The sequence below is a fragment of the Macaca nemestrina genome, chromosome 9, assembly GCF_043159975.1.
Source record: "Macaca nemestrina isolate mMacNem1 chromosome 9, mMacNem.hap1, whole genome shotgun sequence".
Taxonomy (NCBI): Eukaryota; Metazoa; Chordata; class Mammalia; order Primates; family Cercopithecidae; genus Macaca; species Macaca nemestrina.
Genome location: NC_092133.1, coordinates 134,857,381 through 134,917,371, shown reverse-complemented (window position 1 = coordinate 134,917,371; position 59,991 = coordinate 134,857,381). Strand labels below are relative to the sequence as shown.

The window sequence follows — 59,991 nt, the reverse complement described above, 5'->3', positions numbered from 1 at the left end:
TAACATCGACATTATTGGGTAGACAGATATAGATATAAATGTACACAGATAACCTCCAAGTAAAAGAAAAAGACAATGAAGTTACTTGGGAGGCTCAAGTGAGAGGATTTCTTGAGGCCAAGATTTCAAGACAAGCCTTGGCAACAGAGTGAGACTGTGTCTTTAAAAACTGAAATAAAATAAAATAGCCGGGTTTGGTGGCAGCATATCCTTGTAGTCCTAGCCTAATTAGGAGGCTGAGGTGCACATTATTCAGGTCAAACTTCCCTGTTTTAAATGATTGTGAATATAAATTTAGCCATTTCTTGCACTGACATGTCCCTTCAAGTGGGAAACCATGGTGAGAGCCTGATTCCCTTCTGTGTCATGTTTTCCAAGCTAAGAAATGTGTGAGGTCTGTTACTGATGAAGTCACCAAAACACAGAGAGTGTTAAAATTCTCAAACGTTTGAGCTGGTACTCAGTTTTCTTAGTATCCTCATAGCTCTCAAAACTGTCTAATTTTTTTGCATAAGAAATGTGTGTGTGTTTTTCCCCCATGTTTATCTTCTGTTTGTGGGTTGTGTTTGATTTTTTGTGTAAATTTTTACAATGAGATAAGCACAGGGAAAAGAGGTTCTGGTATTACTCGATAAATGATGTACCTACCGTTAAACGGTTTTCAGAAGATAGTATCCAAACTTTTTACGATTTTGTACATTCTACCAAATGGTAGAATGATTTTAACCTAGTTCTTTGTAATATGGCTGCTCCAAAGTAAGTGCCCAGTAATTATTTACTAATTTTCCCTTGGAGGCACCTCCCGAAATATTTGTGTGATACCAGGTTTTTAAATATCGAACTCTCAAATACAAAAAATAAAAGAGAATGTATTTTTAACACAGTCTTTTTGTGTGAATGTATGTATTTGCGTTCAGTCTAGACTCACTTGACGCAAGAAAACAATGTCATTGCCTGATATTTGCTACTGAAATTTACTTCCTTCAGTTTCCCTTTGTTTTCTATATGTATGGGAAAACTTGTTTCGAGCCATTTATTATTATTCAATGTGCACAGCTTTTGAGCTCTCAGCTTTTCAATAGGCTTGGAATTGAATTCAAAATTAAGAGAATATGTTTTCACACCTTATTTTCAAAACGTAAGTACTGCATTAAGACATCAAATTGGATTAAACATTGTAATATTATTACTCCTAAATGATATAATTTTATGTTATGTTGAACTAGGTGATAGTTCATAGATGGATAGATAGATAGACAGACAGATAGATAGATAGATAGATAGATAGATAGATAGATAGATAGATATACACACACACATATATCCCTCTATAGCTCAGTGAAAACTTTAAGGAGATATATTTGAGGCCTGAAAATTATAATAATAATGAAAAATATGCCAAATGATCCAAATAAATTGGTTAAAAATTATTGGATCAGAGAAATATATAGTATAGAAATAAAAAACTTGCAAATCAACTGGAAGAAACATCTTCTAGAGCTTTGACTTTGGTGGTTTGCTTTTTTTTTTTTTTTTTTTTTTTGAGATGGAGTCTTGCACTGTCACCCAGGCTGGAGTCCAATGGCATAATCTCAGCTCACTGCAACCTCGACCTCCTGGGTTCAAGTGATTCTCCTGTCTCAGCTTCCCTAGTAGTTGGGTTTACAGGTGCCCACCACCATGCCCAGCTAATTTTTTGTATTTTTAGTAGAGACGAGGGTTCACTCTGTTGGCCAGGCTGGTCTTGAACTCCTGACCTTGCGATCTGCTCACCTTGGCCTCCCAAAGTGCTAAGATTACAGGCGGGAACCACTGCGCCTGACTGGTTTGGTTTGCTTTAATGAATGACTATTTGGCACACAGTTTTCTTCTGGTAAATTTTCTTTGATTTTCTCCTGAAACCACTTTGAATATCGGTCCAGGCTCTACTAAATCCACCAAAATAAATAAGAACATGTAAGGATATTAGCGCCCAAATAGATTTTGCTTTCTTGAAAGTAAGAAGCCAATACACTTAGAAAACTCTTGATATACCTAGGAATGACTTAATTTTATGTTAATCCCTGGAATTGGATGGCTCAGCTAAAATTGGATTATTTCCAAATTAATAGGAGGCTGGCTGAGTTGACATGGCTATTTTGATTTTTTATTTTATAAGTTGAATTCTTTCTTTTCTCATCCTCTCTCTCCTTTACTGGGCTTTCAAATAATGTTAGCATTTGCCCATCAATGCAGGGTATACCATAGATCCAATTATTTTCATTTTATTCATACATACTCCACTTAACCCCCACCAATACATCCTCCCACTGGAGCAAGCAAAAGGTAGTTTATTGGCAACACAGAGGAACACACTCTGGACCAATTCTCTCTTTTATATGTTACAGCATAAGGTCACTGGAGCTAACCATCTTCCCAAGAAGGACATCTTTCTGAGGGTATCAAGGAAGTGTGCTCGTCAGGATTTCACGCTTCCTGTCACTCTTCACATCTTTGTTCTCCTATACTGCTGAAGCAGGTACAGTTTTTCATCCAGGAGCTCATCAACAGCTTATTCCTTTTAATCAAACAATGAAAGAAGAAAAGATAAATGAGTGAAGAAGCTAGCATTTCTCTATGCAGGTTGGGGCAAACTATAACGTTTCCTCTTTCTTTTTTAAAAATAATATATTTATAATTTTATTATATATATTATATAGATTATCTCTCTCTATATATGTATGTATGAAAAATATGCCAAATGATCCATATAATTGCTTAAAAATTGTCCTTGGTTCAGAGCAATATGTAGTATAGAAATAAAGAACTTGCGAATCAACTAGAATAATCATCTTCTAGATTATATATATAATCTATATATAATATTATATATATATTAAATGTGTATATCTAATCTACATATAATCTCACTGTATATAATCTATCTATATGTGTGTGTTGTGTGTGTGTGTGTGTGTATATATATATATATATATATATATAGAGAGAGAGAGAGAGAGAGAGAGACTGGGTCTTGCTCTGTTGCCCAGGTTGGAGTGCAGTGGCATAATCATGGTTCACTGCAGCCTCAACTTCTCAGGCTCAAGCAATCTTCCCACATCAGCCTCCCAAGTAGCTGAGACTACAGTTGCATGCCACCATTCCTAGTTAATTTATTATTATTATTATTATTATTATCATCTGTAGAGACAGCATCTCACCATGTTTCCCAGACTGGTCTCGAACTCCTGGGCTCAAGTGATCTGCCCCTTTCGGCCTCCCAAAGTCCTGGGATAATAGGCAAGAACCACTGTGCCCGGCCTATATAATTGTTTGAAACTGCTAAGAAATCTTTCCACCCACAGGTTGTCAGATGAGGTAGAAGCCCTATCTCCTCAGTGAATATTCTTTAGGATGTTTAGTATGCTCTGTTTGATTCGTTGCTCTTTCACTCTTGCTCTGGGCCAAGGTTGCCTTCTGGTGGCTTTCAGGGGTTCCTCCTTTTCATATAAGCAGAATTTGAATTGGGCTCCTAGGTTTAACTGGGCGGGCATTACTCACAAACATATCGGTTTTCAAAGTAGCCACATCCAGGACTCATAAAAGCATCCTGATCACTTCACTAAATAAGTGAGCTTCTATAACCAGAATATCTCATGTCTTTTATTTTTTTCTTTTCTCTCTCTCTTCTTTATTCTATTTTCTATTCTATTTGAATAATGACATGCAGATAGGATGCCATTATTCTGGGATATTTTTCACATTATATGTGTAGGAATTTAAATGTATACTTGCAGGATAGAGTATGTAAATCATTCAATCTCTCTGTTATAAAAATAATGCAGAAAGTCTTCAGTGATTAGCTGTCTCACAACTACTATTGTTGGGTCTTCTGAAGTATGAATTTTATGTGTGAATTCCAAATCTACGTGCTCCTCTTTTGGATCAAATCACCACCAAAACAAAAACAATAACAACACAAAAGTCTTTATTGTGGCATCTGTCTTTCGTAGTTCTCATTATAACCTTGACTTCCTCTCCTTAACTTTTTTAATGACAAAATGTGCAGTAGTCAAACACAAATGAAATAAGCTGTGTTGACCTCAGATAAGATTGAATTGGGTCACTTCCACTAAATAAAGTGAAGTTCAATTTTGCACTATGCAAAAAGCAACCTATTGAAGTTACTTATTTCTGAGAATCCCTCCCAAATTTCCAATCTGACACCTCATTGCTTCTCACATTTGTCTACTGAACATGGTGACGTGAATTTTCTACTGGTAGTATTAGCTGTATTGTGAAGTCATATTTCAGTATTTTCACTTTTAAATATATGTATTTTGTGAGCAGTGAAATGGCGATAGAAGAGAGTTGACTGTGATTAAGCTAAAATATGTAAATGAGCATTTCCCGGTGTGTTTTATTGGGTGGGGGTAGGGGGTGAAGGCAAAATCTACTTTAAATGATCGAAGGTTCCTCTCAAGAATAAAAACAAAGTACAGTACAGTGAAACTCCCAAATACTATTTTCCAAGGTACCTTTGTCTGTAGTGAAACACAAAGTGACTCATTTGAACGGGGTCTATGTCTTGGCATATCACATGAAAGCCAGGCCAACACAACAATTTCCCCCAGAAACAGTGTTCTTTATTAATGCCACCAGGCAGTAGACAAGCTGTCACCAACAGAGTCATTATAATGCCCGAGACAGAGTATCCCGATAACTCTGCTTTATTCTGCAGGAGTCGCTCCGTGCCACTGCATGACTGAGCGTCTCCCTCACGTTTAGAAAAGAGTCAGTTCATGTTACCACTGTAAACTCAATCCCTGAACATATCGCCTCACACCAACAGGACAAAATGCAAATGAGAACACTTTGCACTTTATAAAGAATGTTCCTGGAAAGATGGTCAAAGTGGTTTATAAACTAGAACTACCTTTTCTGAGAGTAAACAAAGGCACGGAGTGGTTAGATAACAGTGTCAATGGGATAACTTATTGGAAGACAAAGTAGGAAAAAAAAAGCTTTGAAGTGTATTATGACCAACAGGTATTATCTTTACGCAAGCATTCTGAAAACTATCATGAAAAACATGTGAAAACCTGATTTCTAGTTCAGCAGAGAAGGTGTCGTTTTCTCCAAAATGACAGGGTGATTCACTGATGAAAAGTGTTCAAATGTTAAACGTCAGTCTCTGGGTGGTCCATGAGTCCAGTCTTTCATTTCTATCAATGTATACACAAGTGGGAATCTGACTTATTAATAATAGTAACCTGATATTGAGAGGTAATACATTTGGTTTTTCTCAAACCAGAGCCAGTCTTCTCAGGAATTTACCTGTCAGTAGAATGGTGATTCTATAACCTGCTTCACCTTTCCATCAGTTGCATAGAAATGTTCTCCAAGAAATTATTCTTCCTTCAGTAAGCCCAGACCTGATGCAATATGGAGCAAAATTGACTAATGACAACATTTGAAGATCAACAACAGAGTTGTTTAGGAATAGTAATCCCATGTTTCTGTCATCCTAGGGCTTAGTGGTTAATTTATTTAAATGACTATATTGAAAAGTTAAAAAAAAACAAAACAAAACTCAGCTTGGTAGACATGTTAGAAAGGGGAGCCTCTCCAGACTTTTAAGGGACGGGAAAAGTAGTTAAGAAGCTACTTTGCTAGCCCCTGAATGGGATGGTCAAGAATTCTACTCTCAAAGGCTAGTCAATCTGTTTTCTGTTTTATATCACGTGCTACCCTTGGTTAGTGACAGACTCTTTTTTTCTTGCTTTTCCCTGTTAAATTGTCACCCATGTAATTACTCATCAACAGGAATTATTTTCCTCTGGTCTCCAATTTTAATCCTGAGAAGCTTTTCTTATTTGTGCTTTTATATTTTTTACAAGACATTTTTAATTTTTAAAAAAATTTTAATTTTTTAAAATGTTGTTCTTATACTTTTCAAGTTGCAATACTGCAAAATAAAATGTTCCAGGATAGACCTAATACCATAAAAATCCTAGAGGAAAACCTAGGTAGTACCATTCAGGACATAGGCATGGGCAAAGACTTCATGTCTAAAACACCAAAAGCAACAGCAGCAAAAGCCAAAATTGACAAATGGGATCTAATTAAACTAAAGAGCTTCTGCACAGCAAAAGAAACTACCATCAGAGTGAACAGGCAACCTACAGAATGGGAGAAAATTTTTGCAATCTACACATCTGACAAAGGGCTAATATCCAGAACCTACAAAGAACTCAAACAAATTTACAAGAAAAAAACAAACAACCCCATCAAAAAGTGGGCAAAGGATATGAACAGACATTTCTCAAAAGAAGACATTCATACAGCCAACAGACACATGAAAAAGTGCTCATCATCACTGGCCATCAGAGAAATGCAAATCAAAACCACAATGAGATACCATCTCACACCAGTTAGAATGGCGATCATTCAAAAGTCAGGAAACAACAGGTGCTGGAGAGGATGTGGAGAAATAGGAACACTTTTACACTGTTGGTGGGATTGTAAACTAGTTCAACCATTATGGAAAACAGTATGGCGATTCCTCAAGGATCTAGAACTAGATGTACCATATGACCCAGCCATCCCATTACTGGGTATATACCCAAAGGATTATAAATTATGCTGCTATAAAGACACATGCACACGTATGTTTATTGCGGCACTATTCACAATAGCAAAGACTTGGAATCAACCCAAATGTCCATCAGTGACAGATTGGATTAAGAAAATGTGGCACATATACACCATGGAATACTATGCAGCCATCAAAAAGGATGAGTTTGTGTCCTTTGTAGGGACATGGATGCAGCTGGAAACCATCATTCTTAGCAAACTATCACAAGAACAGAAAACCAAACACCGCATGTTCTCACTCATAGGTGGGAACTGAACAATGAGATCACTTGGACTCAGGAAGGGGAACATCACACACCGGGGCCTATCATGGGGAGGGGGGAGGGGGGAGGGATTGCATTGGGAGTTATACCTGATGTAAATGACGAGTTGATGGGTGCAGCACACCAACATGGCACAAGTATACATATGTAACAAACCTGCACGTTATGCACATGTACCCTACAACTTAAAGTATAATAATAATAAATAAATTTTAAAAAAATGTCCCAGGAAAATTATAATCCGGGTAATCAGATTCACATAACAAATATATTTGCTTTTCCATTCAGTGGCTTTTCCCAAATGGAAACACACTTACCATACTTGATCTGCAGTCTTTTGACATTCTCCTTTGCCTTGGTAGTACAGGGCAGGTAATTCTGTCTTAGAAGAAAGAATGCGAAAGAAGCAATTGCTTTAAGTGAGTAACAATCTTAGTTCCTCAAAGTCCAGGATGCCAGGTCAATAGCTCTATGAGGAGGGTGGCAGGGAAGCTCTTCTTTGAAAACTTCTTTGAAATTGCTGGAGTTATACATCTCTATACTGTGAAAGAAAAAGAGAAAATGAGAGGTGGACAGAGAGAGAGAGAAAGAGAGAGAGTGTCATTACAGTTTGAACTAGTGCATACACGTACACATTAGGGTCACTAGAAAAGGCTTATACGAGCCACTCTTCTTAACAAAGTCATTAGGAATAGGTATCTTTTATAAATAATAATGGATAATAATTATTTATATTATAGGTCCAATGGAGAAGATAGGACCCAGGTTAGACATTTTTGACACAAAGAGTTGCAATCCTCTCAGGATAGATACTTTGAGGGTGAGCCCAGCCTCTCTATAATAAACATGTTATTTTTTAGTTTTCTTATTAATCTTTCCCAATGCTTCAAAGAAAAAATATTGGAAGGATGTTTGTTCTTGTGGGATATTAAATGAAAAAATAAGAATAAAAAGATAAAAGACATTTTCAACTCCAACTCTTGGGGAGTAAATTAACTAGACAGTGTCATACAATGATAACTACTGCATTCACATTTTGTGAAATGTATAGAATATGTTGACCATCTAGCATCATAAACGAAATGACTATAAATAAAAAAGATCACCTTCAATAAAAGCTTTAGGCAAGGGAGTGCTCAGGTTTGATTAACCATTTTCCACCAAAAGCAATCTCTTCTCAGTTGAAGATATGGACAACATTAATTGGGTAAACCCTTGTTGTAACTTTGCTATATATATATTTTATAGTATATAAAATATATATACGCTATGTATTTGTGAAGCGCTAATCCACAATTTTAATTTGAGCAAAAGCAGTATCATTAACTAACAATAGTCACATATTTCCAGAATCATAACAACACTGTTACTTGTCACATCCATGAAACTCTCTACATTTAATGCCATCTAATTCCTGTAACAACAAACCAGGTAAAAATACTTTCTCATATTTTATAAATGATCAGAAAACAAAGGCTCTGGGATGCTAAGTAATATTTGCAATTAAAAAGCTTAGATTGGTCTCATTATGCTAAATTATCATTGTCTTTTATTCATTTATTTTTTGTTTCTTTTATCTAGATGTGTTTAGGAATATCTCTTAATTTTTAATTATTAGACTGAAACCTGATTAAAATAAAACTAAACAGTTGCAGGATAAAACTATGACCTTAAGTACACTAGTGGGCTGGAGGCTAAGAGAGAGCTAAGGGTATGAGAACCAAGTTCAGGAATACACCAATGTAAAGCTACATGCATAGTCATGGTACAAAATTTCTTGAGTTGCATGGTGACATTTTCAGGGAAATAATTCACTTGCGTCACTAGCTCCAGAATTTCATGTGTAAAAAGTGGATAGCTGAGAATTCTTAGAATGCTTGAAAACTATTAAGACTCAAAATAAAACAATTCTACCTCCATTACACCTGTTTGACTGACATTTGGGAGTCAGCCACTCCCAACATTTAAAACATATGATTCTTTTAGGAAGCTTTTTTCAACATTTTTCAAATGTACTACTTTTTGTCAATAAAATTTTGAAATCACATTTCCTTGTATACCTAATAATATACTGTTTCTTCCAGGCATAATTGAAAGCCTTTTTTTAATTAAAAATGGAAAATATCTTCTTTTACTTACTCGTATTTCAGTACCATGGTAATGTCTAACAGTGCATTCGTATATTGAAAAGTGCTGCATTTGGATTTACATGGCTTTAGGCTTCAGGTTAATCATCACATCCTCTTTACATCTAAAAATAGCTCATGTCTTTCCAAATGGGTACCAAACCCTCTGATTTCTTAGAATTTGTTTTTCCCCCTACTTACATTTGAAGCCACCCACCCGTTTTTTTCTGTCTTTTCATGGCTAAAAAGTAGTATTCTGCAGAAATTTTCATTCACCTTCCCTAGGAACCAACGTTCCATTACTCCCATTACAGAATGTCTTTGATGTGCACATGGGTGAGAAAAAGCAAAAGAACCAAAGTCAGAGGAGGTTTGAATGTGTGGGGTATGACATTAATTTGCACTTTGAATAATCATCTCAGGATATGTCTACAGGATGTCAGCATATCTGCTTCAAAAGTGGGGAAAAAACCCTGAAGTCAATCAACTCATTGGTCTACCCAGTTTAAAACAACTGATTTGAATTTTAAAAGTAAGTTTATTATTGCTCTGTATTATATAGAGACAAATCTGTATGAATATGGTTATATAACCTTCTCATAGCTCTTAATATGTACACATTTAAACAAAGTACTTATAATAAAAATCAGGGAACTTTAAAAGTATTACTATATTTATTTTTATTTCTTAGTATATATTTAGCTTTCCTAAACGAGTTTAGTTTTAATGATATTCCTATTTCAATAACTTTTGAAATGAAAGAAAGTGTTGTTCGTTTAACATTTATTTCAGATTAAACGTTGTAATAATTTTGGTCACCTACACTTAGAGTTGAAAAATTTACATCAGCATTTTCAAAACCTTCAGAAAGTAGAAGAAAATAACTTTTAGAAAATGTCCAGTTTTCTTCTAGTATTAATGCAAAAGAAAGTTATGGCGTTAATTGTAAGCATATAGTGCATTCAGAGTTTTACTTTTAATCTTTTGATTTAGATAAAATAAGGCCAAAATATATCTATTACAGTGTCTCCTTATCTTTATGTTGCTTAGGACATTTTTCTACCACTGCATCTTGGGCACAATTTATTTGATAGCCTAATGAGGGCTTTTTCTGTTCTATCCTGTCCACTGGGTAAGAATGAGAAAGAAAATCTGTTGAGTTGAATTGTGTGGCCCAAAATTCATATGTTGAAGCCCTAACCTCCAGTGCCTCAGTCTGTGGTCTTATTTGGAAATAGGGTCATTGAAGAGGTAATTAGTTAGTATGGGGTCATACTTCATGGATGAGGGTGGGACCCTAATCCAGTATGACAGGTGTCCTTATTAAAGGAAGCAATTTGAACACAGAGACAAACTCCCACAGGAAGAACAACATGTGAAGGTAAGTGAGGAATTGGAGCAATGATTCTATAAGCCAAGGAACACCAAAAATGGCCAGGATGTGACCAGAGAGAGGCATGAAACAGATTCCCCCAGCTCACAGCTTCAGAGGCAACCAACCCCACTGACACCTTGATCTTCAACTTGTAGCCTCCAGAACCGTGAGACATTTCTTTTCTTTAAGTGTCCCTGTCTGTGGTACTTTGTGATGGCAGCCCTAGCAATCTACAAAATCTAATATAAATTCCAACCTGAGGAGGCTCATTTCCTTTCCTTTGAGAAAGAAAACAATATTTTAGGTATCCTATGTGATTACTGTCCGCCCTTTCCTTACATATCTTCATATATAGAAACATATAGAGAGAGCCCATATGACAGACTAGTACATTATATAGAGACTTTGTTCATGCCCCAGAGATTCTCATTAAAAAGAAACTGGATCATCCATAACGACACATCATGGTTTTGCAAATCTGTTCTAGACTTTATGGTCCAAGGAGTGTAATTTAGTCCCAATCAACTCTGCACTAATGGCAATGCCATCCATTTTTCTACATAAGAAGGGAGCCTCAGTTTCCTCATGCAAAAAAAAAGAATAAATTGCATTAAAATTATTTACTTTATTGTACACATTTTTACTTTATGTAAAAATCATTTTGAAATGAAAGTTATATCACTAAATATTTGACTTAATACAGATTTGGATCTTCAGTATTATTACTATCAAAGATTTTTTTGCTTTCACTAAATTGTACATGTACATATATTTAATAAGAAATTTGAAAAATGTATCTTCTGAACTAATATCTAATTAATCTCTCTTTATAGCCTCTTTAAAGGGTAAGAGCTTGTTAAATGAATGAAGAAGGAACAAGAATCAGTTCAAAGTTGGAAAGAATAAAACTGTGTGTGTGTGTGTGTGTGTACGCGCACACGCGCACGTGTGTATGCGTGTGTGTAGTTGATTGGCTGGTTTGAGAAGGTCTTTATTTTTCCTTCATTTATGTATAAATAAATGTTTTATGTTGAGGTAATCATAGATCCACATGGATGTGTAAGAACTACAAGAGAGTGATCTCATATGCTTATGCCCAGGTTTCCCCAATGGTAACATCTTGTAAAAGCATAATACAATATTATAACCAGGACATTGACATTGATACAGTCAAGATTCAGAGCATTTTCATCACAGCAAGGATTCCTCATGTTTCTCTTTTATCGTTACACCCACTTCCTTCCTGCATGGATTCCCACCTTAACCCCCTGGCAACCACTAGTCTATTCTCCATTTCTGTCATTTTCTCATTTCAAGGATGTTATATAAAGGGAATCATACCGTATGTAATCTTTGGAAACTGACTTTATTTTCAGTCGGCATAGTTCTTTGGTGATACATCCAGGTTGTCGAATGCATCGACAGTTTGTTCCTTGTTATTGGGAGTAGTAATCCATAGTAAGTTGTACTGTGTTTTGTTTAACCATGTATTCATGGAGAGATATCTGATTATTTCCAGGTTTTGGTTATTATAAGTAGATGTGCCACAATGTTCAAGTTTGTCTCATTTCCCTGGAATAAATGCGAAAGAGAACAATTGCTAGGTCATATGTAAGTACAGTTGAATATTTAACTGTTTAAAAAACTGCCAAGCTGTTTACTATTAGAGAAATGCAAATTAAAACCACGGAAAAGTATTACTGCACATCTAGCAGAATGACGAAAATAGGGACAAAAACAAACACAGCGAGGATGCAGAGGACAGGTCACTGTCACATTACTGGTGCAAAACCAGTTTGAAGAGACATACTTTATCTGTATTTCCTGAGGTCATTTATTCTCCATTTTAAATCCACTCTTAGAGATCTCTCGAAATCTACTTGGTGAGCTTAACTTTAAATAAAGGTACACCGCAGAATTAAGGACAAGAATCTGCAGTCAGTCCTCATTACTTATGGATTTCATGTTTACAGACCTGCCTACTCCCTAAAATTACCTGTAACTCCCAAGTCAATAGCCACAGCCATTTCATGTCCCTTCACAGACATGTGGAGAGCAGCAAAAAAACTGTCACCCAAAGTGCATGTTCCCAGATGAGGTTCAACAAGGCGACATTCTGCCTTGCTCCTGTTTTATGTCTCATACTGTACACAACTGTCCTTTTGGTGTGTGGTCTATTTAGTGCTACATTCTTCTCATTTTGTGCTTTCTGCTACTGCTTTCACTACAGTGATATAGCACCATCTAGTATTCCTAAGTGCAAGAAGGCTTCAAGGTGCCATATGAAGAAAAGAGATGTGTTTGATAAGCCTTGTTCAAGTGTTAGTTACAGTGCTGTTGGCCATGAATTCAATGTTAATAAATCAATGATGTATGTTAAACAAGGTGTCCTTTAACAGAAAACACACACAAAACAAGGTCATGTATTGATTGTTTTATGACAATGTGTGACCAGAGGCTCGAAGGAACATCCTCTGTGTTTCCCGTGGGAACAACGGTTCAGTATTTGCTAATTCAGGGCTCATAGCAATGACGTTCTTTAAAGAACATAATTACCACAAACAACAAGAACTGACTGCGTGTTACTCTATGGAGGAATCACGGTGAAATCATAACAGCAACACAAACCAACCTAAAACAAGAACATAATTACCACAAACAACAAGAACTGACTGCGTGTTACTCTATGGAGGAATCACAGTCAAATCATAACAGCAACACAAACCAACCTAAAACAAACCTCCCTCCAAAAAATACCTTCCTGCTTCCCAATTCACTTTTCTTTTCCTCATCAGGTAGACTTAGGGGACCACACAGCCTAGTTTTGGGGAGAAAGTCTTGGTTTGTCAAATGTATCAACAGTTTGTTCCTTTTCGTTGAGGGTCGTGGTCCATAGTAGACCACTTTTTCATGTATTATCAGTGTCTTATTTTGTAGTCAAAATACCATGGGGTCGGGTGCGGTGGCTCACACTTGTAATCTCAGCACTTTGGGAGGCCGAGGCAGGTGGATCACGAGGTCAGGAGTTTGAGACCATCCTGGCTAACAGAGTGAAACCCCATCTCTACTGAAAATTCAAATAAAGTATTATTTGGGAGTGGTGGCAGGCGCCTGTAGTCCCAGTTACCTGGGAGCTTGAAGCAGGAGCATCACTTGAATCCCGCAGGCGGAGGCTGCAGTGAGCCAAGATCACACCACTGTACTCCAGCGTGGGAGACAGAGCGAGACTCTGTCTCAAAAAAAAAAAAAAGGTACCATGGTTGGAATGATAAATGATATTGTCATTTTTGTTAGTGGTGAGGTGAATGGCATCTGAAATACGTATTTTTCAAGGTATATAATGAAATTGCACTTAAGGGAGTTATTATTTACTCTATGTATTTTTATATATACTTAAATCAATACATTCTTACAGACTAGCTTCTTTACTGGTAACGTACAGGCTGATTTTCTCACTCCATGGATGAATATGGACATGATTCTAGGAGTGGAGGTCCCTTAGTCACCAGCTCACCCCAGGTGTCTGGCTCTTATCTTTCAGAGGGGAACATTGGTTAGGGGGTCTCTCTCCACCATGTGCTGTTCTCCAGGACTTTGGGTGAATCCAGGTGTGGGAAAGAAGGTAGCATCAGCTGTAAGATTCAATGATGTCTCTGGTGCAGCAGAATACAAACTGCAAACTTTGAAATGCCTTCGAAACTCCTTGGCTCCTCCTGGAGGCTCGAACTTGAAGGAAAACACTGATTAGTTTGAGACTCTGGGCTTGAACACTAGAATCATGAAACCTCCCTCACAGCCCTCGTGCGAGGAGTACCTGGGGATATTCCCATGTGAGCCAAGGGGCTACTAGTGAAGATGCCATCAGGAGCTCCACAAGAGGGACATGTCTCAGGGATCTCCTGGGCAGCAGAGGTAAAGTGGGGAGAGTAATTCTAGTGACCAGAGTGAGTTTCTGAACTCACAGTTTCTGATGATCAGCACTGTGATTCTCGACTTCCGGCAGTGAGACAGAAAGATGGCATCAGATAGCCTTGCTGTGGCTCCCGGAACCTCAATCCTCAGCCCATAGTCCGTTGCTCCAGAAAGCTACATGTGATTGAAATGTTTCATGCCACAGGATAATGAAAAAAACAAAAACAAAAACAAAAAACCCAACAACAACAAAACTTTGCCACATAATTCCAGTACTAGATTATGACATTGAGAGAACATCTTTATTTCTATAGATCTTGTGGAGGTAAAAAAATTATATTTTTCCGGATACTATTGAGAAGTCTATTATATAAATACCTTAAGACTTGACAACGGGAGTGAGAAGCAATTATCTGTGTAATAACAATGCCGAAAATGTAGCGATTTACTTCAAACTGCTATTACTTTGTAAAGACGAGCACAAAGGTTTAGTGCTTTCACTCTGAAAAGGGATTTCTGTAAAGTAGACAAAATAAAATTTCAGTTAATGTTTGGCTTCATTCCACTCCCCAGACTGGAACCTTGCTTTGGTGTTACTTAAGTTAGGAAACTGATCGCAATGTTTGAAAATGTAAGTAAATTCATCAGTTTCAGAATCATTTTTGGCTTTCCATTGTTATAGAAGCCAGAAGTTAGTGAGAAATAATCTACCATTTCCTGGGAAATCTGGTCAATGTATCTATATACCAGAAATGACTACATGTTCATCAATTCTTTAAGTGCATATTTTCCAAAACTCCAGTTAATATCTTTATGAATATTTAGGAAAGACTGATGCTGTATCGAGAAATTTTCTGTAATAGACAAGCTGTGAAATTGCTCTCTCCTTTCTCACCTTCAAATTTAAAGTGTGGCCCATTGACCAAACTCTAGGCATTGAAATACCTATATCTGCACAATTTATAAGCAACTAGAATTACCAATTTTTAGAAGTGGATCTACCCAGGTAGAATTGTGAATTATTATTTGCATTATACTTAAACAATTTTTTAAAAATTACACGCATTGTCACTTTTGAGTTTGATCATTGCAGGTAAACTGGTTACAGCAAATTTTAAAATTCTTATTATGCAGATTAGGCAACTAGGTGTCAAGAACTTTAGTTCACTTGACTAGTCACACTATTACTAAGTACATAGCATGACTCAACGCATGCTATTGAAGTAAATGTCACTTTTCTCTCTATCTCTATAGCACAGATCCTTTTATCCCAAATGGGTGGTCTTTGTTGCTTTACTAATGTCCTCCCTTCCCCTCTTTTCATGGGCCTCTTCTCTTCTTGGTGTTTTGTTATGTTAGGATGTTCAGCTCTAGCTTGTCTCCTTAGGGGTGGGAAAACAAACAACTGATTGCTAAAGCTTTTGAGTCTCCAAGGCTGTCATTCGTGGTGTTCTCCACATCTTTTTAAGAAGAGCATTAAATCGCAGCACCCACACAGTTATGTCCAAGTTCCTCCTAAACGGCCACCACCCATCCATGCTGTGGTGTGTTGGGCTGGATGGGCAAATGGATCTGTTTTCAGATTTCAATGTCTAGGTCATATTGAAGTAACACCCTAAAACAAAATTTGGTTCAAATTTCCATAACCTTTAATCTTTTTGCAAAGCTAATAAAGTAACATAATCTTGCATTACATATAGACAGAGGAGGAAGGGAGGTGAGGAAATGAATAAGGGCTCATTTATCTTTATTTCTTCTTCTAGAAAGTAAGGGTGTTTATCTAGAAGCTACCTAAGGTGTCTTCTAGCTTTATGATTATATGTTTGATGATATTCTAAGGGTTGGGCTTATACTTACTCATATCCTTCAAACCAGACTTATGGTGATTGACTTTTATTTTGGATATTTCAGCCCCTCTTTCTATTTTTATATCCACCATTGATTTAATATTATAAAAATTTGATAGTTGCTACTAACATTATTCAGAGAACTGTGGTTTTATGGGTTTATTTGGGAAAAGTTTATGTGTCCACTCACGGACTCCCCTCTCCCTTCTTCCCTCTCATTCTCTCTCTCTCTCTTCCTTCCTTTCTTTCTCTCTCCTTAGGATGCATTCTGAGCACATATTATATGCTCAGCACTCTGCTAGGGTCTGGGAACATGACTGTGAGTAGGATACAAGCTATCTTAAAACTTTTACTCTTTTTTGAGACAGAGTCTCACTCTGTCGCCCAGGCTGGAGCACAGTGGTATGATCTCTACTCACTGCACCCTCCACCTCCCAGGTTCAAGCATTTCTCATGCTTCAGCCTCTCTAATAACTAGGATTACAGGCACGCACCACCACACCCAGCTAATTTTTGTATTTTTAGTAGAGATGGGGTTTCTGCATGTTGGCCAGGCTGATCTCGAACTCCTGACCTTAAGTGATCCAGCTGCCTTGGCTGCCCAAAATGCTGGGATTACAGGCGTGAGTCACTGTGACCGGCCCTAAAACTTTTACTTTTTGGGTGTGAAAATGCCCAGTGAATAAAGAGTGTTCTAGGCGCAGAGGACATGCTTTGAGAAGACTAGAGGTAAAATAAGGAAATTAAAGGAAATGATGTTCCCAGTGTTCCCATGATATGTACAGAGAAGAGATGTGAGGGATGGTGGTCATGTAGGCTACACAGATGACCATGGGGGAAGCTGGTGAACCATATTAAGGATTTTGATTTACTCTGAGGGCGTGGAAAGCCATTAGAAGGTTTTGAAATGAAGAGTGACAAGTTGAAATTTGTGTTTTTGAAAGATTATTTGGACAGCTGTGGTGCCAATGAATTAAATGAGGTTAAGACTAGAAAAAGGAAGAAAATGTAGGCAATATGAATGTAATTTAGACATGAGTTTTTGAACTTGTTTTGGCGGGAGGGGTAAAGAACTTTAGGTGGGTTGTAGAGTATTTAGGAGAGAGAATTCCTAAGATTGCATAATGTAGGTGATGTTCAGGGTGAGAAGGGGAAATTCTCTTCCCTCTGGCCCACAATTCTGCCAGGTTTTCAAATGGGCAGCTGGGTAGATCATTAGTAGTCTTTACAGAGTTAGAAACCTGAAAAGGAGAAAATATTGTTTTTAAGTAGGAGGAGGATGGTAGGAAGAGCGCAGGATTTTTTGGAAGGAAGAGTAAATGATAATGGAATTAAATGAGTTCTCTATTTGGTTATGCTGGATTTGAGCACTCAGATGGAGAAGTGCAACTGGCAATTGAATATTTTGGTTTAAATATCAGCAAAGAGAGAAAGACTGGGGTGAACTTTTATAATGTTTCTGTATGGAAGCTGGTATATAAAAGGAGATTCAGGGCTTTTAAATCTCTTTTAGGCCTTTAGATAACCACTTTTTTGTCTGTTTGATGAGTCATATGAGTCTATGAAATAGTTATTTTAAAATATTTAAACTCTGAGGCACTTTTTAAACAAAGGTTTGACATAGGCATGATTTTTAACTGAGTAAAATATCTAGCCAAGTGTGATATAAAAGTTAAAACCACACCGCAAGAATAGGCATTTCATTTTGTTTTTTTTTTTACCCTGGGCAAAATATAATGATCTATTTTCAAATAATGTGTATATCTGTGTGATGTGGATGGGAAGGGATTGGGTTTTATAAGCATATTTTAAAGGCTCAAAGGGCTTATACACATCAAATGTTCTTCAAAAACAACAACGTGGTGATTGAAGTGTAAATGAATCATGAAATATATGGATTAAATATGCCTGGGTTTATTACTCATAATTAAAAATTTAAGACTTGCTTTGGGCAAAATATGACTAAGGTTTTCTATTGAACCCCAAACACTCAGAAACACTGAAACATTGTAATACCAAATCTTTCCAAGTTTGTAAGGCCTGAGATTTCTATAGATCATATTCTATATTTCCCCTTAGAAATATATCAGCACTTACTTTAAGAGGTCTAAAATACAATGTCTGGGAAGAAATAACGTTTCCTTGAAAATTCAAATACAAGTGGGTCTTTTTAGAATAAAGTATGCAAATTAGAAAATTATTTGAGTAGAATTGGATCTGATTGACAGAATTTGGGTATAGAATGAACCATACGTCTTGTAACAATGGACTACATCTAATCAGCTGAAGAAAAGCAAAGCTCAGGATCAAATCTCTATGACTTCACAGCCGCACACGTGGGAAACAAAACACAATTTAGGGGTTTTCGTTGATTACGAAGTCGATACACATCTGCAATGTGATGGTGCTGCCATTGAGAAGCTATTTCTACCTCGGACTAAATAAAGAATTAAAGTGTCTGGACACTGCTCCAGGCCAGTCAAAACATGATTTAGCACTGCGTCCATCACATACTCAGTGAGTTTTTCCAGGGCAATTGGTCTCCATCATGAATAGGTTCCAGATAACTCCTCATGTAGGAAACTATGAGCAAGCCCAGGAAAATAGACAGTGCTAGAAGGAGATGAAAATTACTTAAAAATAACTGGAGGAAAACAACATGTAAGAGAGGGCCAAGTTCTGATTCTTAACAAAGAACTTTCCGGCGGGGCACAGTGGCTCACCCCTGTTATCCCAGCACTTTCGGAGGCGGAGGCTGGAGGGTCGCTTGAACTCAGGAGTTCAAGACCAGCCTGGGCAACATGGCAACATCCTCTCTCTACTAAAAATGCAAAAATTAGCCGGGCATGGTGGTGCATGCCTGTAATCAACACTCGGGAGGCTGAGGCAGCAGAATCACTTGAACCCGGGAGGTGGAGGTTGCAGTGAGCCAAGATCACGTCACTGCACTCCAACCTAGGCAACAGTGTGAGACTCTGAATAAATAAATAAAAAGAACTTTCCATTGGTTGATGTTACCAAAATAGGAATGACACTATTGCCTACTGCTCAAGGAATAATTCCCCTTAATCAGAGGTCTTCAGGAGAATAATTTGGGTTGTTGTAAATACAATTGATTATCACGTGCAAATAAGTATTTAATAGTTGTCTGTACATTAGTGCACATGAATCATATGCCTTATGTAGTTTCCAAGGCAATCTTAGCTTCCTCAAATGAACCTTTCCTTTCCTTACCATCTAAACATTTTTCACAAGTTGTAATAAATTTGGTGCTCTTGTCTGATAAACCAGGAAGACATATGACCAAATGCATTTCAGGATAATATTTGTAAAGTTCTGTTAACTTCGCTCAATAATCATCTTGCATCATTTTAATCATTTTTTTAAAAAAATTTTCTCCATGACATCTATAGTCCTACTGGTAAGCTACAAAGCCTATCTTTCTTTAGTTTTGAGGCATATTTTCAATAACCAATAGAATTACACTCAGATAGCCCCTAGATGTCAGAACTATAGGTTGTCGTAGCACTTTGAGCTTACATCCCTTGTGAAAGAGAAGTGGGTGTGTGACTAACAGGTTAATTGATATAGACATTACTCACAATGTATTCCATCCTAAACCCTGAACCATTTGTCATTTTGTTGCAAATCCCTTTTGCTGAGATTTTGCTGGAAAGAGTTCCTTTTCCCAAACCATATTCACATATTTTTAGATATAACCCCATCCCATATAACTCTGGTGAAGTGCTTGAAACAAACCAGTAAGCCAGCGGTGGGTTATATGTCCTATGCTCCAGGTGGTGGCCAGAAGGGTGATAAAAGAACATGAACGGCCGGGCGTGGTGGCTCACGCCTGTAATCACAGCACCTTGGGAGGCCAAGGCAGATGGATCACGAGGTCAGGAGATCAAAACCATCCTGGCAAGCATGGTGAAACCCTGTCCCTACTAAAAATACAAAAAAAATAGCTGGGCGTGGTGGTGGGTGCCTGTAGTCCCAGCTACTCGGGAGGTTGAGGCAGGAGAATGGCGTGAACCCAGGAGGCGGAGCTTGCAGTGAGCCGAGACTGTGCCACTGCACTCCAGCCTGGGCGACAGAGCGAGACTCTGTCTCAAAAAAAAGAAAGAAAGAGAAAGAGAGAGAAAGGAAAGAAGGAAAGAAGGAAAGAAGAAAGAAAGAAAGAAAGAAAGAAAGAAAGAGAAAGAAAGAAAGAAAGAGAGAGAGAGAGAGAAAGAAAGAAAGAAAGAAAGAAAGAAAGAAAGAAAGAAAGAAAAAGAAAGAAAGAAAGAAAGAAGGAAAGAGAGAGAGAAGGAAAGAGAGAGAGGGAGAGAAGGAAGGAAGGAAGGAAGGAAGGAAGGAAGGAAGGAAGGAAGGAAGGAAGGAAGGAAGGAAGGAAGGAAAGAAAAGGAAGGACAGAAGGAAGGAAGGAAGAAAGAAAAAGAAAGAAAGAAAAAATGAACATTTATGGAGAGTCTGTCCTATGTGTTAGGTGCTTTCAGGCATTTGATCCTGGTGGTAATATTGAGATACAGGAATTATGATCACCATTTTACAGATGAAGGAATGGATCTTAAGAGAAGTTAAGTAGACAGTACATAGTTCCAGTGGGGAACTTCATGTATGTTCCATTTGCCACATGAAAAAAGTAAAAAAAGTATGTTCTGGATCCTCTGTTAGCAGATATTTAATGTATCACTTCCTTTATTTATAATAATTTATTTTACAATTTATCAAGTAAAAGTGAATAAGTACTTACCCAGTTCAATTTGCACTTAGAAGATGTAGCATAATTCTTTGCCTACACTAGGTGTCCTAAAATTATTTAAGAATTTGTAAGTAAATGAACATATGAATAACACATCTCACACATATATTTAAATGACTGAGCAAGAATACTTGAATTCTACAGTTGCATGGACAAAAATTGTTGATGAAATTTCTAACTATAAGACCCCTAACAATTGTATAATAAGTTGAATGGCAATTATTCCACTAGAATGTGATGTGAAAGCCTGAAATCAAGTGTGTGTGTTTTGAGGGGGGTGGCGGGGGAAGGCTGGGCATTTCATTTTATTTTGTTTTGTTTTCTCACCTCACCAATCACCAGTATATATTCCCAATTACAAAGTGTTGCTTCAAATTCCAATTCTTGCTTTTTTAATTAAAAACTGATTTATATTTTAAATTAATATTCATATTCAAATGAGTATTTTGGGGGAGACTGGGGACAGCAAATCTCTTCAGAAGACCTCTGAGAAATACTTTTCTTAGTGGTACAAATACCTTAGGAGTGAATGATGAGTATAGGCCACCGTGGTACATGTGCATCTGATCAAGTGGTCTCCCTGCCTCACCTTGGCCTCGTCCTCTCTCCCTCGCTCTCTCCCATCCTTCTCTTCCTTCCTTTTTTAGGGATGCAAAAAATTTTTTAAATAATAATTTTAAGGTTTTATTTTAAAGATGCAGCAAAGCATGCCATTTCTAACCACCTAAACGTTTCAAAGGAGAGCCAAGAAAGGATAACTACAATGCAAAGAGAAACCCAAAGTAGCGGAAAGTGAGGAGGAGAGAGGATTCAGCAAACAAGAAAGTGAAAAACTGTTCTCGAATCAACCTCTACACAAATTACAGTGCATTGTGCTCAGTTCTCACAAACATGTTTTCTTCCGCAAAATTTTAACATTGAAGCCTTTTCTAGCTAAGCCGCATCTTCCTTTTTGACACATACGTGTCCATCATTTACTTATTTAGCCTTATATCTTATACACGAGAGAGAAACCTCAGGATCTCTAGGTTTTCTATAATGAATACAAGTTTTATAATCATTGATCTTGTGCTTTCTTCATTCCACACATACCTGTGCTTAAATGAAATCTAAAATTTTATTGTCCAATAATTCGTGAAAGCACATATAAAGACAGTGTGAAAAAAAATAAGAGGCTATATATTGCATAACATCATGGATAACTTTGAAGGTAGTTAAAACATTTTAATAGTTTCATCTGACTTCAAAATAAATGTGTGCAAAAGTTAGTAACAATGCTATGAACTTAGTTTAAGTAGCAGCTAAACTGTAGCTATTAATATACCGTAGAGTAGTTGCTGCCAGTTGGAATAGAATGTTCCAGGCCAAATATTAATAGATGCATTTATTCCCACTGAGCAAGCTAAAAAACTAATAAAGTATTAGTTTGGTAATAAAGTAATTAGTAAAACTAATAAGTATTGCCCACAGATTACTCTTGCTAATTCAGGTTTATGAAAACATGAATTTGTATTCCACAAGAATATATTCACATGTGGTTACACTGCTTACCTAATTTGATTCAATCTAATGAATATTTCCATGTATGATTTATCCCTTATTCCCTATTTTTCTATATAGCATCTTTCCAGCTATGTATTCACCTACCTATCTATCCATTTTATATTTGACACCTAAACTCATTTGATATATTTCAAGAAAGTAAAATTAAACTGATATGGCAGTTATTTGTTGGCAAAATAAAGATAGATTAGTAAAGTCACATTTTCTCAGAAATGTTGTTATTACAAGTAACTGTCTGTCATGATGTCCATACTATAGTTGAAGGTCATGGTCATTTACCAAAGTCATACATTTGGCAGGACAATATTATATCAATTGCTCAATTTTGGTCATTTACCAAAGTCATAAATTTGGCAGAACAATATTATATCAATAGGAGTGACACTTTTACTCCTACACACCTCTAATAAAACTTTCCATCATGAGTTCTTACGATATTACTTGGTGATATAATGACAATGTGGGCATTTCCACAAAATCTCTGTAACTGCCAATGACATTTATACAGCTGTGAAAATGCATAGAGAATACAACATACAAAATAACACGACATATTTTCACATGCTGTGCTCTGGGCATTACTAAATTAAACCTATGATTTCCACAAGTTCCTTTTATATGGCAGTGTCCTATCTAGAAGAAAATTTAGACATTATGGAGAACACACAAGTATCCTGCATTTCAGTTTTTTAATATGAAGCAAGTTTTATCACATGAAAAATATGACAGCCCTTGACATTTCTTGGTTGTGAAAAGCCAGTTGGTCAAGGAAGTCCTGTTCACCTGGAGAAAACTTAGGACATCACATTTCACATGTGTGCACTGAGCACAGCCACTGAGACCTCACTCACGTTTCTCCTATGCTGCTTGGCATCTTCCCTCACCACTTAAGTGATGGAGATTTCTCTCATCAGGGCTGCTCACATACCTGAGGGGGGTGACAGCAAACACTTGGGGAGGAGTCTCTTAAACTGAACTCTCCCTCCACTTGGTCTCTAAGGCATGGCCTTCTTCACAAAACCTTTAAATCTATCATTAAAACTAAGGATGAAGAAACAAAATGGCTCAGAGAATGCAGCAGGTAATGTAAATTCACACGGAGAAGCAAACAGCCATTGATAGCAGGTAGCTTTTTCTTGCAGGCATCACGTTAAACAGGTAACAGTAAAACACTTAGGGCCAAAGACAGGAGCTCAAATGTCTCTCAAGCCATTTCACTCAGCCCCTTCTACTGTTCAAATTTCTGCTTCCTCATCTCTAAAATAAGGATAGTAACACCAGCAGTTTTTAGAAGCTGAAGGAGATGAAAGTACTTCTAACTCCGAAAGGGCTAGCTGACTCTTATTTGATGCCTCGACTTCTATTAACCAATTTGAGAGCGTTCTCCAAGACAGCGGCATTCTGAAAAAGTGGTCAGAGTGGACAGAGAGAATTCACTGGGGGAGAAGCGTGGGGAACGGAACAAACAGGGAAACTTAGATTCCTTTCTAGATGGTTTCACTTTCTTCATGGTTTTCCTAAAGCACTTCTGTTTTTGACCTGCTGCAAGAAGTTTCACATAACCATTAGCAAATGGAAACTTTTGTCAAACGTGGACACCAGAATGCAGTGTATCCAACTGTATCTTAACAGGCAGAAAAGCTGAACAAGCCTGACTGGCAGCAGACACCAGCTTCTATGGCGTAACTCACAAGTAACGAACACTCAATCCTATATTGATCATATACTCTATGCAAAAATGCATTCCATTCATTTATCATCATACCTCTAACTTGGAAGGTATGGAACATGCAGTGCACTGTGTACAGAGAATTGGGCTACAATTTAATCTGCTTTGGAAATTTTATTGAATCTGTACATGTGCATGTGTGGGTAAACACAGCCAGTTAAAATGAAAAATAATTGAAATCAGCATTACATTAAACAGATTTGCTCTATAAATTCTGCTCATTACACATAACTAACATAGACTCTTTGATCAAAGAGAGATCAATGTAATTCAGTGACTCACCTTTCATAAAGAGTGTAAGGAAGCAATTTTCACTATCGGGCATAACAACTTCTTGCATAAAACCTATTTCAGTAATTTTAATCAAATATTTCTGAAAAATAAAGCATGTGCACCTTTCTTCTTTTGGATACTATTAAATTATTACCAACAGCCAAAGCAGCAAATATCTCTCTGTATTGGCTAGATATATGCAAAATTGAATAATCCAATAATTATTTCCATTTACTGAATTTATGAAAGAAGTGGAAACAAAATGCAGTTTGTGGGTAAATAACAACAAAAGTCTGAGATGCTTTTTGCTATTTTTGCCTTTTAACAATGCTTTCTGAGAATTTAATTATATTATTCCACTTAACGGAATTATATTATTCCATTTAATTCAACCCAATCCATTCTAACAAAAAAAATATTCAAATTTTGTTTGAGCACAGTGCCTAGAGTTTGAGCAGGGCCTGGGTGATGTATCATAAGAGTGCATCCTAGAAACAAAACATTTTAGTAACATGAAACATTAAAAGTGAAAAATGTGACTGCCTTAAGTGGTGCATACATGTAGTTTAATATAAGATTCCTTTTAATCTTGATGAGTTTTGAACATAAACCATTATACCGTAAAGGACATAGGGAGTCAGTAAAAACTTTGGACTAAGCCTTAGACTTGTTGGCAATGCTGTAGTTTATTTAAAATCGGAAAGCATTCCCCACTAATGAACAAAGGGAAACAAAACAAACAAAAATTATACTCAATATGATTACCCAGCACTAGAACAGTAAACTTAATAACCTAATTCTACTCCCTTTATTCAGAGAAAATAGATTTCTTAAAAGTCAAACCCTACTAATATTAATCAGAACTGAGAGAACTATTATTAAATAACTATATTTAGGGAAATGTTTATTGAACTCACATGAAGTTCAACTTCATGGGAACAGAATTCTGTCTTGTTCCCTTCCGCTCCTTAGTGTATAGAACAGTAACCAACAAATAGTAAATACTAGATTGTTACTGAGTGAATCAGTGTGGTGGATTCAATACGCAGGCAAATATATGGAGGATGTTTTGGAGTCCTGAAAAATGTTTAGGTGAAAAAACAGTAAGTATTACATATATATCATGATCATAAATTATTTAGTGGTAAGGGAAATAATTAGAGGGAAATATCTCCAAAATATTAAGTTGCTTAAGGGGAAAAAAATACAGTGTTATTTCCCACTCCCACTCAATGTATCTCTACAGTTTCCAAATTTTCCTCAGTGGGTACAGATTATTTTCACAATAAAATAGTTTTTAACAACATCCTTTCACTTTCTAAAATAACTATTAATGTGAATGGTTGTGGCTACTGACTGGAAAAAAAGGGGCAGTTCAGAAAAGTGAGAATTTGGAAAAAGAAAATGGATCTTTCCTGTGTTTCACTGAAAACAGATGATTAAAATATGATTAATATAAAATAATAATTTGAACAGGCTCAGCTGTGCCTATTAACTCAGGAACATGACTTGCTGGATACCAGCTTGGGTGAGCTGGGAAAGCCATGGGCTCAGTCTGTTTCAGTTGCTTAACCTAAAGTTACTTAAACCCAATTTCAGGTCTTTTTTATTTTTATTTTTTCTTAATCTGTGAGATGGGGTAACATTAGCACTCATATCCTATTCTGAGGATTACCAAAGTTAACACTTGTTAAAGCATGTTGAACAGTGCCTGGCTTATGTTAAATGCTGTTAATGTAAGCTCTTATTATTAACCATTGTTCACCTTATACGAGGGACTGCAGAGAAACAAACACAAACATATTCAGCTTCATTCTGGACCTTTAACTCTGCCAAAACCCCTTCCTGTCTAGAGCAATACTTCCCTTTCCCCTTTTCTTGTTTTTCTCAGTGCTGTGTCTGGTCTGTGACATCAAATATTATCCTGCATATATGGCCACCAAGCCTGTATTCTCCCAGATATATATATATATATATAGATATAGATATAGATATCTATATCTATATCTATATCTATATATATATAGATATATATATCTGTTTCCACTTCCTGCTGTGCAGCAGTACCACCAAGAACCCTTCCCTTGGTTCTCAGCTTGATGTATTTTGCTTTAAATGATATACACAGACTGGCTATTCGAAAACAGTTTCCCCCGCCCCTCTTTGAAAAATCAGTGCTGTGTTGATATTGAAATTGAGGTACATCTCATCTGAGCAGTGCTTTGGTTAGTTTACCACTTAGAATCAACTCATCTTGTCCTATGCTTTTGCCCAGGGCAGTATCACACAACAGGTAGAAAATTAATAAATGTATATTGATAACTGTACTTACAGAATGCTTCTAGTGAATATTTAGAAAGCTTACTAGGCCTAAATCCAGGAGCTAAAAGGTGAAAATTGTGTTTACTTTCAATGTATGGATAGTTACTGTCTCAGTAATGGCAGTTTGTAGCTTAAAAAAAATAGCGCTATATATATGTGTGTGTGTGTGTGTGTGTGTGTGTGTGTGTGTGTGTATCGATCGAGAGAGACAGAGAGAGAGAAAGAGAGAGAGATGTCACTTAAGCCCCACATACTCTGAAGCTACCAGCAGGTATCACATGCAATTAGTCATGAAGTTGTAGTGAGACTTTCAATTCTTGGCCATATATAGATTTTGCTATATGTAGGAATACTCTACACAACTACCCAGACAAGCTTCTCAGTTATTCTTGGCATTCTATTTTAAAGATATAGAAAGAATGGACAATTGACTGAGCATAAATTAATTCCCTTATTTTTTGAAAGGTATATATCTTGTCTAACCAACAATAGTCTTTCAGGGGGCCGGAAGTGGTCCTGAAACAGGCAGGCACTCACTGCTAACCATCTCCAAAACTTAAACCAACATCAAACCCATTGAAATCTCAGATCCTGTGAGGTTTCCCAGGTTAAGACAATTAAATACTATAGCTGTTTACTATGACCAGAAAGAGGCACCAAGTGTTAGTTCCCAAGTCCTTCCTAAATCTTTTACAGATTCTTACACTAAGAAAGCACACAATGCTCTTTAGATTAACACACCAAATTCTTAGCAGGATGTTAGAGTATTCCCAGTAAATCCCAAACAGGGCCAGAGGGAGCATAGGCTTTCATGTGTGTTTGACCTCAGGCTCTTTCTCTAGTGAAAATTATTTCTCTTTCACCATTAAGAAGAACCTACATAAAGAAGTGCTGAAGGAAAGAGATACCTGCCCATCCCAATCAAATGACCTAGTCTCAGTTATCAATGCAAATGGTGAATATCACCACCATTTTTTCCAACATCCAGGGCAGAGAAAGAATCTGTGTTTAGCTTCGATTAATTTAGGATTGACACTAATGTTTCAACAAGGACAAAGATAACAAAAAGGTAAGTGTCTAAATACATGGTTCTTTAATGCAGATCAATGACTATTCCAGGAATCTTCCTCGCTCTTCAATTTCCAGGATTGAGAAACAGACTAAAATACTTAAGAAAGCAAGCCCAGATCGTCTGAGTAAGACATTATGCTTCAAGAATAGAAGATAACCTATCAACGTTACCATACAACAAAACAAAAGCAAAGCTCACCTTAGGTTGAAGAAGGACATAAACAAAATATAGTGATGCATTCACTGGGTTTTGGGGAAAATCTACCCAGATGAAACTTGGTGATGCTGATGGCAGACTATTTAGTAAACCAACCAATTTTGTGAGACTATCTATCTTTTAACTTTTTAATTTAATTTAATTTAATTAATTAATTAATTTATTTATTTGAGACGGAGTCTTGCTCTGTGTCCCAGGCTAGAGTGCAATGGCACAATCTCGGCTCACTACAATCTTTGCCTCCTGGGTTCAAGTGATTCTCCTGCCTCAGCCACCCAAGTAGCTGGGATTATAGGCACCTGCCACTGCAACCAGCTAATTTTTGTATTTTTTAGTAGAGACAGGATTTTGCCATGTAGGCCAGGCTGGTCCTGAACTCCTGACCTCAGATGATCCACCCGCCTCAGCCTCCCAAAGCAATGACATTACAAGTATGAGCCACCGCACCCGGTCAACCTTTTTTTTTTGTCTTGAATGCTGTTCACGCTTTCAGACTTCCCGATGATTACTAAAGTGGCCTATATTCCTTCGTACAGTTGACTGTATGTTGAATATACCATTGAAAGAATGGCTAAGAAAAAAAAAAAATCCAGCGAGTCAATAAGAAAAAATGTTGAACTCTAAGATTATTCACTTTCTGGAGAATCCTTCTGTACCTCTTATTCTACTTCCTCAAGTAATATTAACATATTTTTTTTAACCAAGCAAGCAGGAATAAAACCTGTTGCTTCAAGTTTTCTGTTGCACAATTTATTTTGAAGGATGTTATTCTCTGATGTTATATCTAAATTTTGGAAAGAAATATTAAGAATGTGGATGCTCAAGAATCAGAATTTGAAAAAACAAAACAAAAACAAGTCTTGTTTCCTTTTTAAAGTAATCTGTTGCAAGAGTTTTTTGTGTGTAATGGTATTGCTTTTGGAAGTATAATTCTTTTCATTTTAGACTGAAACAGTATTGTTTTGGACAAAATTAGAAAGTATATTCATTTTATTCTTTCATTATGCCTTGATGTACATACGAACATCTATCTAGCTGTCAGGATTTTTTTTTTAAGTCTGTTCTGTGCCCTGAAAGGGAAGTTTGAAAAAAAAAAAAGTTGTGGCATTTCACCACTCAACCCTCAAAGTGAGAGGTGAAAGACACACACACACAGTTTGCAGAGCAATCTCATCTGTTTCCACTTCCTGCTGTGCAGCAGTACCACCAAGAACCCTTGCCTTATTTCTCAGCTTCATGTATTTTGCTTTAAATGATATACACAGGCTGGCTATTCGAAAACAGTTTCCCCCGCCCCTCTTTGAAATCAGTGCTGTGTTGATATTGAAATTGAGGTACATCTCATCTGAGCAGTGCTTTGGTTAGTTTACCACTTAGAATCAACTCATCTTGTTCTATGCTTTTGCCCAGGGCAGTATCACACAACATGTAGAAAATTAATAAATGTATATTGATAACTATACTTACAGAATGCTTCTAGTGAATATTTAGAAAGCTTACTAGGCCTAAATCCAGGAGCTAAAAGGGGAAAATTGTGTTTACTTTCAACGTATGGACAGTGACTGTCCCAATAGTGGCAGTTTGTAGCTTAAAAAAATTGCGCCAAAATTCTAGGATTACATTTTTCTTTTTTTTTTTTTTTTAAATTTATTTATTATTATTATACTTTCTAAAGAAAAATCTTCAAGAAGTTTTAAGATCTTATTAGTTGAATTACCAGAAAGATTAAAGCATAGGAAATTTCCTTTAATCTGATGTTCTATGAATCTTTGAAATGTTCATATTTTTGCTCAGTTTAATATTGTTTGAATAAATCAAAGAATATTTTATTAAAATAAAGATCGGCTCTGAAGAACAAATTCAGTGCAAAGTACTTCAAAACTTACGAGATAGTAAGGTAATTTTTATTGACAAGTAGCATGGTATATTGTGGGAAGGCAGATTTGGCAAGTCCACACAGTTATAATTCCAAGTATGCCATTAAAATAGCCACAGGAGAGGTAGGATCAACATGTTCTGAATTGTCAAATGAATGAGAAATCCTGAGTCATAAGTGAAGTTTTCTCATTAAGTTACAGTATGTTTATAAATTTCAAGACTGTGATTTTATAGTAGCTATGAAAGTATTTTAAGATAAATGAAATATATTAAAATAAGCTTAAACTCAAATAACTTAATCATTACTTATTATGGAAGGTATCTAGAACATTATTTTTTGTTGTTTTTCTTTATTTTATTTTATTTTATTTTATTTTATTTTATTTTATTTTTTGAGACAGGGTTCTATTCTTTCACGCAGGCTGGAGTGCAGTGGCACAATCTCAGCTCACTGCAGCCTCCACCTGTTGGGCTAAAGCCATCCTCCCACCTTAGCCTCCTGAGTAGGGACCACAGGCATGCATCACCACTCCTGGCTAATTTTGTTTTTCATAGCACATTACGTTACTGATTTCCCAGTGTATAAGTAACCAAGATGCTCAAACAAGCAAATATTTTCCTTGAGGGTGACTTAGTATAAAAAAAGAGAAAGAACAAAGAAATTAGTTCTGAAGGTGCATTTTTCTAAAACCCATTTCAGTATTTGATAGCTCAGATCATATAGAAGTTTTAGCCAAAATGCTGCATATTTTATTAATATTCTTGTATTCCATCCTTGCCTTCACTGTTTCATAAATTATTTAGTTAAATGGTATTTTTTACCATGTTTCCTGAAATGTCATTGATTTTAATCCACCTGAGAAGTCATTACCTAAATCTGTATTGAGAAAGAAATTTGTCTTTAAAGATTAATAGTTGCTTTTATTATTTAATTTCCCTTTAACTGCTATACTTTGATGTACTTTATAGCGTTTTTGTTTGTTTTGTTTTTGTGAAAGAAGTAGATTCTGGCAATTGATTTCCATTTGCAACCTACCTCCCTGATTAAAAGAAAGTCATTTTAAGAGAACATATTTGCTTTGGATTCAAACAATTTAAGGGCCGGGGAGCGGGTTGGGGGCTTATATTTAAAGGTATCAGCTAGTCCAGATGGCCATCTAGCTTTTAAAATTGCCGCCAAGCAACTTAAATATGTTTCGTTCTTCAAGAGATTTGGAAGCAATACAAGACATATTCTACTAATGTTCTGAAAGAATAAAGAAAGGGAGAGGAAGGAAAGAAGGGAGGGAGGCAGGAAGGGAGGGAGGGAGAGAATGCTTATAAATGAAATAAGTAATACGTCTATATTTTTCTTCCCAACATTTGCCCCACATTTTAAAAAATTTTAGCCATCGTCATATATGTGATCTTAAAAAGTCACTAGATATTTTTGGGACTTAGTTGGTTTACCTCTAAATACAGGAATTTCAGTTGATCTCTACAATGTCATCATAGCATAGAAATCTGCTCTGCATAATTTTATATCAAGGAATGCTATGTTGTCTACCAAGCATGAAACTTTGGAACTAGAGGAATTCATGAGCATCTAGGGAACATGTTCTGAGCTACACGATTCTGAATCACCTAGAGTTTGGTAGTAAGTGTTTTATGTTATATTCAGATATCTGCAAAATACATCTAGCATGTGTCCAAATATTTAGCAAATAAAGATGTCTCATGTGTGCTGAGAATTTTACTCTTTTGGTAAAAGAATATTTTACAAAATTCCACTTAATGCAGATCTTGCAAATGAAAAGAAAAATTAACAAATCACTTCTATTGTGATTCCTGATTTTAACTTACATTGAAATTGATGGTCACATACAGATAATAGTCTAAAAACTCAACCACATACTCATATGTTTGCAAAGATTCAGGATTTGGGCATTATGTAGATAGAATGTATAAGGCTTACTAATCTAAGACTTTTCAGTCAGTATTCCAAATATGATAGCAGTCACCCAGTTGGGTTCCTCCAATAAACTTATTTATTCTCACCCAGTCTCCCTTTCATGATTTTAATAATCATTTCCATTGGAATTTCAATAGTATTAAATAAATTGTGAATCACACAGGAATAACTCCAACCTTTGTAGCAAGAATACGAGCTTAAATATGTTATATATTTTCTAGCTTATTATCCTCCTGGAATTTTTGACAGAGATGCCTATACAGGAAAATGCACTAGCCTCCTAAAATGTGAACAAACTCTTAAGAACTTACTATAGATTTAGATCATTTAATTACATTTTCAGTCACAGAGGCTTATGAGAAGTAGGTTATTAGATTCTGCTTCAATGCTCTATCTTTAAAATGTTTATTTTCCCAATTTCCGTTGTTCTTATGTTTTCCTCAGACTTCCACTGTTAGTATTCTAATGCATCTTCACAATTACATCTTTCTCTATTAAAGCAAGACTTCTGGAGGTTTTCTCTGGAGTGGTGGTTTTTACCCCCAAAGTTAGTTATTTACTAGTTGACTTATGTAGGGTCAAGTCAGTAGAGGAATCTCACTTTATTCTACATAAATATATGCATGAAACACCTAAAAGAGATGTAACAGACTTTATATACTTGACACACCCTACTGGAAATGTCACTGCAGTACATATTAGATTCAAAATTACTAAACCTGCCTTCTCTAACCCTATCTTCCTGTTTTTATCTCTCAAAAGGACAACTGTGAATCTCTTTTCTCTAAATGTAAAATAAAATAATGTATATCACATAAGTATAATTATATTTGACTAATATAAGCCAAACTAATTTATAATTTATAATTTTATCATAGCCATTTCTCTTTTAGTTGACAACTTTTGTTTTGACATGAACCACAGATCTTGGACATCAAGTTTTTAGATATTTTCACTCATGGGCTCTATATTTTTCTAACACTGCTATTTTAAACTTCTTTCTCAGATTTAACTTTTTGATTCCTCCCTTTAGGTAAATAAGTATTATTTTAAACTTTCAGACATTTTTATGTATCTATAAGTGTAAAATAAATGTGGAAAGAAGCACAAAAGAATTTCTTTTTCTTCCTTCTTTTTCTTCCTCCTTTGTGAAACTCAAAATAGCTGAATTGATTTACCTCCAAATATCTACATAGAGTTTAACTTTGAACAGACTTGAAACACACACAAGGTTTTCAGAAACTTGTAAGTGACCAACGACATAGAGGAATAACAAAAGTCATCTTGAAACTTTAAATACACTGGTTTTTGCCACAGACATTTTAATTTACTAGCTGGAGATAGAAACCTCTGAAACAGCCATTTGTCTTTTAGTTAAAATGCAGCCTCGTAAATACACGCATCTGTCCTGTGTATGTTTTTTTTTTAATCCCAAGTAGTATCATTTGTAAAATAGTTTTCATGATATGTTTTACCATTCACTAAAGTATTTCAACGTTCTTTCTTTAGAAAGTAGAATCTTGCAGATTAGAATAACTGTGTTGAAAGCATAAGAAATATCCCTTTACAACTGAGGAGATATCCTGTTTCATCCTTGGGTTTTATATGATTTAATAGAGGTATTGCTGTCATGCAGATAGTACCATTTAAATAACTTCATTCAAGGCCTTGATGGGCCTTTTGTAATCATTCTCAGGGGGAATCACTACTATATCCAGTTCAGTCATATATATTTTAAATATGGAATTATTTTAGCTAAATATTCCAGGTTTGTGTTTAGCCAGAGACAATTTAAGTTAAATTTAGGAAATACCTTTGAAAAGTTTAATTTTCTCTTTTTCACCTTTAGTGATGTATTAATCACTAACCTTTGAATTGCTGGTGTGTTTAAGGAAGAATGTTATAGATGTGGGCCCAATACTTTCATGCAAATGACACTATTGCTGCTCATAGCCTTAAACACAGTCTTCATATGTACTTATTTGAACTGCTTCCTCTCTACCAGAGCAGTTTTTCCATCCTTTTCTGTTATCAGTTGAAGAAAGATCTATTTTTGAAATTTTTTCCCATAACTAAAATGAGGTGGATTAACTTTGGCCATGAAGCCAAGCATTGTGAAGATGGAGATGTAAAAGTCAACACTATTAAAATCAACCACTCTCTGGGGGCCTGTTCTCCTTTTGATAGACTCAGAGTGTTCATTAGTTCTTTTGAATTTCTATGGGAGATCTGTGGGCAGAACCAAACCAGGAAATAGTTGCCTCCTAACTTTGAAAATACCGGGGGACCACATTGACACTTTCCACTATGTCATTCTGCTGACCCTTGAGCTCTGCTTTTATCTTCCTTCAATGAATCATTCCACTGTGGTTTTAATTAAGAAAAATCATGTTGTAGGGAGTGAAATGATCTGGAAAGGATCAAGCCAAAATTTATACCTAACTGGCTATCTTACAAACACAACGGATTTTTTTCCTGCATAATTCATTCCTTAAATTTTAAAAAATACCCTTAAGGAGAGGGGGGAAACATCATTTTTACAAAAATATTTTAATTAAAATCGTACCATGTTCACTTACTAATTTTATCAGAGGTATACAATTAAACAATTCATCATAGGCAATAAACACTCTGGATTGTCTAACACTGTCTAGAGTCCCCTAATCATTTAAAAAAAAATAGTTTCGCTTCTTTTGAAGCTCCTGTTTTTGTTTCCTGGGTGCTGTGATGAAAACCAAACAGAGCTGATATTTTCTTAGAATAATAAGCAACTTAAAATTTGAAGTTGTTTTGTAACTGTAGTGTCTTACCTGACTGCGATAGTCTAAAGAGATGGTTCTAGAAACTGAATTTGTTACTCTTAGAATTGTGTAGACTATTTTAAAGACATGACAATATGTTGGAAAAAATGGTTATTTCCAGGGAGTTTCTTCAGATTAAAAAATGGGTTAAATATAGTAATAAGCGTAATAGAGGACTTTAGTAAAACTAAACACTTTTTAACAGTTTTAAGAACTGGGTGAGCCCAAGAAGCTGAACTGGAGTCGAAAACAAACTCGTTCAACAATAGAGAAGAAAGGAAAACGGAAGCAACAGAGAATGGAGCTGTCTTCATTGCATGATTAGAGTTAAATGCAAATATGTGATGTTCGGTTTAAATGAATTTAATTGATCCTAGAAAATAGTCCAGACTTTAGATGCTACATCTTATACTATTTCTGTAGTAAGCCAGATATTGTTAAATGAAATTATATCAATGTAACTGACTAATAGAAGCTAAGTTTGAGAGGCCTAACATATTCAGGGAAATTTTTCATTATATAAGCAAGTGATTTGAAGCAAGTGATGGCTTTCATGTTTATGTTTTATAAGTTTTATAAGTTAATATCAGCTCCTGAAAATACAAACCACAACTACATTTTAACATCATGTATATAAGTCTACTTTTTCTAAAAAAAAAGAAAAAAATCTACCTGAGGTAAGTAGAAATTTACCTCTGGTGCACAGTTCAGATGGGAATATTTCAAGGACATGATAATAATGGGGTTTTTATTTTTTTAACCTAACCATGAAAAATAAAGTCCTATTTTATAACTATGCAGACTGAAACAATTTAAGATCCTTATTATTGGCTCATTGATTATTTATTTAATTCTATCTTTTGATCGCATATTCTCTACAAAGTGCAATGGTAAGATGCTTGGGACACAATGTAGAGAAAATAAAAATTGTGGGTGGGTAGGCAAATAGTCTAATATAATTCAGTGACATTTACATTCATGAGCCCAGTTGGCAAAAGGCATCTTATTTTTCGTTAAGTGTAGGAAGAATCATAGAGTGATTCTTAGAGATCACTGGTTCCATTTACAGTGGCCATGTAAATTCCTTAAATTCAAACGCAGTCCTTTGAAGGCCCTCAGGGACAGGATGTTGAGGGAAGAGAAAGAACCCTATCAGCCTCCAAGTGAACAGGAGAGTGCTCCCTGGCACGAGGTAGTGCCTGAACCTGGCCAGAGGAAAACTCAGCCCAGAAATGTGTACAGCGGGAAGGGGAGCACTGTGGGAGCCGCCTCCTGGGGATGAGGTCTGCAGTGCATCTAAAGAGTGTTAAAAGTAGAGGGGAGAGCGTGGACTTGGTTGGAGAGCTGGGTTAGCCTCAGACACTTACCAATTATTTGTTATTTGGCAAATGATGTAACTGAGACTCTGTCTTCTCATTTATGTTATGAAGATTACAGTCTCATGTTGGTTAAGAAAATCAAACATGCACAAAGCTAGGTGATGCCCCAAATGCGCTGAACAGGTCCCACAAATAGGATTTTAGATTTGGCGAATCTCTCTTTACTAAATGTTCGCACACTTAAATACTAAAAACATTTTTTGCTGATAGAATCTCCATGGAAAATTCATCTCTGGACACATCTTCAGGCCCCAGGGAACTTTCAAGGGAACATTTAACTTTTCCAGTAGGCAAGAAGGATGATACAAGAGAAGTTTAATTCCTTTGAAAAATCTATGGGTGATGGATATTATTTGAATTACAATGAATGATCAAGAAATATTTCCTTCTGTCTACGTTTTTTCTGTCCATTTTCATAGCATCTAAAATATTCGGTTAATACAATTTGAGAATATCTAATTTACCACAAAGGATAAAAATCAACAGATTGTATATCCTGGAGTATGTTTACTGTAATTTCCAGTATAAAGTAAAAGGTTAGCCAAGTGCTAAGCCATTTGCCATGTAATTTTTAAAGTCCTCTACAACTGAAAAATTGTTTCCATTGCTTTATGGAAAAAGAGCTTCAGAATGATCAGAATGACTTCTCCATGGAAATTGATATACAATACAATCCATTTTTTTTCTCTTTTCAATGAAATTGCTTTCTAGTGTCCAATGGCTAGCTCCACAAAAAATTACTTGCTCCAGTATAAAAATGAATATATCATTGGGTAGCATCTGGAATTCTAGCAATTGAACTCAAGTATACCTCATCCTTAAGGTCTCAAGCTACATCGGAATATTACAAATAACACACTAGTAAAATATCTGGATGTTGGTTTTTTGATTGTGCTTTTGTTCTTTGAAAACATTGAATTAGCCAAAGTTGACTTTTAAATTTTGAAATAAGTGCTTAGAATGTACTTTTTGTCCTCTTCTTTTTCCATTTTATTTTCTTCATTTCTGGGAATCTAAACCAAACCAAACATGATAATTTCAGAAGAGATTAACTTGATTTTTTTCCCTTTATCAGTAGCAGACTCTAACTTACCCACCTTTCCCACTATTTCTTTGAGTTAGGATTTGAACAATTTAAGCCTTCACATTTGGAATTTTATCTCTTTTAATCTTTGTAAATATTATGAGTAAAAATCAGGAAATGCCTCATTGGTACCCTGGGTTTCTCAGACAACCCACTGATTTATGGTCTTGAGACCATAAACTCATTTTCCTTACATGAATGATATTTCCACATCCACAACAATACCACCAAATATGTGTATCTAGCACTGACTAACTGCAAATCCTCAAAGTGAACCACATGCATTTTAATATTGCATAGTTTGCTGATTTATTATTTCCCTTAATGTACATAGTTCACATTTTTTGGAAGAATTCCACAAAAGAAAGAGAAAAGGAAATCTAATCTAAAATTACTATTTTGAAGGGGATAGCAGATTGAAAATGAGAATTTTGAAAGTTTCAATACCAGTGGGGAAAGCATTTGCTAGAGTTTAGAAGGACAGCATTTGGTACTTACAGGGGACCGCCAGGGGCCTGGAGAACTGATATCCTGAGTCTTCTTGAAGAGAAATAGAGGTTGTTTCATTAAGTGCAAAAGCATCGTTCTTAATTTGAAAACTGTGGGCAGAAACAGAAGCCCAAGATTAATTTTTCCATTGCTAACTCTAGAGTCTTGGCCACTGAAGTCTGAAGATACTTTCTTTGAGAATGCATATTATTTTACTCACAACTAAAACATTTAAGTATCTTAGCTGATCAGTGGAGTGAGATTAAAAGGTTTCTTTTTTGAATCATCAGACAGAGATGCACAAGAGAGAGAGCACACAGGGTGTGTTCAGAAGGGCTTGCTAAAGTGCTCGGCGCTCAGCATTAAAAGTGTGATGTTTATACACCACCCTGATAGAAAACACTGCTTTCCAAATCCTAGTCACATTTTAGGATTAAGTCACAAATTTTAGGATTTCCTAAAATCCTAGTTTTGTTTTACAACACACAAAAATATGTGTTTTAAAAGTCACTGGATGGAAGGAAAGAAAGAACAGATTCAGCCAACCGCTACTAGTTTATTATAATTGTCCCTATTGGGACAAAATTCGTAACATGCTACTCTGAAACTGATTACCTTCTCAATTCTGTCAATAGCAGATAATTGAGCCTCAACAGCACCAATTCAAAATAGTTTAGGTCTTGCCCCTGCCTGATTATGTAACAGAAAAGCACAAAGTTTGAGGGGTGACGCGGGAGGTGGTTATTTTTCTAGGAAACTTCCTTCTCTTCTACGAATGTGTGAATGGGTAAGGACAGTGAATCTCTGTTTCTGATATAAATATTAGGGGTAGAGGCTGAGTAGAAGACCCTCTTTTTGTTTTCAGTAGCTCCTTCTCATTCACCAATGGTAAGGGAGACTTGGCTGTCAACTATAAGTGTACACATGTATATCTTTATAGAGTAGAGATAAGTCTGCATATAAAAAAATCTGCCATAAGTGATAGAGTAGAAAATAATATCCTACATACCAGAATGTTCTCCTAAATTAGACATCTTACAGGTATTCAGCATTCTTTCTATTTCCAAATTGTTCCCACTCCCTGTTTTTTCATCACCCCTTTTTTCCTCATTAGCTCATTGGAAATACATATTTTTAGTTTAATGTTTGTTTGCTTTTTTCTTTTTCTGCAGAGAAGCACATATGTATAAGATGTACGCAATGATTTCTCAAGGAAAAAATGTGTTTTAAAAGTACAGCATGGCTGGTGGTTTCAAAACACGTAGTCATTCTTCTCACTACAACAGAGTAAGATAAGCAGGGTAGATCTGTTATTTCCAAATTAAAGGCGATTAAACTAAGATATATGGAGAGATGACATGGCATGTGAGGTTTATAGGGCTAGAAATTGCAGAACCATGTAGAACTCACATTTAACTACGGTACAGCAATGGCACACTCTATCCTTATAATGACATCCTGTATAATTTAGTATGCTCTGTACCTCACTTTAAATGTAGCATAAGGATGAAGCAGTAGAAAATGAACACCGGGCCTTTTAATAATGAGGCTCAGGTTTGCTATCTTAATTTCAGGAATTAGGAATAGGAGGGATGCTAAGGAGACTGTTTAAATTTTTAAAAAGTTCTCTCTATGCCTGATACAGATGCAAATTGCTTGCTCATTACATTCTATCAACCTTTTTAAACAAGTTTACTAAAACAATCATTCTCTGACAGTAAGACAGCTTACCTGCCAAGCTTGACATTTCTCTAACCAAATCAATATTTCAATAGCTTCCAACTATAAATCTGATGTTGATTTGAATTCTAGGGAGTAATGAATGATCCAATTAGAAAACAAACAAAAAAAGTAAAAAAAAAATTAATTAGAGTGTTTATTCTTCCTTGATGATAAGGAGTCCTTGACAAGACAGAATGCTGTTGCCAGCAAGCCTCCTTCTTTACGTGTAATCGATCTTGGAAGTTAAAGGTTTGTTTGCATTTTTAACGTTGAGAGTTAAGTATATTCCTTTGATTGAGCTGTTAAGTGGCAGCTCACCTACCCCAGAGTTTATTATTCCTTTGTGTCTGAAATGTGCAGGAATTTTCTGCCACCTGAGGTACACTTACAGATGAACATAGACATGGTAAAAAAAAAAAAAAAAAGTACTCAATGCATTCCCTGCCATATAGGAGGACCCTTGAAAGGTCTGTTGAGCGAATAGTAAATGTTGTTGCACTTCTTTTGCTTTTACAAGTTTCTTTTGGGGAGTCTAGAATTTGATAAACAATCAGACCCATTGTGTTGTTGATTGTGTACCTAATGTGATCAAAACTCTTTTCGAAACAAACCAGATTGAGATTCCAACAGGTTAGGTCTATTAAGGACAAATGATTGAATAAATAGGTTTCTCTCTCTCTCTCTCTCTTTCTCTCTCTCTCTCATACACACACACACACACACACACACACACATTTATTTATTTAAAGTTCATTTAAAATGCTAAGAATAAAGGATAAATGCTCAGGAGATGTCACAGTGTATTGTGTACATTAATTCCTTCCTTGCTTTATGAACTAGCAATACCTGTGAACGAGCCAAACCTAGAAGGCTCATGAAAATGTGGTTGTGCTGAGAGAATAACGCTGATTCACAAGTATGAGGAAGAACAGAAGATAGGAATGGATCCCCAGTGGGTCCTGCAAGGATATGCCCTAGCTTCCCTGGGACATTAGGAGAATGAGGTGGCATTATTCAAAGATGTTATGCATACTAGGGTAAAGAGTTTTATTCCACACGCAGTAGGATATCACTGAAGGTTTTGAGCCAGGGCTCAGAATTTAAATTTTGAAAATTTGCAACATGTTGTGACCAACTGAAGCTAAGGGATGATTAAAATAAGAGAAATGGTTAAGACACTTAGAAAAACCAGGGTCACGGTGTTGGAAGGTCTGGACAGGAGAAGCTGCAGTAAATATGTAAAAGAGACAGATGCAGAAAATAAATCTGGGTCTAGAATTAAAATAACTCCCATTCGCCTGACAAACATACTTCATTTTTGACATAATTCTCAGGATGCTACAAGGAGCTAATGATATTTGTACAAAGGACATTATATTTGTAAATATATAATAGCAGTATTTTCTCATGGGGCTCCAAAGTTGTATATTTTGTTTATCTTCGAACTAGTAAGATAAACAATGGTGCAGGTTAAAAGACATTGTAGCATCAAAGATATGTCTGAGGTTTCAAGCCTGGATGGGGAAGATGATTAAAAACTCCGTCTTTGGAGTCAGAACCACTTTAGGTTGAAATTCCAGCTCCATTTCTTCTTTCCAAGTTGCTTTGGATCAGTTTCTTACCCATCCTTAAGTCTGTTTCCATTTCTGTAAAGCAACCACCATAATGTGTCCTTTGCTATTTGTTGTAAGAATTAAATGAGACAATGCATGTAAAGTGCTTATAATAAAGAGTAGCTGGTTAATGAGGAATTACCATTATAATTTGGTTTTAAAATGTAAAATTGGTGTCAGAATTTGGAGGGCATATGATGAGTTCAGAGTGATACATATCAAGTAAGTATTTAGAAATGTAGAACCAAAGAGAGCAAAAATCCCAAATGGGAAATGCTAAGTCTAGAGATGGTAGTTGAATCCAGAAACATGGATGATAGAGTCTTCCAAGGGGACGTATGCAGAGATGACAGCCGGGGACAGATCCTTGGGAAATCCCTGAATTTAAGCAGTAGGAAGAAAAGCCAGAAAAAGAACACAGGAACTTTTAAACATAAGAGACACATCTTTAAAATTTTCTCCTTAAATTAGTATCATTTGCTCTATTTATGAAAAAAATGCAAATGTGAATTTCATGAACTTCGTATTTGGTTTAATACCATCATGATTATAAATGGCTTCCCTAAGACACTTTTGGGATATGAACTCTATATTTTCTGAAGCTCAGAAATTTCTACTCTCTAATGACTGTTTTTTGGCACCATGTAATTGACTAGAAGCTCACCTGAGCTTTGTTAGATAAATGTGAACTTCACGAACTTAGTGATTCAGCAAAATGCCTGTCAGGAAGGGTTCATGATTGCAGTGTGTGACACACGCCTCTGTCATGTGTCTTTTTTATGTTGTTAAAATGTCATTTTGTTAACATTTAAATCTATGAACAATTATTAGTAAAGATCTGACATATAACTAGCAAAGAAAAGTGACCTGATGATCTAATAATTCATTCATTTTCCCACTATTATAGGTGAATCAGGTCCATGAGAAATCTCATAGGATAAATTTTAACCCTATGAGGCAGTGAAGATTTTTAGCCTTCCAAATGAAATTTTCAGTACGCACGTTCCAGAAAGCAAGTTGGGTTTCAGTAAATCTCCGTATATATCCAGAGCATGTATTTTAATAACTCAAAGTATTCAAATTTTAGGGTTGCAATCAATTTCAAATTTTTAAATGGTAAAATTGTTTTCTTCATTGTTTCCAAACAAGAACTCCAGAATCTATAGTGTTTCGGGTAATAAAGGCAGCAGGTAGTTATACTTTATGAGTTTATTAAAGATAGAAACTCCATATACATCACCACACCCCATTTCCTCTTTCTCAAATATGGTCATTTATAAGAGCAAAACAAGAGACATGGAGAAAATTGTAAACTAAAATGACAGAACAGCATCTGCTGGTATACAAAGCAGGTTACTTTTTTCCCCATGGGGTTGCAGTATAATTATTTATATTAGAAATAGGCTTGTTTTTTGAGCCAGAGCTTCCGAATTAAAATCATTTTAAGAAAACAACACCATGACTTCATTTAAGTCAGTGCTATGATACAAGAAATGTGTTATATGGTGAGGAGATAAGATTTTATCTTCTGTGATTTCCAACATTCATGAGCTTCTTATTACTTTTAAAGAGATTTAAAGAAATATGATCTTAGAAACTGCTAGGTTATTTCTAAGTTTCTGCAGCAAACTTTTATTTAAATATTACTATTTTTTCTACACAGCGAGATAAAATGAGGACTAAAAGTAGCTTGCCCAAAGGACTTCTCAAAGGAAACATGAGGCAAATCAAACATATTTCTTGCTCCTGACATTTTTGGAATTGTTGAAGTAATTCAAAACTTGACCTCTCTCTATGGTCAAGAAGTTAATTTAAAGGCATCCTCTTAGAAATAATTACTTTAAAAGAATACAATTGAACAGATAGCATCCACTTATTCAGGTATAATTATTATTAAAGATATTGAAGAAAACTGACTTTGTTTCTGTTTCCACCAATCTTTTATGAACAAAGGATAAAACTATTGGTTAAAATGACGCTTTAGAATTGTCCATGAATATTGTTTCTTTCTCAGTACCAGGGCTGACTGCTTAACAATTAAGTAATAAAAGCATTCATTGTACATAATATTGTCCAAAAGACTTGGTCCTGAAAACCGTGAAACCAGCTAGAAAATGGAACAGATATTGAAATAATGAAGTCAGTACACAACATTGTAATTTGGTTGTTTTAGTGATATTTGGAATCATATGGATTTTGCTTCACATTTCAACCCTGTCCCTTCCTCATAGCCATTTGGTCCTTGTCTTCTAGATTGATCTGTAGGGAGTTGTGAGGATTAAATGATGTCTGTGGCACCCAACACAACGTGTACCTTTAAGAGCACTCTCTTGATTTCACAATTTCTTTCTTCCTTTATTTAGGATTTTGCTTTGTGGAGTAATGGTCAAGGACAACTTTACTTGGTTTTATGTCTACAAAAGAGTCATGTGTAAACTAAAGGGTATGTTATTGACTCAAGAGTCATCATAATTGAACCATGAAGTAGATTTTCTATGGTTAAAAACACTGGTTTTAAAAATACGGAAAGTCATAAATGAGTCATGGCAATCTTGTGAAAAAAGCACAGATTATACAGAAATGTATGATTCATCTGTGTTTTCCTTAAACTTTTACCTGGTGAGAGAGAAGGTTTATTGATTTGCACATCTCCTTCTAGGATTATTAGAGCATATGCATGAACGGTGAAATTTACATTCAAAATAGAGAAGAATAACTGCCACAAAATCCTTCATTTTAAATTGAGGGACAAAATCTATTACAGATTTCCTGTCTTACACAATTTCTATAATAAGAATGGATTTTATGATCTGGAAAGAAGTTCAATAAAAATAAAAGTTGTCTATAATAATAAAAGCTATAGACCATTAAATATAAGAAATATGAATATATATGAAATTTAGAAAAAAATATGATGTTCCTCTCATTTCCAAATTATGTCCCTTCAATACACACAAGAATAAATGGGTTCCATTTAGAGAGAACAATGATGGATTTTTCTGAAAAATTATAAAACTGATGAAAATTTTGTGGGTTTTTTTGTTTGTTTTTTCCTCTGTTTTATGAAATGTTACCATAAATTACCTAGCATATGCACCCCCTCTCAATCGTGTGAATATATTTATAAGATACATGCCTAGAAGTGTGATTGCTGAGTCATTGGATAGATAATTTTAGATATTAAAAGAAAATGGCTAATTTCTCTTAAAAGTTGCACTAATTTATGTTGCCACCAAGGGCATATGAGTATAAACATTTCACCACATCCTTACCAGCACCAGATGGTATCAACCCTTTCAATCTTTGCCAATGTCATAAGTCAAATGGCTTTCTATTGCTTTAATCTGAATTTTTTTATGATGAGTTAGGTTTAACCTTTTCTCATATTATTAATCATTCCTGTAAATTTTTCTCTGAATTTTACCCTCAAGACATTTGGCATTGTTCACGATCTCATTTACTTTTCATACTGATCCTATAATATGATATGGGTATATTATTATGCACATTTTACAAAAAGAAACATTGGTCGCATAGATACTTAGTATAATGCCCTGTATTAGCTGACTGATAAATGGCACAGACAAAGTTTGAACAACGGCCTGCTTAACGCCAGGATCACTGCCTAAGCTACTGGGCTACATTGCATTTGTCTCCAGCTTATAAAGAGAATTATGTGTTTATTTTATTTTTTATTTTTATTATGCTGTACTATTTCAATACTTCAGACACTTAGCCAAAAAGTACAAGCACCTGTTATGTGCCCAGCCCTGTGGCAGATTCTGTATTTACAGCTACAATAAAAAATGTATAATTAATAAATAAGCACATGAATCAAAACACATTTCCTCTCAGTAAGCTTACTATGTAGAGACATTAAAAACAATTTTACAAATTACAAATTAGTATCACAGCAAGTACCACAAAGGAGAATTGTGGGATGCTGTGTGTGGGACTAATGGGTTGACTGGCATTATATTTAGGGAGCTTTGCATAAACATAATCAAGATGCATAATTCGTAAAAAGTAACAAGAGAGATAAAAGACAGATAATAAAGAAATGCTATGAAAAAATATGTTAAAATTTATTTTTATCCTAACAGAAATAGCTTTATCCAAAATTTTAACTTGGTTTTCAAAAAAATCTTCTAAAATATGCGAACTTATGGACCATGTCTTTTCTTTCTCTAAACCTTTACTCTTCTAATAAGCAGTAAAGAGTCAGTAAGAGGACTGAGATTTGCATAAAATGGAAAGAGGTTAATATGCATATTTTGAGAGACTAGGGGAAGTGATAGATGAAGAGGTTGTTATAAGAGAAATTAACCATGAATAGAAAAAGGAACCCACACTCCCTTACTCACTCCACCTCGGAATCAGCAACCAGCATTTACCCACATTGTTCTAAAGGAACTAACTGCCATGATAGTATACTGCCTTAACTGATTGAGTTAGCCACAAAATAGAACACAGCCAGCTTTATAGCCCTGAACAGCTCAGCACATATTGAATACAGTTCCAAGCACCACAAGAAAAAGGAAACGATTTTACTATCATAGAACACTGTAGAAAGAGACCTGTGCTGTATTGGTTTGAGCCACATGAACTTGTCGCTGTTTCACTGTTTAAACTTACAAAACAATGCAATTTTATAGACTTATGTATGTCTATAACACACATACAACAAACCGTGTTTGTTCCTAAATGTTTTCTTACAGATATGTGAATGAGAATGCCTATAGGTGATGGGATACATTCTCATATACCTTTCTCTGTCATTCACTCATGTGAAGAGAGTAAGAGAGAGATATAAGAAAAAGAAAAAAAAGGGATCTGGAAAGAGATAAAAATACAAATACTTTAGGCGAGGTGTGGTGGCTCACGCCTGTGGTCCCAACACTTTGGGAGGTCAAGGTGAGCGGATCTCCTGAGGTCAGGAGCTTGAGACCAGCCTGGCCAACATGGCGAAACCCTGTTTCTACTAAAAATACAAAAATTAGCCAGGTGTGGTGGCATGCGCCTGTAATCCCAGCTACTCAGGAGGCTGAGGCAGGAAAATTGCTTGAACCTGGAAGGCAGAGGGTGCAGTAAGCCTGGGGAACAAAAGAGAAACTCTGTCAAAAAAATAAAAAGAAAGAAAGAAGGAAAGAGAAAGAAAGAAAGATACAAAAGAAGAAACAAAGAAAGAGAGAAAGAAAGAAAGAGAGAGAGAAAGAGAAAGAAAGAAAGAAAAAGAGAAAGAGAGAAAGAAAGAGAAAGAAGAAAGATAAAGAAGGAAAGAGAGAAAGAAAGAAAGACAGAAAGAAAGACAGAAAGAAAGACAGAAAGAAAGACAGAAAAGAAAGAAAGAAAGAAAGAAAGAAAGAAAGAAAGAAAGAAAGAAAGAAAGAAAGAAAAGAAAAGAAAGAAACCTCTTGGAAGTTTTGAGTTCACTGGGATTTATGCATTTTAAATATGTATCAAATTTGATCATATCAAACTTCTTTTAAAGGGCATTTTGGTATACTTATTTTTGAGTAAATAAATGGTTCAATTATAAATTCACAGATAATTAATTTTAAATATTTTTATTACTTTATTATAAAATTAATTTATTATAGAACTCATTTGCCTGGGTGGTTCATATTTTTAAAAAAATTTTGAGTCTCAATAACTTAATTTATTGCTCTTATAAAATCTGGCCAGAGAACACCCAATAATGGGACAAAAATGTCTGAGGATGGGGTAAGAATGATGGCATCAGAGAGACTATTTTTTTCCACAGGGTCTTTGATAAAAGCATCGTTAAATAACTTTGTTCACTAATGTTCCATTCTGGCACCATAACAGCAAGACACACCTTCTAAATCTAGGAGAAGTTTTAGCCATATCAAAATAAAAACAAAATGCTTGCAAAATATTTTTCACCTCTTCAAATTCTACCTCTGCAGGAGTTACCACTTTTCATATCTGATGACATCTACGAAGTACGAAGTCATGGATACCTGGTAACAAATCACTTTACTTTGGAAAAAGGAAATGTGGTGTGGGGAAAAGACATATTTAGAATTTCATTAGAACTCAGTATTAATTTTGGCTCTGCTTCTCATTGACTCTTACCTTTACATAACATACGAACTTCATGAATGTATTTAAATGCTCCGAACTTTAGTCTCTCATTTGTAGAACGGCAATATTATCTTCCTCACCAGGTTGTTCTGATAATTAAACCAGATAAAGTGTGTTAAGTGCTTAGCAATGAATAAACTGCATTTGATATTTGATTACCTCTTGCATTTTTTTGCCCCATCGATTACCATTTATTTTGTATTCTTCCTAACAGATTTTTTTTAAGTACATGGGGAGTAGATTTATGCAACCTTTTTTCCCAGGTAAGAATTAGCTGCCTAGAAGTCTTAGAAATAAATATATTTTGTGACTTAACAGTACATGGATATCATTTTTTGCTCTTAGTATGTAACCATCACGGACAAAATCCTATCCCTCATCCATGGCAGTCAGACCTTACCTTCATGCATCCATCTATGAAATAGCTACAGTATCCAACGCTCATTTTGTAGTTCCTTGTAGTATAATATACACAAGACTTTCTCAATGAAATGGGGCTGAGAGACAGTGAAAGACACTTCTTAATAAGTGCCAATCTCCTTTTTTTAAAAAAGCAGTTTTTCAAAATGATGAAAGATACCAAGATCTCTTAGTAACAGACCATAATGACTCATTTACACGGAACTATATAGTTCAAAGAGTCATGGGAATATTGAAAAAACCTGCATGTTTTATTTTCCCATTAATCATTGACAATTTCGTATCATCCTTATTTCAACAGTACTACTGCATTACTGTAAAATTACAAATTATAAAAGGAGAGAGACAGACACAGAGTCAATGAATCCAGAGGGGCGATTCATGACTAAAATGAACTGAACTCAGAAAATAGAGGTTCTAACTCTATTTCTTCTACAAATCATTTTGCATTTTTTGGTTTGGTAAAAGGATTCAAAATTCTTCCACATGCTATCCAAAATGTATTTTCAACTAATGTCAGCATATTAAGAGGATAAATTTGTTTACTTTATAGAAAGAAAACAGAGAAGACCAATCAACACAAGTAGTTTATGAAAGATTTAAGAAATGAATGAAAGTCTCCTTTTCTCATAGTTCATTTTATTTCTACAAAACCAACCAGCTCTCCTAGAAATAACTGCTACATGAGACTAATTATATTTACCTTTACAGAGTTTGTGAATGGCAGACATTAATGCCATGCATTATTTTGTTTTACAGATTGCGGGAGAGTGAGGAGCAGAAAATAGTAGCCAGAATTGGTGGAATTAGAATCAAAAGTAGGTTATGACATTACAAGATGACGGTGTAAACAGAGAAATCCTTAGTAACCAAATCGAAAATTTATCAGTGTTTTCTTAACCAGATGTAACAATTAAAATAGTATATGCTTTTTGGGGGTAAACTGCTGGTCTTTTAGTATGTCCATTGATCTTTCTAGGATTTAGTACAATATCTAAAAATAAATGGAAATTTAGCTAAATAGTTAATTAGTTTACTTTCATCCCTACAACTGTAACTATAAATATCAAAATTATATTTTATTATCAACATAATTAAGCATATCAGTTGACTTGTTGAGCAATGGCAATAGATCTATGTTAGATATTTACAATTCAATTACATTATTTTTCATAGTTGCATTTTACAATATTTGAAATAGACAAAAATATCATTAAAATTTTTATTAAATCGGTGAATCTACCATTTAGTTTTATAATTCTTAACTCTCCTATTTCATTCAAAGTAAAAAAGAATTGAAGATGATACAATGGAAACCCCTGAGTAACACCCCCGAAGCCTCCCTGAGGTTAGTTACTATTGGATAACATGTATAACTGTTGTCATATGTGTTCTTATGCTGCTATATCTGTATTATACAGAATGTATCAGTCTTTTTATATTTTAAGAATTTATATAAGGAGTAATACATCACTTTATATTTAAAGTCATATTTTGGGACTATTTCTTCATTTGCGTAGTAGCTCTAATTCATTCTTTTTAATGACTCTATGGTATTTCATTGTATAAAATATGAGTCTATCGATTCTCCCAGTAATGGACAAGGACATAAAGTTTTAATAAATTTACTCACCAACAAAGAAAAAGGGCCTGATCTGTAATACTGGCCAAGTGTTATACCATGACTGATTTCAGTATAACAATGGTTTAATGACTGGTTCACCAGATTCCTGAATATTTATCAGTTTGTTTCTTCACATGAGCCATCACAATGTGATTTTCCCATAGAAAGAGACATAGTAAGGAAAGTAAGTTTCTCTCTTGCCCTCTTCCCAACTCCCTTTTCTTTTTCTTTTGACAAATACAGAACATATATTCACACTTTTTGAAAACATTTTCTAAAGCAAATTCCGACTTTCTAAATAGAATGCTATTCAGTAGTAAAAAAGTCGAATTAAACATTTTTTATGGAATATATTTTTGATGTCATACCAACAAAAAATTTTCCTAATACAAGGTCATACAGATTTTCTCCCATGTAGTCGTTCAGAAATTTTATAGTTTTAGACTTTATATTTAGGTCAATGATCTATTTTAAGTTAATTTTTGTACATGGTTTGAGAAGTGGATTGAAGTCCAGTTGTTTTGCGTACAGATATCCTATTTCTCCAACACCGTTTGTTGAAAATATGATCCTTTGTCCCCTGAATTACGCTTGTACATTTGTTAAAGGGTCCTTTGTTAAAGGAGAAAGAAAAGTCTATTCTATAACTGGTTCTGAGAACTGGATATCTACATGCAATAAAGGAACTTGTTAGTTTATCTTACATCATACTCAAAAATCAACTCAAAATACATTTAAAAACCTAAATCTAAGACCTTATTATATCAAATTCATAAAAGAGAACATAGAAGAAAAGCTCCTGAACACTGGCCTTAGCAAACCTTTTTTCTTTTAATATATCACACCAAATCTTCAGGCTACAAAAGCAAAAATAAACATATGGGATTACATCAAATGGAAAAACTTCTGTACATCAAAGGAAACAATCATCAGAAAGAAGAAACAGCCTACTAAATGACAGAAAATATTTGCAAACTGTACATTTGACAAGAAGCTCATATCAGTATACACAAGGATCTCAAACAATAGTGCAAAGACAAATAATCTGATTAAAAATGAGCAAATGATCTGAATAGACATTTTTCAAACTAAGACATGCAAATGGCCAACAGTTGTAAGAAAAAATGTTAACATCTGTAATCATCCAGGAGATGTAAGTTAAAACTAAAGATTTCTACTGTATAGTAAGATGACTATGGTCAACAATTAGATACCGTATATCTCAAAACTGCTAGGAGAGGATTTAAAATGTTACCATCACAAAAAATATAAATGTTTGAGGTGATGAATATGTTAATTATCCAATGTATATATATATTAAAGCATCTCATTGTACTACATAAATATGTACAATCATTACGTGTCAGTTGAAATAATTTTTAAAAGACTAGCAAAGGAGAAGGCTAAGGGATAGGAGAGAGGGTAGCCTTTCAGATTTCACAAGTCAAAGATTTTCCCTTCTGAAATGCAAATCAAAATCACAATGAGATATTACTTCACATCTGTTAGGATGGCTATTATCAAAAAGAAAAGAGATAGCAAGTGGAGAAAAGGGAACCTTTGTAGGCTGCTGACGGGAATGCAAATTGGAGCAGCCATTATGGAAGGTAGTATGGTGGTTCCTTAAAAAATTAAAAATAGAACCATCATATGTTCCAGTCATCCCACTTCTGGGTACATATCCAAAGGAAATGAAATCATTATTTCAAAGAAATATCTGCATTTTCACGTTTATTGCAGCATTTTTAAAATAGCCAAGATAAGGAATCAACCTGAATGTTTAAGATACTTATGATGTCCAATAATGGATGAATGGATAAAGAAATTGTGATATACATACACACATACGCGCGCACACACACACACACAGAGTGGAATATTATTCAACCTTACAAAAGGAGATCCTGCCATTTGTAACAACATGGATGACCTGAACGCGTTATGCTCAGTAAAATAAGCCAGAAACAGAAAGAAAAATGCTACATGATCTCTCTTATATGTGGAATCTTAAAAGTTAACTATGTGGAAAGAGAAAGTAGAATAGTGGTTACCAGGGATGCAGAGGTGGGGAAAAGGGGAGGTGTTGTTCAAAGGGTACAAAGTTGTAGTTATGTAGGAGGCATAATGTACAGCATGAGGGCTATAGTTAAGAATACTGTATTGTATACTGAAAATTTACTGAGACAGTAGATTTCAGGTGCTGTCATCACACACACACACACACACACAAAGGTAACTATGTGAGAGATACGTTAACTTGATTGGCTAAAGTATAATAATTTCACACATGCAAATCAAAATATATTTTGATATACATTAGTAAATAATGTATATCATTTATAAATGTAGTATAAAACTTAAATATGTACAATAAAATTAATAAAAATGAATTTAAAAAACAGTTCTGCATTTCAAAAGATCCCAATGAAGCAATTGGGTTTCAGGACATCCTACCCCAAAATATGGAAACTTTGCATAGATAAGATTTTAAGCAAAAGAAAGCTGTGAAATGCCAGGTGCAGAAAGGATTTTATGATTTCCCCCTGAACAGTTCATAAGACCCTCATGTGAAACGTACCCTTCATATACCTGCAGGAAAGAGAGGAATCTGAACAAACAGGGCTTGCCACTTCCCTAGTTTTCTATGTTTATCTCATATTATTTTCATACTATCACTTTCTTCCATGACTTTCCACTCTCAATCAAATCCCTAAAATGTAAATGACAAATTGCTGGAGGCTCAGTGTAGAACAAGTCTGAGCATTATTAACCACAGGGGGACCCAGTCATAGGGATGTCCCCAATTTTGGTGAGTTTTACCTCCAGGAGCTCAACCAGGTTCTTACTATAAACAAAGGTGTAAAAATTTCGTATTCTCCTTTCAAGGGGAGAGAAAGTCATGACTTTAAAATACACTAGAGCACTCTGCTTTTTTCTAACAAGATCTGTCCTCAGGAGAACCCATTTTATCAGATCCTTGCCTGCTTGGGTTTTATGAGAGCCTAAGCCATATGGGTGAAGGGAAATACCCAACAGCAGCCCTCTCTAAACTGCCACTTGGAGGGGAAGAAATATGCAACTCCAGCCCTCCAGCCACCCTGTCCTCCTAAGGGGGGCAAAAAACTGAGAAGTACTTGTGAAGTTCACAGTCCAGGGACATGGGCTCACTAAAGGACTAGTCCTACCACCATGTTACTAAAAGGCTATTTGTAGAAGTTCCTTTTACCCAATACATCATGCCCAAATTTCAACCCCTCCGCCAAAAAAAAAATGTCAAGGTAAACTAAAAGGCAAAAAGTAAAATAAAATAAAAGAGAGAGAGAGAGAGAGAGACCAAATAAGCATCAGAACCAAAGTCAATTATGGCAGAAATGTTGACATTATCAGACTAGGAATTAAAAAACAAACCATAATTAGTATGCTAAGGTTATTAATGGAAAAGGCAACAATGTACAAGAATGGAAGAATAAGGAGATGGAAATAGAATAGAAGAATAAGGAGATGGAAATTATAAGAAGAAATTTTAAAAGACTGGAGATATAAACTGCTGTAACACGAATTAAAAAATGCCTTTGATGGGCTCATTCGTAGACTAGACACGGCTGCAGAAAGAATATCTGAGCTTTAGGATATGACAATAGAAACTTCTAAAATTGAAAAATTAAGAGGAAAAAAAGATGTAATGAGACAGAAGAGAATATTCAAGAATCGTGGGGCTACTGCAAAAGGTATAACACATGTGTCATGAGAATACCAGAAGAATAAGAAAGAGAGAAAGGAAACAAGGCAACATTTGAAACAGTGACTGATTATTTCCCCATATTAATGTGAGACACCAAATAACAGATCCAGGAAGCTCAGAGAACACCAAGCAAGATAACTGCCAAAATTACTACACCTAAGTGTATGATATTCAAACCTCGGATAATCAAAGACAAAGAAAAAGATCTCAGAAGAAGCCAGGAAGAAACAGTACCTAGAGAGGAGCAAAGAAAAAGAATTGCATCTGACTTCTGCAGAAAAAGCAATTGACAATATCTAGCATCCGCTTATAATAAAAGCTCTCAGCAGAATAGAAATAGAGAGTAATTTCCTCAACTTGATAGAGAACGTCTACAAGAAACCTGCATCCAGCAGCATACTTTAATAGTGAGAAATTCAAAGTTTTCCTGTGAGTTCAGGAACAAGGCAAGCATGGCTCCCTGTGGCATAGCTTTTCAACATCATCCTGGATGTCCTAGATTTCCTTCAAGGTTCTACTCACAACTGGCTTTCTCCATAATCTTATATCTCCTTATGCATAAACGTATCACATAGCACACAAACTGGTCTTACATCATATTTTCTTTCTCTTAGCTCATTAAGCACTTTGTACATCTCATGGCCCTTTTCATTTTATAATGTGTATGCATTTTACCTTACAGGTGTCTCCTCTGACATAAGCCTTTGTAGAGACACAATAATCATGTCATTTTCTGCTCTGTCATTCACATGATGTATAGAACAATGATTTGACCCAGTAAATGCTTGGATTTGTTGATTTTTAATAAGATACTATCAAGTTCTTATACCAGCACTGGGGATCAGAGAAAACATTTATGCAAAATACTTCAAACAGGAAAGAGGTTGCATGAGCGCAACAAGAGCCTTGTCACAAAAGAATGTTCCTTCATTGCACCGCATTTAGCTTCAGTGATGATTCTGATGACCTTTCTAAATTGACACAAACCTGACAATATTTGAGTACATTAATAACAAGAAACAGGATTTTTCTTACATCTCTATTTAAATAAAGTAATCTAAAACAATAAGAAATATATATGATTTCTCCTGTCTCTTGGATCTAGCTGTGGAAAGATTGTATTAATCACACTGGGTAAAGCAACAATAAATGAATGTCTCCTTGGAGATTTTACTGCATAATTTGCAAAAGTAAGCAATAATCTATTATCTCCTGGAGATGACTGTCAAGGAACCCAGAAGAATTCATTTACTTCATCTCTATTCAATACAGGTGGTAATTATAGCAGTTTTTATTGCTAAATGAAATATTTTCATTAAATCCTTTGCCATAATGAGATTTTAAAGTGATTTTTTTTATTTATAGCTGATGAAATATGGTCCCATTTATCATCAGTTCTAACTTCGTGTTACTATTGTTGTTCTTAAGGTCCTTAAAGTAAATTTTAAGACTCAATCTAAGTGTTTCAGTGTTGATTACCATTCTATTTAGAAAGGCAGAATTTGTCTTAGAAGATATTTGTCTAAAGTGTGTTATGTATTTGTCAAAATAAATGGAGGGAGGGAGGGAGTGAGCTGGGATGGAGGGAGGGAGAAAGGAACAGAGACAGACAGAGTGGGAGAGAGGGAAAGAAAAACACTCTACGTATCCTACCACACATCTTCTGGGGAGTTGTAAGTAGGACACTGACTCATCCCAGGAAGCCAACTGGTAAGTATTCAGAAATCCTGTGGGCCATTTGTTAAAACAATCGTAATTTGAAATCAGTCTAGGTGTACAACTTTGCAAATGCGACAGATGAGGAACTTCTTTGTTTGTTCATTTGTTTGATAAGTCACCTTACCAGCACACCGACTGGATTCATCAACGTACTAACATATTATGTGATCTGAGAAAATACAACACCTTAAAGGTTCTGAGAAGTCCCACAGCTTAAAAAAAAGGTGTAGTACCTTCATTAAACCAAATATCTTCCAAGTTTTATGGAGGGGGGGGGACACTTCTTAATCGAATAAGAAGCTGTGTTTATGGTGGTCCAAGAATTCAGGCTCTGAAGCCAGACTGCATGGGTTGAAATCTTTGCTCTGCCATTTGTTAGTGTCTTGAAGGGAAAATTGTTCAACTGCTCTGTGACTTGAATTCTTCATTTGTAGAATTTGTCTGATCTTTACATACTTCATAAACTTGTTTTGAGGATGAAATGAGTTAATTTTTATAAAATACTTAGGATGGGATTTGAAACATAACACATTATCAATAGATAATAAGCTCTGTTATTTTAAGAAAATAGTGCTCCTCAGACCTTATTTTAGACAACTCTTCTCTAGAGTATAAAATTGTCTATAGAAAGATAAACTAGGAATTCTATTATTCATTTTTAATTGTTTTACTTTTAATACATAACACTTAAAGCAGTTATGTATAGATTCTATAGCTTCTAGGTCAGTTTTTACTGTAAGAACACTAACATTAGGGCTTTGTTTTAATAGAATCGCTTAGAAATTTGAAAAACTTTGAAATTGTCTCTGCTTCTCATAGAGCACTTCTTCCCTATACATTCTTAAAATATTCCCTCCATGAACATGCCTTTAGGTCATAGTTAAAATGTATTTTTACCAGAGAGACAAAGAAAATGGGTACAGCCTATATGCTTTAATTAGATTTAAAAAAAAAAAAAACTTTCTGGGTGTATATAATCCAAAATAAGTAAATTTTTAGATAAACTTTTAATAACTTTCCCCCAGAGTCTGTGAGTTATAGGACCACTAGAAATCAAACACAAAACTGTAATCCTTTTGGCCTTTAGATTCAGAAAATGGAACTTAGGACACCCAGAGCGCCTGGAAATGGGAAGAATAACAGCCAGAATACTGAAGGAGTTGAGTAGAGATTTCAACTGCTGCTCACCACTGAGTAAGGGGACAAAGGTTATAATTTTAATCCTGCCCAGGATAAAAGAGCTTGGCCCTGAGACCTTTCGTTAGAACCCCAGAAGGGAAACACATCTGGGATAAAATCTATGTCCCAGGATGAAGGGATTCACTGTAGAAATAAGAGTAAAACCGAAATAGACAAAGACTTAAAACCACAACGTTACAAGGTCAAAGTGATCTACTAGTAATTACAGTGCCTGCTAGGGCAAAACTCAGCACTTGCCAGAAGACAAAAAACAGAATCTGAGGAATATTTACTGCATTCAGTCACAAAGTCTAGCATGCAACCGAGAATTACTAGACACGAGGAAAAACAGAAGTATTGACACATGGTCCAGAGAAGAATTAATCAAGTGACCCACAAAGAACTCAGATGTAGGAGGTAGCAAAGAACTTTTAAATAACTGTAAGGAATGTGTTAACAAATTAAAAGTAAAATATAATGGGTGATAGGATGGAGAATTTCAGAAGAGATTTGGAAATTGTAACATACAAATAAGATGGAAATCTTTGAATTATAAAAATAATATATAAAATTAAAAATCCATTTGATGGGATTAACAGCAGATTAATCATAACAGAAGAAAGAAATTAATCAATGTACATCTATCTAAGTTACTTATTGGTTAAAGAAGATATTTCAATAGAAATCAGAAAATATTTTAACTGAATTATTATGAAAACAAAATATATTAAAAGTGGTAGGATACAGCTAAAGAGGACAATTTTAGGTTTAAATGCTTCTGTTGGAAAAGATGACAAGTTAAAATCAATGATTAAAGACTACACTTAAAGAAGCTAGAAAAAGCAGAGCATATGACACTCTGGGTAAGTATAAGAAAGAAAAGAATAAAGATAAAAGTAGAAATTAACAAAATGACACACAAACAACCGAGAAAAAATACCTAAGTCAAAATTGGTTCATTTGAAAAGATTAATAGAATTGTAAATCTGGAGATAAACCAATCAAGAAAAGGGAAGAGAATACAGTATAAAGAATGATAGAGAGGACATCATTACAAATTATATAGATACTGTGAAGACCTTAAGGTCAATGATTTTAACAGCTTAGACAAATGAACAACAATAGAGAGAATGACTCCTCAACTCATTTCCTGAGGACAGAATAACTGTTATTCCAAACCTGACAACATCATTAAAAGAAAATAATCACAGACCAATATCACTCGTGAACATAGATTTAAAGATACTTAATAGAATATCAGCGATTTGAATTCAGCCATATATAAAGAGGCTAAGACACTTTGAAAAAGGGTGCTTATCTCCTGAATACAAGGTTAAAAAATTAATCAGTGTAATTCATCATTGTAACAGAAGTTTTTGCATTGGCCAATTTCTTTCCAAAATTATAAAACTTTTAAGGTGTATTTCTATTTTTTTAAGCCATATTTGAAATGAATGACAACTGACTGAGTAAACATTGGCTCTTTTTAATTAACCCTACCCAGGCATTCAGCTGCTTATGCAACGTAAGCATCTTGCTCCCTTCCCATTACTAACTAGAAGTCGGATGAGTATCATCTTAACGTTATGTAATATATTTGTCTAAAATCCTTAGGCTTATATGCCCAAACTATCTGCCACTGGGTCTTTTTAGGTCACATCGCCACCTGAAAAAGGTAAATGATTCCACCTATTATGCCAAGTCCAGAAGTTTCCAGTGGAAAAACTCCACAGGTTCAGACAGTTTTTTCACAGTTATCTGGGGCTGCATAACCTGCATTGCTGAAAAAGCAAGTAATTGTGAAACCCAGACCAGCTGGCAGGTGAAGGCCTTAGCTGCGTGGGAGTGTCTGGCCAACAGATTGTCAAATGCCAAGCCAGGGCAGATGCTGAGCTACTTTCTCAGTAATGTGCAAGTGCAAAACTACGTTTCCAGTCTCCCCTTAGATTACATTCCAGTATAGCTGAATTCCTAAGTGACCCCCAGCTCCTTATCCTCCTCAAATTAGGTGGGCTCTTGAGTGACCTTGGCTGGTCATTAGAGTCAATAGGATAGACATAAAGGAACTTTATTACCTATGTTTCTCTTTTGCCTTTGCCGGTACATGACTTACAGGTGAATTATAAATACAAGGTGTATTTAACCAATTACATTGGCGACTCACATATATGTAGCTTTTTTTTTTTTTTTTGGTAAAGGAGGCTATAACTTTCTTCATACTCCAATTTATAAATTATAATTTACAAGTCAATATTGTTTTCATTCTCTTAAAAACAAGAGTAGCCTCTCTTTTGTCAAGTACACTTAAGCACCTGTGAATCTGTTTATTAATCAGACCATAGAATCTGTGTTTCATTGGTGGTCAGCTGGCTGATCTGTTGGTCTTGTCATACACAGGTAAGGGGAGACAAAGAACCAAGAGTGTGTTTGGAAGCCTGAGTGAGCTTGACAGAACTAGATGAAATTGGCCACTGGGCACTGGGGCCCAGAAAGGTCTCATAGTCACAGAGTTGCAACAGAGTGTGGGGTCCCATGACCAGAATACTTTCTATGGTGCATCCAATTGGCTATGACTCCCTTAAGAACAGCTCTGCAGGAAAATGCAAGTTCACAGGATAATGAATGCACTGCTACTTCTCTGCTGCTGACTTTTCCCACGAATAAAACCTGTCTTGTATTTATTTGTACTACCGGTTCAGGCTGCCATAAAAAGCGCCACAGATGACATGGCTTACACCACAGAAACTCATGTTCTCCCAATCCTGGAAGCTGAAAGTCCAAGATCAAAGTGTTGTCTGGGTTGGTTTCTTCCAAGACCTCTACTGTTGGCTTACAGGTGACTGTATTCAGTTCACATGATGTTCTTCTTCTAGGAGTGCCTGTGTCGATTTTCTTTCTTATAAACATATCAGTCAGATTAAATGATGGCTCACCCAAATGACTTCATTTCATCTTGATTCCTTCTCTAAAGGCTCTGTCTCCAAATACAGTCACATTCTGAGGTACTCAGGGTTAGGACTTTAACATGTAAATTTGAGGAGTGGAACACGGCACATATCGTGTACCATAGTAGTACCGATGTCCCCATTTTCCAAAAGCAAAGTGTTTATGGAATATCATGTTCCACCTGTGACCTCTCTGTTCTTTCTTATACTATATTATATTACTTTCAAATCATAGTTAATTTTACAGGTATTTGTTCCTTGTCTCCAAAACAGGTCTGCAAACTCCTGGGGAGAAAAATCTGCATTTGAAACTAGCAAGTGCACAGCAACTATTAACTAATAGAAAATGACATCTGAAAGAAACAAAGCCCACAAATGTTTTCCCATGCCTGTCAATAGAGACTTAAGAAATCTATTGTTATTTTGAAGAAAATAATTTTTTATTCTTTAAAAAATAGATAGTAATTTGAAATCATACTTTCAATGCTACAACAGACACTTAAATAGAGGAAATATCTACCTCCTATTCTCCAATCACCACCTGCCTCATTTCCCAGCATGTTTAAAGTTCTGGCCTTCACCAAAGAGTAGTATACAAGAAAGCAAATTGAAAATCCATCATTTTCTGGCATGGTAAGGCTCATTTATTCATTCAATAAGGATTTATTGCTTTGCTGCAATGTGCCAGGTATAGGGCTTGGTGCTGGTAATACCTTAGTGAACAAGACATAGATATGCAATAGAATAGTAACTGAGTTCAGATTTTTTATGTCTCAACCACTTCAGTGCAGATTAGCATATGAATGAACTATACAACTTATTTTCCAACACAATTTTGGTCTAGTCTTTGATATTCTTCTTCTATCCTGTGAAATAGCTTTTCTTTCATAAGTAGAAGAAGAGCAGAATGAAATAGAGAGGTCTGCTACTCCTCGGCCAATTTCTTTATGAAATTACATTTGGAAATTTCTATTTAATTGGTCCCTGCAAGGGCTGTGAGCTGAAAAATTTATGGGCTCTGATGTGGTAACAGACGAAAAGTGGTCCAAGTAATTTTTGAAAGGTGCCTACCAAAATAAATGAGTTTTTACCAGTGATATCTCTATAAGGCCTCCTGATACATGAGGATTCAGGAATTTGGGGATTTATACTCTATTATATTTGGGACATCTCATTATAGAAGTATGTCATATGACACACTCTGGGCCAACTACATTTTTTCATGACATTTTCTAACT

At 35.4% G+C, this 59,991-nt stretch overlaps 1 long non-coding RNA gene across 8 annotated transcripts; it reads right to left on the bottom strand.

Annotated features, from left to right (window-relative positions):
* Positions 1–1,268: 1,268 nt before the first annotated feature.
* LOC105494337 (uncharacterized) lies at positions 1,269–38,359 on the bottom strand. 8 transcript variants are annotated; one of them, XR_011608292.1, is made up of 9 exons: positions 37,691–37,891; positions 20,916–20,971; positions 14,691–14,828; positions 14,363–14,486; positions 11,742–11,972; positions 7,217–7,440; positions 5,317–5,414; positions 2,409–2,557; positions 1,269–1,925 (listed from the first exon to the last, which is right to left on the bottom strand). It is a non-coding gene; the product is annotated as an uncharacterized lncRNA (long non-coding RNA). The 8 variants fall into 8 exon arrangements; XR_011608290.1 differs by lacking the exon at positions 1,269–1,925 and adding an exon at positions 38,297–38,359 and having other exon boundaries at positions 2,249–2,557; positions 37,691–37,791; XR_011608289.1 differs by lacking the exon at positions 1,269–1,925 and adding an exon at positions 37,902–37,996 and having other exon boundaries at positions 2,249–2,557; positions 37,691–37,791.
* Between the last annotated feature and the right edge of the window lie 21,632 nt (positions 38,360–59,991).